This window comes from Doryrhamphus excisus, linkage group LG16 (assembly GCF_037039965.1).
Source record: "Doryrhamphus excisus strain RoL-2023G ecotype Guam linkage group LG16, RoL_Dexc_Guam_v1.1, whole genome shotgun sequence".
NCBI lineage: Eukaryota > Metazoa > Chordata > Actinopteri > Syngnathiformes > Syngnathidae > Doryrhamphus > Doryrhamphus excisus.
Window position 1 is genome coordinate 525,188 of NC_136372.1, and position 67,572 is coordinate 592,759.

Genomic DNA, 67,572 nt, shown 5'->3' on the forward strand with positions numbered 1-67,572 from the left:
TATGAATGAATAAGTAACAAATGACTTTTGTTCAATGAACGTTGTTCACGCCAGAGTGAAAATCGCTTTTATTTCCTTTGCTCCCTAAATGCAACATCGATCTGTTTGTGTCTTTCATGTCCCACGCTCCCTGAAGGAGTTTCAATCGAGGCCCCGCCCCTGACTTTGACGTCACAGAGAGTGTTTCCGCACATGGCGGTCCAAAGCCGCGCTGCCTCCGCCCTCCTCGCCCAGTCCGCCTCCAGTCATCCAGCTAGCTGGTCTGCCCGCTCACCGTCCCGCTGCTGCGCGGAGTCTCGGCGTCCTTTTCAGCGTTTGCGAGTCCTTGCGGGCCGCGCCTCGTTGGGATTAAAGTCTTTGCGAACTTTATTCTCCAGTTGCCCTTGACGACATATGGAGAAAATGGCCAGACCTCTTCCCATCAACACAACTTTCCTGCCGCCGACTCATGGCGTCCTCAAGTCCCTGCTGGAGAACCCTCTCAAGCTGCCTTTCCACCACGACGAAGGTACGCTTCCTTGAATTCATCGTCTATCGAACAGTGACACCGGGATGCGGCGCAAGTCACCCATAGAAGCGACGCTTGTTGCCGTTTTCGTTCGACCGACGTGCGCACTTTGACAGCTAAGCTCCCCGAAGGACGATGCGCGACGAAACCTGCACACGCGTGTCACATCGTGTCACATATTACGATCTTCGTCGGAGGTGGCCTCGTCTCATTTTTTAGACGACGCGAAAGAGTTCCCGAAAAACGCCGACTGTCTCTGCTCCATGTTGGCCCACTCGCCGCCTAGAAGTGACGGTCTCGGCTCAAGTGCTAAATAATCACGAATTATTGCCGTTGAACCCAACGCTTGGTGCCGCTCGGCTGCACCTTTAATACCCTTAAAGCTCCTGCCATCCCTTACGTGGCCCATAGAGGGCGCCTCAGACGCTAATCTTCAAAACAAATTGATCAAACTTTGTATTGAGGTCAAGCTTTTCTAGATGCTGACTCCTAGGACAAACCTCTTTCTCAACCACTTCATTTAAGTATGTTTCCATGTTAGCATGATTATCCAGTGTGTTGCGTCATGGAGTCTTACGGCTATGGAGGAAGTAGGTTTTACATGTACAGTATTCGGGATCAGTTAGCATGTAAAAGCTAGTTTAAATTTGTCCCCACTAAAGCATAGCCTGGATTACAGGAGCAAAAGTAGACTGATCATATTGCAGCATGTCCTAAACACGCTGTGACCCACTTTAAAGTTTTGTTGTTACTGCCTGCTGTCTTTGTTGTGCTGTGTCACACAACATGGCTGATGGATGGATTATCATGGCAGCAAGTCCTGTTTGTAAACAATTCCATCAAGTGGCAGCCATCTTTGCAAACGCCACGACTCGAAGCCGCAGCCCGTCGGCGTTTCTCAGGCTTACATGACATGCAAGGCTTTCTGAAACAAAGCAATGATGCCGCGCGGCCTTCAAGCTAATCTGAGCAAGCTAGGAAAGCAAGCCCAGGCAGCGTTATATAACGTCTTCTCTTAGCTGGCTTTGTGTGGGCTGCTGGATGTCCTTGTTCCTTTGGCTTTTACCTTTGTTGGCTTTGTACCGGCCACTTGAAAGCAAGCGGAGGACCTTTCCGTCCGTGAGGGCGTCGCATTGAAAGCGGCGGCAGTTTGTGTGATGTCAACATAACGAGCCTCGTACGTCTTTCCTCGCATGTCAGCACCCACTGTCTGACCAGCACACGCCGCTGCGGGGGGGGGGGGGGCGAATGTGGACGCAACGCAAGGTCTTTGTGCACGTCTGTGTTGGCTGCCTGCCACCAGTAGATTGCAGCCCTGTGGGTTATGGAATTGGTTCTGGTCGTGTTCTATAGAAGACAATTTTTCATTGCGTGACCCTTGGTGGAAAAGGTTTGGACACCCCCGTTTTGCTGCCTTGATCTCACGCTCTCATCTTGACAATGCAGCTTTCCAAATATGGCTGACGTCCGTGTGTGTACATGTGCAATAGCGCCAACTAGTGTCTGTGTCCGTCCTCAGGCTTTGGCAAAGAGAAGGAGAAAGAGAAGTTGGAGGATGAGAGCGGTGTGGCCAGCGCGCCCCAGTCGGCCTTCCTGGGGCCCACCTTGTGGGACAAGACGCTACCCTACGACGGGGACAACTTCCAGCTGGAGTACATGGACCTGGAGGAGTTCCTGTCTGAGAACGGCATTCCCGCCAACACGGCCCAGGGCGAACAACAACAACAACAACAGCAGCAGCAGCAGCAGGGGGCCCCCCAGGCCCGGCACCCGCCTCAGGCCCCGCCTGCGCCCCTGGTGGTGGACCTCAGCAGCCGCCCCACTACCTCCGTGCGCACGACCATGCCGCCCCCACAGCCCTGCCTCCACAGCCCCGGCACCGCAGGTGAGACCCCCCTCTACACCGTCCGTCAATGTCGCTTGTTGATGACACCGTAGCTGCTTATGAACGCACCGCAGCTGCTTATGAACGCACCGTAGCTGCTTATGAACGCACCGTAGCTGCTTATGAACACGCCTCCACCGTAGCTGCTTATGAACACACCGTAGCTGCTTATGAACACACCGTAGCTGCTTATGAACACACCGTAGCTGCTTATGAACACGCCGTAGCTGCTTATGAACACGCCTCCACCGTAGCTGCTTATGAACACGCCTCCACCGTAGCTGCTTATGAACACGCCTCCACCGTAGCTGCTTATGAACACGCCTCCACCGTAGCTGCTTATGAACACGCCTCCACCGTAGCTGCTTATGAACACGCCTCCACCGTAGCTGCTTATGAACACACCGTAGCTGCTTATGAACGCACCGTAGCTGCTTATGAACGCACCGTAGCTGCTTATGAACGCACCGTAGCTGCTTATGAACACGCCTCCACCGTAGCTGCTTATGAACACACCTCAGGGTCTCCATCTCATTCAATGTGGTCCAGCACCACAACAAAATCAAGTGTGTCACACCTTGATTGAATTGAAAATGCATGTATGGGGGTGCATACATAGGTGCTATATATACATACATATATTGCTTACCTGGCACATTGAGCACAATTAGTTCCAAAGCAAATATAATAGCATAAAGTGCTTTATTTTGATGAAAGCGCTTGCCGTGTTGGTCCCAGCACGTGTGACCAGATAGACGTGGACCTCCAGTCTAGCTTGTCACAGACTCGCCCATTACCTGGCATCTTTGTTTACACGTTTTGCCTCTCTGGCTGGCTAGTGAGCTCCTTGTTGTCCCTGGACCAGCTACCAGTGGCTGTCACATTCAGAGATAAAAGCTAACGTTGACTTAACTTGAGAACCCTGGTTGTGTGTCTACGTTGGACTGAAAGACGTAGTGTGTGTACAGCTTTAAGATCTCTAAGGTCTCTATGCTAGCACTAGCTCACCGGCTGATGTTGACTAGGTGACCATTTTATAGTATTTTGACAGCTTGTATTGAAAGAGTGAATGGAGTACAATGTACATGTTGGCCGTCAGATAAGACTAGTACTGTAGTTTAGTCAAAGTAGCGTTAATAGTAAGTACTACATGCTGGGTAGACTCCATTCATGGAGAACAAAGGATTCTGTAAATGCTGCTACATCATTGGCCGTGTGTTGGTATTACTCCAAACAGGCAATGCTAACTAGTACAAAGTGTGGTACTAATAGTCACATAGTACTACTGGACTAAAGAGGTCAGGTGACCAAAGGAGGCTCGACATATTAAATTGAATTCTGGCCCTCGTCTGGACTCATATCTTCAACAACGTGACGGCTCCATGTCATGCCCCCCCCCCCCCACCCTTCCACACACAGATGTTGCCATGGTGACGGTGGGTCATGTGGCTGTGTTGTGGAAGTGCTAGCTAGCAGGAAGTGGTGGAAATAAAGGTTGTTGTTGTTTGCAAACTCCCAGAGGGACGCTTTAATGTTGAAGAATCTCTTGGTGTGGAGCTTTTATTTTGCTGAGGATGTGAGACAAATGTTTCTTTCACAGGGGGAGGGCCGCTAGCCCCGCCCCTTTTCCTGTCAAACAGGAGGGCCGCCCACTTTTACAAGTAAACAACCTGCACAACAGCAAGCGGCTTGTCACGCGATGTCCATCAAAGGCTCCTGTGGACTTAGCAGTAATGTTGACATTAGTGCGTGTGAGACAGGAAGTGGCAACAACAGGCTCGTGTTGGCAGCCGAGCATGGCGTTCCACCCGCGAGTGTGAGTGTGAGAGAGACATAGAGGGCTTTCCTGCAGCGTGCTGGGCCATGTGACACACACATGCAGGCGCCATGTGCAGCACCCCCCCCCCCTCCTGACTCACTTTCACCCTCCCTGGCCAAACAGTCTACTCGCGCCGCATCACATGGACTCTGGCGTGCGCGTGTCACGTGCACTATTGTGTTCCCCGCAGTGAGCACGCCGTGTGCGCGTGCACGTGCTGGCAGGTGGTCGATCATATCAGGGAGTTGGCCTCAGGGGGCGGGGCTCCGCCACGGGAGGCGGGGCCCAAGTGTGAGGTTGCCGAGCTGGCTGGATGAGCCTGCATGGCGGGACTGACGTCTCTGGTGTGACTCGCAAACTTCTCAGACTTTCCCACAGGAAAGGTCATCTGTCCATATCAATATCTACTGTATGGGGTACGTTTCCATCATGGACGTCACTGTAGGACGCCTGAGGTCATCTGCCCATATCAATATCTACTGTATGGGGTACATTTCCATCATGGATGCTTCACTGTAGGACGCCTGAGGTCATCTGCCCATATCATTATCTACTGTATGGGGTACGTTTCCATCATGGATGCTTCACTGTAGGACGCCTGAGGTCATCTGTCCATATCAATATCTACTGTATGGGGTACGTTTCCATCATGGATGCTTCACTGTAGGACGCCTGAGGTCATCTGCCCATATCTACTGTATGGGGTACGTTTCCATCATGGATGCTTCACTGTAGGACGCCTGAGGTCATCTGCCCATATCTACTGTATGGGGTACATTTCCATCATGGACGTCACTGTGGTGTCAAGTCAAGCAGTGTTCATAGCATCAACTGCTAGCTTTGCAAACAAGTGAATGGCGACGCTACAACGTGATGCTGGCTGAACCGAGGTCAGACATGGCAAATAACACAGAAAGCCAAAGTAAAAGCCAAAGGCGTTTTTGGCCCTGCTTTTACTTTGACAGGCGGTGTTATGCGGAAGTTGACTTGGCCGGGTGGGTGTCGATGCGAAGTTCAAAAAGCCGATCAGCTTAGTGAGAAAAATCTGTGCGCCCTTTGACCCCTGACAAGCTGTTTGGCCTGCAGGAGTGCAAGTCCAAGTCCATGCTAGCGTGGCTTTGATCATGTGACAAAGCTGCCTGGTTGGTAAACATAAAAACGTCTTTATTGAGGAGTCGCCTACTTCCTGGTCGGTGTCAACGAAAACCAATGAGACGCTTTTAGCCTCTCGCTCACCTCTGTGCTAATTAGCAGCTCAGTGGAAGGCCTCCACTTTTAGCGGGCTAAGAAGCTTTGTGAATGGCGGCGGGGTCACGGCACAGTTCTGGTGGATCTGGCCGTCACGGCGAAGCTGACTCTTGTTGCCTGGCAACCAGACAACAGGCAGGAAAACAGTCTGTTCTTGTGAATGGCCTTTAGACTGCACTGTTACTCGTGTGTGCACGGCACCACCTGCTGGCCGGAGGAGGCGTTGCTTCTGGCTTTTTGACATTCTACGTATATAATTGTACATATAATCAATGTGTACTATGGAAGAAATATTCTACATCTAATGAAATATACATTTAAAAATAACTTCTATAAATGCTATGCTATTGAAACAATCTAAACAGAAAATGTATAAATGTCATTTAGATCATCTAAAATGTATTTTATAAAATGATACATCACATACAAATGTATAAAAAGATCTACTAACATGGTCTTCTCCTGTTCAGCAGCGCTGCCCTCGGCCCGGGACACGCCCAGCCCCATCGACCCAGAGTCCATTCAGGTGCCCCTCACCTACGAGCCCGACCCGGCAGACCTGGCTCTGTCCAGCGTTCCCGGCCAGGCCGTGTTCGATCCCAGGAAACGCAAGTTCTCCCCCGAGGAGCTGAAGCCGCAGCCCATGATCAAGAAGGCCCGCAAGGTCTTCATCCCCGAAGACCTGAAGGTGACCTCTCGGGACGGGAAGGCAACGTTTGTAGTCACATGTTCCCAAGTGTAAAAAGGCTTTTCTCCACCGCCCCCGCAGGACGACAAGTACTGGGCCCGCCGCAGAAAGAACAACGTGGCGGCCAAACGCTCTCGAGACGCCCGGCGGCTGAAGGAGAACCAGATCGCCATCCGGGCCGGCTTCCTGGAGAAGGAGAACGCCGCCCTGCGCATGGAGGTGGCCGACCTGCGGAAGGAGCTGGGTCGCTGCAAGAACGTTGTGGCCAAATACGAGGCCCGGCACGGGCCGCTGTGAGGCGGCGCCCGCCGCCTGCCCGTTCCCGACCCCCGACCCTTGACCCCGCCCTCCCTTTAAAGGACAAAGTGTCTCTTGGTGGCGCCAACACACGTCTGTCATTTTGTCACTTTGTTCTCCCGCTAAAGCCATGTGACGTGTCACTGATCTTCTCGTAACATCTCACTGCGCTCCGCTGCGCCCCTCAGCTGCGGTTCACCAGCGAGCAATAAAGCCGCCGCCGCCTCCGTGCACTACAGCGTCGCTCACAATCCGCTCCCCCGCCGCCATGTTGCTCCACGACCGAGGACGTCCTTTCAGCATGAGTTCTTCTTTCCTTTCCATTTTTGCAAAGTTGGTCATTCTTTTCAGCTTGTGTTGACAGTTGTAAGACCCCGCCCCCATCCACCCCAAACCCCGCCCTCCTCCCGCTACATGGTAGAACCCCGTGTCTGCGTAGCCGCCGCCCGTCTTGACCAAGATGGCGGCATGAATGTAAAGGATGTGCTGAGCAAGGAAAAGCAAACGTTGGCTGGTTAGACCAAACCAATCGCTCCAGAGAAGATATATTGGTTACAAGAGATGTTTATATAAACCTAATCTATACGTTGTTGTTTTGTACAGTATTTTTCCTATACATTACTGAACTGAACTATGTATTTTAAATGCATAACAGATCCAGAATATTAAAGACTTCAAGAATATAACTCGGCACTTTACTCATCTTCTATTTGTGGGACACGCACGTCATGTGACCACACAAGCCTTAGTGAGTGGATGAAGTTGGTTGAGGGAGGACTATGGCGCCCCCTGGTGCCGGCTAGTGACAACGAGGCAGCACACAAGTCGTTTGGTTGGAAGGCGTCTCTAGACTAGGCTTTGCCATGGTTAATGTGACCACAAGCCGCCGCGCTGACGTCACGAAGGACCGTCGGTAAACGGTCGCCATCTTGTGTGTGCCTTTTAGCTGGTTTGCTCGCCATGTAACGTCTTCGTCGCCATGGAGACAGACGTCACGGCGCAGCCATGGCAACAGGCACGAACTGTTAATATTCCTTCCTGTTGGCTGCTGTGTGCTTTGTTAAATAAAAGACGTGTACTTTTCTCTGGTTTTATTGTTGCAATGAGAGGAGCGAGTAGCACCACAAAGATGACGGCGGGAAGGCCAACGTTTACAAAATCACTGCAAGAACACGCGCATGCGCACACGAGGACAAACATGAGGTCATTGTGAGAAACTTCTCAGCACCGCTTTCAAATCACACAACCTAAAATGCAGTAAAAGACCAGCAGGGGCCGCCAAACACAAAAAACAGTTGATCAAGGGCGAGGCTCCGCCTCCACAGGCGTCCATCTTGAGTTTAGCCAAACACGCTAACAGACGCTAACGCTTGGAGAGTTTTACTTTCTTCCTTGTCCTCAACGTGACAGGAGGAGGTTTAAATCCCACCTGGTAGCATCTTAGGTCCTACCCGGCAGTGGAATAACATCAAGTGATAAAAACGTTTGGTCCAAAGTGTAAAAGCGTCTTTAAAACGAGTGGTCCGTGTAGGAAAGGGTAAACAATGCGGTCGTAAACGTTTATTTGAGCGGCTCACGAGTGCGGGAGGGCATCGGCGGCGGGCTTGAAGAGGTACTTCCAGATGGCGTAGTAGTGCACGGCGGCCGCCATTGCCACAAACACGTGCCAGATGGCGTGGGCGAAGGGGATGACGCCGTCACTCTTGAAGAAGACCACGCCCAGGCAGTAGATGAGGCCGCCGCACGCCAGCTCGTGGAGGCCCTCCGTGTTGTTCTGAAACCACAGGAGAAGAGTCCGGCTCTTAAAAGCTGCTGTGCTCACATTGGCCACCGGGGGCGCCACACTCACCATGGACGTCACCACCGATGCTGGGAAGAAGCCCATGGTCAAGTAGAAGGCCAGCTCCACCACTTTGTATCTGGCAACACAAACGGCATCGCAAGGTAAACCATGTTTTTATTGTTTCAATGTTGGTTAAACTCCGGTGTTTACTCCACGTTAATGTCATCCACGCCAAGTATCCACGCCGCTCTAGCTTCTCTTTCAAAAATGCCGCTAGCAACAACGACTTTTGGCGATGTAACAGGTGTGTCCAAACTGCAGCCCGGGGGCCATTTGTGGCTTTGCTTTTTATCTCCTCTCCCACAGTATCCATAAAAAATCATCACAGCCAGTTATGCAAATTGACGTCATTGGGCGAGAGGCGGGGTACACCCTGGACTGGTCGTGATGTCATCATGAAGAAGAAACAATTGTAATAGCGTTTCATAAGAGTGGTAGTCATACTTTTCATGGTAGTTGAAGACGTAGATGGTCCCGGCGGCCGCCATCAGCCACACAAACCAGCGCATGTGAGTGGCGAGGGGCCCTAGTTCCCGCAGGTTCAGCCTGCCAAGTCAAAGCAATATGGCGTTAGAGCGCCGTGTCAGAGGACGAGCGGTGGCGTAGGACTCACCAGGGCGTGTAGGAGGCGGCGATGAAGACGTAGATGACCACCCTGTCGCACATGTGGAAGCAGTGCTCCACCTCCCTGCAACATGGCCACAACCTCAATCACACAAACACCTCACAACCCCAACACCCCCCCCACCAATCGCACCTCATGTGACTCTTCTTCCAGGTGATGACGTGGAAGATGGTGGAGACCAGGAAGAGGGCGCACAGGCCCAGGCCGTACACCCACGCCGTCATGCGCTGCCACTGGGTGTCCGACAGGCGGTGCAGCAGCGCCATGCCCACCAAGGCGGGTGCGATCAGGAACTACGGCGACAGAAGAAAATGAGCACGGCGTCTCCCGGCGTGTGAATGGCGGTGGGCGGAGACTCACTGCGTGCGTGTAGCAGTTGGCGGCGTGCTCGTAGCAGGTAGGCTGGTAGCGACAGTTGGCGGAGGGACGCCGGTTCATGAACCTGACACACATCATTTGTTTGCCAAATTAATGGGTGGTGAACTTTTACATTTGTCACTTTATAATAGACTGAATGGGTCAGCCTTCACGTGCCAGTTGATTCATCGAGTCATGGATGTGTATGGTTTGCATTCGAACAGCTGAGTCGCGTGTCTGTGACGTCACGCACGTCTTGCCGACAGACATTAGGAGCGAACTCACCTCTGCAAGCTGAGCGCGCTCTTCATGCCGGCGTCTTGATGTCTGCGGCGGCACGGCGAGGAGCTAAAAAAAGGATGGATTTTCAAAACGGGAGGTATAAAAGTAATGAAGCTGCACTGTTCTAGCAATGCTAACAAGCTAGCATGTATTAGCCAGCCGCCCGCTAGCTGCCTAGCCGCTAACTCTCCCTATAAGGCACCGCTTGAGTCTTTTTCTCCATGGCATCCTCATCAAGTCCAATGGCTCCTAAACGTCTGAGGTAGAAAGATCCATCATGAGGAGGACGCTCAGGAAGGAGCGGCCCGACGAGAGCAACAAGGCCGCCCCGGTGAAATGAACGCTCCACTCGGTGAGTGACGGCAGGTTGAGCCAAGCAGCTGGGAGGGGGGTCTACCGCTTGGCCAATCGGGTCTAGGGGGGCGTGGTCTAATGTGGACTTGTTGCCGTTCGTTGAACATAAACAAATATGAATTAGCAATCTAGAATAATACAGCAATGCTGGCGGTTTTTAAACATCTGGAATAAAAACATAACAAATCGAGGCAAACCTGGAAACTTGTTTTTACATAACACACACGAAATTGGCAATTCCACATGTCCAAAAGAAGTAGGAAGAAGCACAGCTTATTCACTCCTACCTTCCTACCTTCCTACCTTCCTACCTTCCTACCTTCCTACCCCTATTTATACTGAAGTCATCACATAATGTGACGCTTGCTGAGAGAGCAATAATAAGTAAGAATAATTTCTAGCAAGTTGGATGGAAATAAATAAGCGCATAATGGGGTGGTGTCTGTCACGTTGTCACGGTTACGTAAGCTCAGTAAGTTGATCAGTGAAATGAGAGCGTTTATGTAAGCCTCCTGTGCAATCGGCCAAGTTGACGCTGCTCTCCGTAACTCATCGTCACGGCCGGCGAGCAGCCTCACTCATAAACGGCGTGATACGGGCCAGCCAGATAAAGATAGATTACACGTGCGATATCATGCCAGCGCTGGTGGGCTGTTAGCATGCTGTGTTGCTATGCTAAGGGACGGGTGGCGAAGGATCAGCGTCGAAGGATGCAGGGCCGCTTTCGTAGACTTTTCAGGGTTTCCTTTTTCCTTTTGACGTAGTTTAGTGTTTATGTTTCACCTTAAACTGTTGATCTTCCTTTATCTTATCACAGCGGGTCTGTAAAAACCTCCAGTCCGAGTCAGGGAATGTCTAGAGGTCACGTGACACAGGCTAGGCTTTTTAAGGCTACGCCTTCACCAGCATGGTGACAACTTCACCAAATTGTATTTTATTTTTCTACTTTACTGGACTCTAAAGAACCAACTGGTTTTTTACGGTTGTTGTCGCCATGAAATGCGGGGATGTGGTTACCTAACGTTGCCATTTAGCCCCGCCCACTGGGTTGAAGCTGAGCCTATTGGATTATTTGTGTCCACTTTCCAGGAAATGTTTGTCTGTGATAATGGAGTACTTCTTCCCAGTACAACGTCCTTCAGCCTTTTGCTGATGCTAACGCGAGCTAGCCGAGGCAAAAGACACGCTAGCTAACTAGCCAAAAGCACACATCCGGTCTGTCTCGTCTTTACGCGTCCCATCATCACCACGTCTCACCCTCTACCAATGGCTGCAGGGCTAGCATCCACAAGCGGTAGACGTGCGTGCGTGTGCCTAGTCGTAACCCAGCATGTCTTGTGGGCACCACCTAAAGTCATGTGTTTGTTGATCCCCACATAGAATGCTAGCTCATTGTTGTTGTGTGTTAGCTTACCTGTTGCTGGTTGTGCCCTTTAGTTTTAGGTCTGTACTGTGTAAGAGTCAGCGTGTCGGTGTTTGATGCCAAGCTAGTGGTTGGCCCTGCTGGCAAATTGAAGCAAAGCTAAAGGGCGTCTGACTATACAGTTACCATGGTGCCATCTCCTGGACAGAGTTGGAACGACAACAATTCTTTTATTATGTAGCACCAAAGCTACAACAAAAAAACTCAAATAAATGAATGTATGGGACAGCCAACTAGTTGAGCTAGCTCGGGGGTGCCCAACGTGCCACCCTCGGCTGTGTTTTGTTAGCGTCACTTTAGTAGCATAAAGTGAAATAAAAGTCATTTTTTAAAGTCATAATATTCAGAGAATCAAACGAGTAAAAAAGAGTGAAGACGATGTTAGCTCGAGTTAGCATATGGACATGTTTCATCGTTCCATGTTTGCCTACGCGGCCCCCCCAGGCAAAGGTTTGTCCCCCCGGAGCTAGCATGTTGAGGCCGAGCCAGCTTGAGGAATGACGTCAGAGCGAGCAGACTTAAGCAAATGTGGAAGACTAATCCCTGAATGGCAGGCAGGCAGGAAGTAGAGCACGTCAGCGGCGTCCGCGGGCCGAGACCTTTCTTCCCACCTGGACGCCGTGTGTGCGCTTGTTTTGCTCACCTTAATCCCGAGGCGGCGTCCCGGCTAAGTGCGCGTCAAAACAAGATGGCGCCTTATCACTTGCGACATCCGACATCCATGAGCGGGATTTCACGTGCACCTAAAGACGTCCGTGCACGTCACCCTGCTTTAGCGTCTGAGTGCAGGAAGTCCGGAAAAGAAAGCTTTTAAAGTGAAAGTGTAAAAAGAAGCGCACCCCCTCAGACCATGGTGCTCTTCTTCTCCCTGAAGTCGGCGTGCGAGGGCTCGTGGTAGGTGGTGATCATGCTGGCCGTGTCCCAGCGCCCCACGGGGGCCGGAGAGCTCTGCATGACCACCAGGCGGATGGGCGACTGGGCGGGCTGGGGGTCGGGGGCGTACTCCTTGGTGGGGTCCTTGCCGCGGCAGTCGTACATGATACAGGAGATGAGGAAGACCAGCAGCAGGATGACGTAGCTGGCGATCAGGATGCAGAGGTTCAGCGTGACCGGGTCGATCTCCTGGTAGTTCTCCAGGAAGCCCATCCTTTATCCCCCCCCTGACCCCCACACCCGAGGCCTGGCGCCCACGCTACGGGCCGACGATCCCGGTGGCGTCCGTCCGTCGTCCCGCGTCCATGCTCTGCGTCCCGCTCGGCTTAGCTGAGTTTAGCCGCTCGTTTTAGCTTAGCGCTGCAAAGACCTGAATGGCCGCCGCTGCTCCAAACCTCCCGTTTCTGCGATGAGTTTAGTACGGTAAGCCGCCGCTCGATGACGCCGTCGCTCTTATATCATCGACTCGCACGTCAACGCACAACCTGCATCTCTACACTGTCTGTGTGTGTGCGCCGTAATCTTAATCTCGATTGTGAGAGGGGATTGGCGACAGTGGCCATCTGGCTAAATTCCGGCCTGAGGGGGGGGGGGCAGCTAGAGGAAGGCTAACATGCTAGCTTGCCAGGATGACGTCTTTACAGAAAATGTTTTTTTTTTCTTTAGTACATCAGATTAAAGCCGTCAGTCATTTCAAATGTATAATCTGTAATCTGCCCCCATATGCTGCCCGTGTGTCAGTACTGGAAAAGTACCATTAAAAGTACCCTTGTACTCATCTCAATACTACTTTAGATCTCCCATTCTAGCCGCCGTTAGCTTGCGGCGGGCCAGGAGGTCACGTGTTGTTTTTGCATGACCTCTCACACCCGGGAGGCGTGTCACGTGACTCGGGTGTGGAAGCAGGAAGTAGCATCCATGAGGAAAGCGGCCTAATTGAGGTCAAGTCTGCTTGGATTGTCTGTGGGTGTAGTTGCAGCTTTGGGCCAGCAGGGGGCAGCGACGTCGCCTTACTGCTTCGAGCATTCTTCGAGACACAAGCGATGCGTTTGGCATGTTCATGTTGCTTTCCAAGGGGGGGTTATGTTCCTGGTCGTGGCTGCCGTCCTCCTCCAGGGGGCGGGACCACATTTGCAAATTCAAATGAGATGTTGAGGGGGAGGGCGATGACTTTAATTGTGTGCTTTTATAAATCATACAGAGAGGTTATATTTGGTGGCGAGTGGAGGATGTGTCGTCTTCTCCTGGGTGGGGTTTGTTCCTCTCCACTATCTTGGACGTCCATCTGAGCTGGTGCCAGTGGGTCCAGACCTGCTGGAAGAGGATGTGTTGTTGGTTTGTTTGTTCACCTTCTCACTAAACACACCCTGACCTCTCCTATTCCTAGTCGCACCCCTCCCCCTAAAGACCCCATGACACACGAGAGAAAGAGACCACCATGGGCGGTCCTTACGCTAATCTAATGACCACCAACGTTATTATGAAATATTACGCTCATTTGCTTTGTCAGCGAAAAGCAAAGCTTAGCATCTTTGTTGGACAAAATACATTAGTAGCTAAACTTTGCCAAATTGCTGACATCCGAGCACTAAATATGCCACATGCATTTACTAAAGATGTATACAGTACGTATAATACTATAATAATACTATAATACATATACCATATTTCACCATATTCGTCCACCCTCGGCCCAATGCCATCCCAAATGTACCGTTGTCCTGGCAACCGCTAATACAGCAGCATGTATGAAGCCAAGCAGTACTGAACGCAGTATTAAGTACTTTAGTACTTTAAAGACGGCCAGAATGAACGTAGAGATCATGTTGTTGAAGTGAGAGTGCAGCCTGCTTGGGGGGGGGGGGGGGGGGCTCTTAGGGTGCAGGGGGTGGTCCGTCACGGAGCGCTGACTGTCCGGCATCCTCCGGCGTGTCTCCGTGGAGACGTTCCATGAGGTCAGCGAGGAGCTGGCGTTACACGAGCGGCAGACAGCAGCTGAGGTGTTGCTGACGTACTTTTCACCTTTTCCATCAAACTGGAGCACGAAGGCCATCCAAGACCACCAGACCACCTTTCAACCCAAGACGGCCTCTCATTCCTGTTGGACGGACCTCCATCCGAGTGTCCCCATGAAGGACCCGTGAGGGATGGAGGATCCTGCAGATCTGATAAAGGTCCCAAGAGTGTTCTTTCCTTCCTGAGAGGACTGTTTGTGTTTGAGCGTCTCTTCTTCTGGGCGTGGGAACCCGCTCCTCCCAGTCTTCATCATTTCCTGTCCACAAAGATCCCCCATCTGGCCGCCCGCCTCAGGCTGGCTGACGTCTGGATGGAGAAGAACACGTCGTGCTATGGGTGCTGTTGGTCCTTGTGGTTGGGTGTGGTCCACCTCCACAGGATCCAGGTGGATCTGTTTGACTGCAGGGTGGTCCACCATGTCTCCTCCCATTTCTACACAGCATCTATAGAACTATAGATCACATGACCTATAATGTATCGTCGTGTAAACACGCCACAGCGTCAGATCATGTTGTGCAAGTACACCATGTGTGCAGCAGGAATGGGAGTTTTTCACCCCCCCCTCCCCGCCCCCCACCCCCATCCATCAAATGGTGTGTTCATGGTCCACAAAGCAGCAGGGACTCGTAAAAGTGACGCCTTGCTATTGTGTGTCAGACGTCATCTCAGCAGCTCGTGTAGGAATGTTTGCAGCTGACGGATGCCAAAGAATCCCAACGAGATCCACCCCCATATACCCCCCCCCCACGGACCCCCCAGTGAAGGCCGAGGAGTTGCAGTGGGCCTCGTTGATGAATCCCACTCGGTGCTTTTAGTGTGTAAAGTGTCAGTGTGATGTTGCAAGCAGGCCTTGGTTCTGCTGTCATACGTCCAACGGCCCGTCTTCTGTGGGGTGGTGGGGGCGGGGGGGCGGGGGGGCCAAGGACGTACATGGACTACAAACGATGAGGAAAAGACCATCAAGCCTTATCAACTGGAAGAAATGTGACCACCGTCTTTGTTGACGTTGGACTTGATTCAGCTGCACGATAACAAGCTGTGTAGGTGGTGTCCTACTTCCTGGTCCCCGGACCCGTGGGTGGCGTCCAAGTGGTTTTGTCCTGCAGCGTTGTTGTCTGGCGGAAGGAGAGAAGCTGTCCAAACAAAGCTAGCGTGTGGATTCAATTAGCAAAGCAACACAAGCTAACCTCCTTGGGAACAGATGTGGGAATGTTTCACAGGAGACCGACGCCCACCACCCTCCCCCGGCCTCAGCAAGGGCCCACACCGGGGGCCGGGGGTCTTCGCCCGTGGATGGGGTGGTAGCGCTGGCACAGCAGAGAATCTCAGCTGTTGGCGAGAACGAAGTCACTTCCTTCAAAATGAAAACAGCCCCCTCCCCCACGCCACCACGCCACCACGCCCCTCGCAGTCAAAGTCACTTCCTGTCTCTCGAGGTCACGCTTAGGAGCGACAAACACGGCAGCTCAGCATCAGGATGCAAAGTTTAGACGCAACATCAAGGAGATGATGTCAAAGCCTTGGGGAGCAGACACGCCCGCCTGATCAACCCCCCCCCCCCCCAATGGGCGTGCGTCGGAGGCGGCGCTGGCGAGGCAAGCCAACGGTCAAACACGTGGATTTCATCAGCGCAAGAAAGACACGTCGTTCTTCTCTTTGGCTTCTCTGCTCCACAAGGTCCAAACAACCTTCTGATGTGGTCCAGCGGCCCCAACAGTTGATGTTCTGATGGTGGCCCCTTTAGTGATGGGCAAACATCCATGCTCGGAAATCCGAGTCAAGTCAGAAGATCATAACCTTCACACTCGTGCAGACTTGATCCCAAGTCATTGTCTTCTAACAGTTTTTGATGATGGGCCGCCATCGCCTCTGGGACGGGCCGCAGCCGACCCTTGGACGGCTGGAGAACCTCTGGCAGAAGATGAAAGCGCCCGATGACGTCATGCTAGATGATGTCATGGCGCTGCACTCGTCGACTTGTTGCTCTCCGCCCACGTTTTTATTCTCCATGGAGAAACTAACGACTTGGCCAACGTCAGCACCGCATGTAGCGACTTGATGGTCGCGGCGATGTCTCCCTCATGGGGACAGGAAGTGTCCGTGATGAAGTTTGGCTCACCTTAAAGGCCCACGCTGACGTGCACTTCCTTCCAGCGGGCGTCGCCCTCCCCAGCCAGCGTTTAGTCGGAGCCGAAGGAGGAAGGAGATTCCATGAAGGATCCAGCAACGCTAACATGCTTCCTCTGAGGACAAATACATCACAGCATATCATAGCAGTCCCCACAGGACATTTCCTTTACTAAGACACTTGTTTTGGGACCAAGGGGAGACCCTGCCCCCCCACCCCCCCTCGTGTGTGTGTTGTCGTGTCCCCTCTGACGCAAGCCGGGCGTTGAGTTGTAGTGTCTGGTGTCACGGGGACGCTTAGCAACGCAAAGGCTGCCTATAAATAGACGTGCACGTCCAGGCTATTTTCACCCTGGGGGGTCCACTTCCTCTTACCTCCACTCGCTATTTAGCGGGGCCACTCTTTCAGTCCCTCCTGCATGGCGCCTCATTGGCTCCACAGAAGCTCCTTTCTAATTGACATTTTTCATCTGGATGGTACGCACTTTTCCAAAGGCACCATGGCCGGTGGTGCACAACCCACCGCTACGTCATCCCACCGCACCACACATAGATTGCAGTCCTGTGGAAAGCACTGCCAGTCAATTAGAAGGCATGTCGTGGTATTGGATACATAATGTCTCTTTAAAACACAATCAACAAGGTCGGCGTATGAACGTGGACAAAATCTACTGACGGGGGGGATCAGACATCTTTTTGTGTGACTCAAGTGTGACCAGAACTACATCAGTAACATCACTACCTTTATTGAAAGGATGGATACAAAGAAAGACCTTCTGTCTTCTGTTGATGATAAACACTTGGTATATCCAGTATATACGTATATGCTACATAATTGGAGGTATACTGAATAATAGCGATTAAGATCCACGGTACTGTGGACTTGATGAGGTGTGGCAGGCCGCCACAAATAGATGGCGGTCCTGCGGGAAGCATCCTGTATAAAATTCATATTCATTTCATATGCAATCAGAGTCTTCATGAAGATGTCCATGATGTTTCCAGCCCCGGAAGAATGAAATCCAAGCAGTATGCAGATCCAACATTTCAAGGAAACGTGTTCTCTGGCGGCGTTCCCAGCAGGCCGCACCTTTTCCATATCGGACCAACAATCCAGGACAGTCGAGTCAAGGTTCTTCCAAAGAGCATCTTTGCCGTGGGGTCACGTGAAAAGGTTCCTCTGGTTGGTCACCAGGGTGGTCTGGCTCTCTCGCCGCCGCTCCCGCTTCCTCTCCATCCTGACCTTCCAGCACACGGCGCTGGACGCCAGGAGAAGCAGCCCGGCCGAGAGCAGCACCAGGCCCAGGTAGGAGATGGTGGAGCCGTGCGAGTTGAAGCTGTACGCCACCGCCGTCACCACCACGCCCGCGATCAGCACCACCACGCCGAAGGGCACCGTGCAGCGGTAGCAGGACAGCTCCGTCCCGCCCGTGGCCGCCGCCAGCTGGACCTCGTTGACCAGCGGGATGTTGACCGTCGTCGTGGCGAGCGCCCCGCTGGCTTTCTCTGCGCTCGCTGGCGTTTTCAAGGCGTCCGGACCGCCGTCTTCTGGCATGGCGCGCTCCAACGGATTCATTAGCTTAGCCTCTTAGCCTTTCTGCATGGGGGAGGACAACATGGATTAGCGAATCATTGCTCTTCTCAACACACAGGAAGAAGACGTAGCAGGAGGGATCGGTGTTGCCAAGTTGGCCCTCAATAAGTCTTTACAGCAGAGGGTTCCAGTGGTCTGGTCTAACCTAATTGACGAGTCGGACCCCTGGTCTGCCGGACGAGTGGGCTGTCAGACTATAGAGCCCCCCCCCCACCTCTGCGCTCCACTGCCCCCAACATGGACCGCTACAAAATCATCATGGAGGAACCCCGCAGATGTTTGTTGTCAGAATTCCCACCGAGGCGGCGGAGCGAACCCACGTAACCCCCGGCACATTCCCCACTCAGGCGGAGCAGCTCGTCGGGAATGACGCAGGAACCGGGCGCCCAGCACAAGCTGAGACATTCCCTGGAGAGCGCAGGATATGACATTACAAGCGCTCGCTCTCCTTCATGGCGGCCGCAGGCTTCAGCTGCAGCGTCCACACGTGTTTTTCATTGCTGCTCCAACGCTGGCGAGCCTTTCCTGTCCAATTAGTTTCCCAACAATTCCCCACCGGACACCTTCAGACCTCCTTTGCCTTACAAACACACGCAAGAGTTGTAATTTGTGAATTTTACGAATAACCTATTTTATGAATAACCTCATATTATGTCATTAAGGTAGCATGAAGCTGAAATATTACAGATGTTATTTTTTTACAGCAAAAAAAACAACATATCTGATGGGAATACAGTCGGAGGAAAGCTGAAATGGTAGAAATGGAAAACAGTGAGATGGCGTGGGAATATTATGGGAATAACATCCTAATAAGGAACATTTGCCAGTGCAAAGATGTCCACCGTCTCATCTGCTGTACGCGTGTCACTTTACCAAACATGTCATCAATTAGAGCCGCCACAAACGTGAGGTGGCGTCAGGCATCATAAAGTCGCTCCCGATTCCACACAGGAAGTCTTTCTTGCACTTTACTCGCTAATCCAACGCAAACGCTGATGAGATCCAGACATCATCATCATCATCATCTAGCACGGCTCCTCTGATAGGCTGCAGACACTCTGGCAGATTGGTCCAAAATGCGGCCCGGGGCCATTTGCGGACATTGTAGAAACCCAACGTTTAAATACCTGGCAAAAATGGACACCCACCAGCACCACACATAGATCGCAGTCCTGTGGGAAACACTGAAGCTCGAGTAAGGTTTTCAAAGCTGGGCGGCAGTGTGGGGGTGTAAAACGCCACTCACGTATTTCTCCCAGTGGGAGACATCGTGTGTTGGCCCACACCTTCACGTCTGCTTGCGTTTCTGACATTCTCAGGGAGTTTAATCTGCATTTCTTAACTTCTTCAACTTCTTATGGACACTAGATATGACTAAAACATTAGTTAAGAGTTAGCGAGTCAAATGTCTGAACTTGGCTGCCAGGGTTCTGCTCTGTGGTGGTCCCTCAGCGGGTTCAAGTGTGCACAAAAACGAATAAAAGGAGTCACCTGCAAGTTGCTCTCCATGTCCTCCGCCGCCGAGTCCCGAGTTGGAGAAAAACAATAGTCCCGGTTCTTGTGTTTGTGTTGGAGCAGGATGGACGTGCCTGTGGCTTCCATTCATGACCACTGAGACTCCATCCATTGACAAGAAGATCTTCTCAGCCTCTGCTGTACTCACCGTGCACGTCAAAGCCCACACGGTAACACATCGTTGACGTTCCGGTCCCGGCACTACACAATAAGACCACAGTTAGTGCCGGAAAACGCTACTCGGCCAGCACTGCCCTCTGCTTTATTTTGAAGTTCAAACGTGATATATCCGTTCACTCGCGTTGTTCGGTGAGCTTGATTCAGCTGCTCCTTTAACGTCACAGCAACGTTCATCTCAGCATAACTACAGACAGTGGATAAAAGTCCTTTTCTACATAAATTGCTTAAAAAGTGTTCATGAGTGCCCGGAAAGAGCCGGTGACTGATTTATTGTGAAGTTGAGACCGGAAGCTGTGTGCACTCCTGCTAGCTTGGCGTCCATCAGTCGCCGGCATGTCGTTGCGGTTCTCGGACGAGGAGTTCCAAGCAGCCTGGAAGGAGCTGGACGAGCCGCAGCTGCAAGGAGGATGGGAACTCTTCACCGGGACGATGGGAGTGAACATTTACAGGCTTCTTGACCAGGTACGGGGCAAATAAACGGCTCGCTTTTTAACCGGAAGACAGCTCCGTACCGCCATAAACACTCCACATTCCCGTCAAGCCTCGACGTTTTTATTCATTTATTTAGACAAGACGTGTAAATATTAGTGTGTGCTTTTGGCAGGCAGCTGGGGAATCACCGGAAACCGGGCTGATCCCGTTTTCTTTCTGCGAGCGTTTCCAGGCTTCGTTTGGAAAACCCGGAGTTGAACCTTTGCCCGCCCGCAGGTTGACAAGTACACCTGTTCAAAGCTGCCTGAATAAAGTTCTTATTCGGGGTGTCGAGCTCTGCAAATCGGCACACGGGTGACAAAAGACGACTCTCACTTTTAATTCAGTCTGAAGTAAATCGTGTTTAAATGGGCAACGCGGGATGCAGATGAACGAGTCGTTGGAAACGTTTGTGGGTACTCGCGGGTACTCGTCTCCATTAACCCGTTCACTGAGCTTCACCGACTCGCTGGGTTGAGGAAGGCCGAAGTTTCAACGACTTGCGAGAACTGTCAGGGACTCACCGGAGGGACTTTAACTTGTCATATTTGACTTCCATTTGGTTGATGTAAGTTCATATTTGCATCTGCTCCCGGGCCCGCAGGCAAAGGCGGCGTTGTGATGCTCATGGCTGGGTTTGGTTCCAGTGCTTGAGTTCCAGTGCTTGAGTTCCAGTGCTTGAGTTCCAGTGCTTGAGTTCCAGTGCTTGAGTTCCAGTGCTTGAGTTCCAGTGCTTGAGTTCCAGTGCTTGAGTTCCAGTGCTTGAGTTCCAGTGCTTGAGTTCCAGTGCTTGTGTTCCTGTGCTTGAGTGCAGCCTTTGTCTCCAGACCACATGGACTTCATCACCGGCACAAACGGCTGCTGTCTGTCTGTTTGCAGGAAACGGGACTTTATGAGTACAAAGTCTTTGGCTCGCTCAGCAGCTGCGCTCCAGAGCTGTGTGCGGACGTCTACATGGACCTGGCCTATCGCAAGCACTGGGATGGATACGTCAAAGGTGCGTACGCTTCAACCGTTACGCGTCCACATGGTTTCATTGGTTCTCCTCTTGACCCCTCCTACTCTCTCTGCCTCCATGCAAAGCTCCAGAGAGCAGCAGGTAACATGTAGCAGTCGTAGCCTCGATGTCGCCCAGATGTAGCCTAGATGCTGCTGGGTCACCGACCAGCTGGCCCTGTGTTCTCCAGTGTTGTTCTTTGCTGGTACAGCAGATGCTGCAGTCCTAGTCTGGGCGTTCATCCTTTGTGTGTCAGTAGGGGGCGGCAGTTCACCATGAAGATGAAGTTCTTGGTTTAGGACCCATGAGTCGTTTAAACCTGAGTCTTGTGTCGTGCTCGTGAGTCAGGGGAACTCAAGTCTGTGTGTGTACCTGTGAGCTGTTGATACTCGCCAAAGTGAGCCAGTGAAACGAGTCAATCATTGGGTTCCAAGGTTCTGTGTGGCGGCTCGGGCTGGAAGGCACCAGAGAGTTGATGTGAGGCAAGTATGAGATGAAGTACTTTCAGGGTTAGTGCAGACATTTAGTGCATTAGTGCATTGAGAAGTTAACGCTAACACTGTGAACCCGTGAGTCCTGATTCAGTAAATACCTGTGAGTATTAAACCACTCGTTCATGACTTGCACGTCTCTGTGAGCAGATGCCAGGAATTCCTCTAACTTTGTCGCCGGTGTGCTTCTCAGAGCTCTTTGAGGAGCAGTTCGACGGGCAGACGGCCATCTACTGGGAAGTCAAGTACCCGTTCCCGCTGTCCAACAGAGACGTATCCTTCCAGTCCCGCGTTTACGTCTCAGGATGCCCAGATGTCCGCCGTGGCGTCTTCCTTCATTCACCGCTCCTCAGTACGTGTACGTCAGGGAGCGGCGAGTCCTGGAAGTGGGCGGCAGGAAGATCTGGGTCATCCTGGCCAGAAGTTCTCCGGAGACGCCATGTCCGGAGAAGAACGGCGTGCTGCGAGTGAAGGACTACAAGCAGACGGTCGCCATGGAGACGGACGGCGCCGGCGGCACTAAAGGTGCTGTGAGTGTAGATGCTTCATTCATTCATTCATTCATGAAATCTCATGTCCTCATGAACTTTCCAGTTTTCATGAATTACTTTGACAATCCTGGCGGGATGATTCCCACCTGGCTGGTCAACTGGGCGGCCAAGGTAAGAGTTGGGACGCCTGACTTGATTTCCTCCGCGGTCTTCTGCCGTGCCTTTCTTCTGGCATCAGGCAGATGTGTTTTCATGCGATGTCATGACTCTCCTGGTCAACAGAGCGGCGTTCCCGGCTTCCTCACCGACATGCAGAAGGCCTGCAGCGACTATCACAGCTACCGCTGCAAGAAGTGAGAAGTTATTTCTCCATCAAACACTGAGCTCTGGCGAATGTGCGAGCAGCGTGATGGCGGCACGCTGCATGGCTGCCGTCCTAATCCGAATCATCACGGGTCAGTCGTGTCTTCCATCGGTCCTGGCCGAGCTGCTCTTGAAGGATGGAAAACGCAGCCGACCCGTCTTTGTTGGTCTGAGTGGGATTTAAATGTCAACAAGACAGATGTCATTTGTTGTCTGTGTGCCATTTTCATTCCCCGAAATGAACTTCTGTCATCATGGAAAACCATGGAAAACCATGGAAACTGCTGTTCTGATTGGTCTATGCTGATTGTTGCGTGCACGCACTCAAATTCAAATGTGAGAGAAAAAACATCAAAGTGTGTCTTTTATTTTATTGTATCTTTTTTAAAAGTGTCATGATAAGATGAACCCCAAATCCCAAAACTGATTCTTCTGGTCTCCTAGCTTTAGCCCGGACGTGTCCAAAACATTAACATTTGTATTTTGTACCAAGCTACCAAGTAGCTAACCTCTCAAGGATGACAGAGTACATGGCAAAGCATATTAGCATTATTAGTCTTTAGTAGGGGGGCCAGACATACACAACATTGGGCCTCCTAGACCAGGTTTTAACATGACTCTTTAGAAGTACCATGCAAAATGTATTGCTATCTACTAATTGACTTCCTAGTATGCTACACTCTTCTGCACTGTCTATGCTAATGTGTTTCAGCAAGGTTTTGCCCAACAGGAATATAATGGTATCGCCCACCTCATGACGTCAACACTGACGCTAAATTGAAAAGCCCACTTTAAAAATGGCGTCTTTCCGAGCCCCTTGTCAACCGTCAATAACCATAATAAACAATGCAAGAAGAAGATGGCGTCCTTCCTGAAGTGACGTCACCAGCCGGAAGTCGCTTGTCCAGCGGTTTGTGAGCCGGCCCCTTCCAGTCAGGTAAGCTTCTGTCGTCCGTCTTATTTTTACTTCAAATGGTGTTGTAGTTTGAAAAGCGCTTTAAAAATATGAATGTTATATATTATATTATACTAATATAAATAATTTCTTATATGTTTACATGTATGAGACGCTTTTGCCTTTTAAGACCAATTCGACGAGCTTGGGGAACCAATTAGCTTGTAATGGCCAACAGGTGCGCTTCCACACGAACCGTGGGGAACAAACGTTTGTTTAGATAACCTACAAACATCTAAAGTGCGTCGCTTCTACAGCTAAAACCTGTTTTTTGTCACTTGTATGCAGTCTGAGCTAATTGGAGCACTTTAAACCTCTTCTGGTGATTGCAGGTATTTTTTGTGTCATTCTAGTGGAACGTTCTCCATCCCATGACCTGAATAATCGATGTTACACAACACGACTCTCCATCTAGTTGTACTTTGTTGCTGCCTTGACACATTCTCAGCGGACTCATGAACAACACTAACCTAGTTTTTACCGTTCGGGACTCGTTCGGTACTCGTCTGTGGTAACTCATTGACATGGAGGAGTAACACTGCCACCGCTAGCTTCCTACCGGAACTGCATCACAGACTCGCCGAGTGCTAGTGCTAGCGCTAGTGCTAGTGCTAGCGCTAGAATAGCACGTATCAGTCAGCTGTTGGTTACCTGTCTCATCATATTAGGATTCATATTCCAGTTGCAGGTTGTCCATTAGGCTAACCAGAGTTGGTGTAACATCACACGGGTGTGCAAAGTGTGGCCCAGGGGCCTATTGTGGCTTGCAACACACTATAGAACAACTAAGTTGTTGTTAATGGATTATTTTAGTACAAAAAAACTAATAGCAGGGAGGAGGCCTGAGTTATTTTGATATGTGGAAAATGACTTATTTATCTGCACAGTAGAAATAATAATGGTTGTATTTTTTGAAGGATGAATCCAATCTTTACAGGCCAAGAGCATCTGTAATGTAGTACATGTAGTAGTATCATGGAAGTGGCCTTCCATCCAAGCCTCCTCACTAGAGGAAGTTGGGACTTTGTTGGTGATGCTCTTGCCCCCTCTGCTGGTGGAACATCTGTACCGCCTGCTGGACCAGCGTGTGGGATGTTTATTGAATTATCATGAATGGCTATTTGATATTTTTCAGGACTTTTCAGACTTGAGATCCTTAGCCGGTAAATCAAGTTCCAAGATGACCTGAGAGCTCTGCTTTCTTTCAGAGGACTTTCGAAAACCCAGAGGAAGCAGGCGTGCGTCTCCGTGCTGGCCTTCTCGTGGTGCTGCATCGCCGTGGACCAGCTGAGCCACGAAGACGCCACAGCGGTGGAAGACGGCAGGTATGTCTGAGAGCTTGACTGTGGCTTCATGGGCCCGTGGGTCAGCGTCACATTCACGTCCATCCGTGGCGTTGTGGCGGCTGACAAAGGAGCGCGTGCAGCAGCGTTCCAGTGCAACATTTCCTGCTGTGGAATGTCTGCTGGATGGCGTTCCTGGAGGTCTTCCACTGGCCGGCTCCCGCCAGTGGAAGACAAATATATTTCTTGGCCAGCCGTTGTGTCTTCTGATTGGTGATTGAAACGCCTAATTGCTAGAAGAAAGTCATACACCAGCGACCCTCCTTAACCCCCTCCCTCGCTGAACGTCAGCTCAGATTTCCCAGGTGCCTCTCTGTCTGCCAGACGTAACAAAATAACATCTCAGCTCACCAGCTTATTTTTCAAACGCTTTTCTTTCTTCATTTGTGCCAGATGAGCGCTGCAGATAGCGGCGGCGCTCCTCTTCAGCCGCGTGGTCGTCTTCTCGATGGCAGCACGTCAACGCTCCTTGTTCGGATTCAATGTGCATTGTTACGTAACACGCCACCAGTTGTCATAGCGACGGCTTCCTAGAGCTGATGGACATAGAAATGATCTGTTCCAGGGTCAAACCGTGGCCATCACAACGGCTTGGTGGAAGACTCATGGTAAATGGTCTTTGACAGTCCGGCAGAAGAATCCATCTTGAGTGTGCCAATTCCGGCAGTCAGCATCCCAAACGTAGACCTGGCCTTCGGAGGCGTACGTCTGTGAGGATGCCAATCAACGGCTTTGTAGTCATTTGATGTACTTTATCTTGTGACCCCTAAAGCCGCCGCTCTTGTTCTTCTTAGCAGAGAGATAAGATCATTGAAGTGACAGGATGATCACTTCCTGCAGGAATATATGCTAGGGATTATTTGGGATAGCCTAGCATCTCAGCCCTTTAAGTGCTTTACCTGCCAGCAGATTTGTCGTCCCTGGGGGGGGAGGTCGAGGTGAGGGGGCTTTGTTTAGTCTGACCCGGGTCTGCTGCTTCTGCTGCTAAAGCCTTTGGAGACTTCCCAGAGCGGGTGAGGGCGGTGACGCCAGGTTGGAAGTGAACTTTTATTTGATGAAGGGAGAGTTTTCTTCTTATGGTCATCAGCGAGAGCGTGGTGTTTGTCTTTAATAAAGCGTCCTCCGTCTCGTGCGCACAGACCAGTTAAAGATCTTAAGCTGGGTGTCTCCGCTGGGCGCCCAGTGGCTTTACACATATATCACACTGGCAGAAGCCTGTTTGCTTTCCTTCCTCCCCCACGCCGACCCCCCCCCCCCAAACGCTCCTCTGCAGGCCCTGCCCGGCCAATGGTGTCCGCCCGTGAGCCGTGTGGAGTCATCCCTATCCAAAGCACCCACGCTGGCCGGGAATCTCTTTCATCCCCAAGAGGTCGTATCTGATGCCGCTACCGGACACCCCCGCACCCCCCCTCTATCGGGTCAATGATGTGGACTCAACTAAGCTAACACAATAAAAGACTAATGTGTACGTGGAAAGTAGTAAATACGTGTAGGCCTCGTGGTGATGAATGGCGGCTAGAGACCACGGCACCCAATTCTGTCCTTTCCAGTCAAAAGAACAACCTGAATAATTGTTGGGTATCTCGGTTTGTCACCCTTCTCTCTTTCAGGCGGTCCATGCTCAAAGACTAGATAGGACAGCTCGACTTTCAGAGGATGGTGCAAGATCCCACCCAAATATTTATTCTCTTAGGTAGTGAGGCATGCCTTGGAGGGCTGTCCTATCTGGTCGTTCAGCACGAACTGATGAAGCAATACGGTGCAGGACCCCACCTGATCCAGTCCAGCAGTCGGAGCGGAGGTCTGTGATCTGAGTGACACCACCGATACCCCGGTACCCCCCCCTCCCCCCCACCCCACCCAAAGCGGAATGTGACAAATGTTGCCTCCAAATAACAAAGCGTATGTCAGAGTTCACACGGCAGGGGGCGAGATGGAAAAGTGAAGGAGGGCTTTCCCGGGTGTGAACACTCTCAACCGTCCCGCTGACCCCCGCGACCCCTTTGATCACTGGCCCTCGGCGACAGCCCGCCATTCCACGCCAAATTGCAATGTCACGACACACACGCCATCTATCAGGATCCATTTCCCCAAGAAAAACATTCAATATCTGCTACAGCTACTCTTATTCCACCTTTAGGATTATTAGCCATCATTATTCCATTATTATTAGGATTATTAGCCATCATTATTCCATTATTATTAGGATTATTAGCCATCATTATTCCACTATTATTAGGATTATTAGCCATCATTATTCCACTATTATTAGGATTATTAGCCATCATTATTCCACTATTATTAGGATTATTAGCCATCATTATTCCATTATTATTAGGATTATTAGCCATCATTATTCCATTATTATTAGGATTATTAGCCATCATTATTCCATTATTATTAGGATTATTAGCCATCATTATTCCATTATTATTAGGATTATTAGCCATCATTATTCCATTATTATTAGGATTATTAGCCATCATTATTCCATTATTATTAGGATTATTAGCCATCATTATTCCATTATTATTAGGATTATTAGCCATCATTATTCCATTATTAGGATTATTAGCCATCGTTATTCCATTGTTAGGATTATTAGCCACCGTTATTCCATTATTATTATGATTATTAGCCTTTGTTATTCCATGATTAGGATTATTAGCCATCATTATTCCATGATTAGGATTATTAGCCAAATAGTATCTTCTTCCACTGGCTGTTTGGAGAGCTTTATGTTTTTGGTATCAAATCCTGTGGCTTAGCCAGGCTAATAGTGCTAAGTGTCTCGATGATGATGTACCGTATCGTCCTGAGCCGTGATCCTGGATGTAGCCCATCTTAGGAGGAGCGCTGGACTAAGTTTCTCCGGTGAGTAATGGGATAATGTCTAGGAAGCCAATATCCACCATCTTTATTTGATACGTTTTGAGCAAAAGCAATCTATTGTAGGTCACTGTATGCTAGGCTATCCGAATAAAGCATTCGCATCCTAGGTTTGTGTACGAAAGCGTGTAGTACCGTAGAACCTTGGTTTGCGTCATGAAATGGTTCCAGCAGGTCTGACTCTACTGTAATGGAAACCTAAACCAACCTAGTTTTTCCATAAATAATGGAAATCCAATTCATCCATTCCAGAAAGTTAAATATGTATATAATATATAACACACTTTTATACTTTTACTCCATTCAATTCATAGAAATAAGTGATTATTATTAGTGTATTATTAGTTATTGCGGGTCAAAGGTCTTTACATAACACCCTGCATGAGAACCGTGCATGCCCATCGAACTCCACTCACGCTTGTGAACAGGACCAATTGCGTGTTGATGCGCTCGCGGCGAACACTGGTTTGATTCCACGGTCAACAATGTTTGTACACCAGACCCCCTCCGAGAGAATCAGATCGGCTTCTTTTCGGAAAATAGTCCGTTTGCGGTCCTGATGGATGCGTGCAGCCCCTGGTTCTTGCTGGAGGAGAAATGGAATGTCTGGAATGGCAGACCCGGTGGTCCCGGCCTCCAGAACCAAGTCTGCTTGGAACATTTGCAAACTTGGCCCGAGATGAGGTCGTCTAAACAAAAACAATCCGTGGCGAGAACGTGAACCAACAAGTCACCGACGTCCTCTTCGCGCTTGTCTTCTTCAAACCTCCTGGGACCAGAACCTCGGGGCCGTGCCCCGTAGATCAGGAAGTAGCACAACAACTCCACTGTTTCCGTAGTTTGCGTGGCGGTTGGATGGGGGCGGGCTCATCACATCATTTACATAATTGCTCATGGGTCCGGGGCTATCCGCACGGGAACGTTGTCAGGTTCCTTCCGGCTTCCCGAGTGGCAAAACCTGTTTTACAGAAACGATGATGTCACAGACCTGTCGCAGTCACATGACCACAAGTGAGCTTTGACGATGAGCAACAAATATAAAGAAAATAGAGAATATATACAAATATAAGAATCCTAATTTTCGTTGACACAAGGCCTATTTGTTAGGAAACCCCGTCAGGCTTGTTGTCATGGTTACAAGGCTAACAGGAAGTGGGAATCTCCCAGTTATGTCACAAACACTCGTTTGTGGTTTAAGTTGTTGACGGCATGGGAAGCAGACAAGATGTCTGTTCCTGACACAACGTGCAAAACTCTTCCTGGCGGCCAATGTCGGCAGGCGGGAATCGGATTACCGTCTCCCACCGCACTGGCCTTGATTTACACCACGCACCGCCGGTGCAAAGCTAACGTTCTGGCAGGTATGATGTCTTGGCGCGAGGCTGATGTTTGACAAAAGAGACAGAGTAGAACGACGACACGTTCTCAGTTGGTCTTGAGGGCCCTGGGGAGGAACGTCTCCCCCCGAAGTGTCACCTCTCGCCCAAAGCAGATTGTGTTACGTCCAAACATGTCATCGGCGGGACACCGGCCTGGAAATGTCTCTCTGGGGAGCAATCAGACTGACTCCAGCTTTTGTAGGAGCCTCCTCTCTTTGCCACTCCTCGTTTGTCAGACGGCAGGAATTGGACCAAATCCAAGCGGCTCGCTTCCAGTGATTAGAAATCAACTTTGTAATTCCACCCCGCTGAAGATAAACGCCATTTTCCCACCAAACACGCATTTTACGTGCATTTTTAGGAAAGGACTTCTATCCAAGATGACTTTAACAATCAGAGCCCAGCTTGCAAGACGGAAGAAAAATATTGGGGGTGTCAGGAGGCGAGATTCTAGCATGACTTTGAAGAAAAATATCAGGACGCGGGTTTGAGCCCTGGCAGGCTACAGGACTGTGTGGATGTCACCAGTGTGGCATCCACCTGGGCCGAAGCAAATCCCCCAACAGAAGGAGTGCGTTGTGTCGCCCTAACACTTACACCCTTGGCTCTGTACCAGCACAACCAAAGCCAGCATGGCGCCCCATCCCATGCTGGGGGGCGGCTGAAGGGGGGCAGCTCCCGTAGGGCTTTTTGGGGACAGCCAAGGAAGCCCCCCTTCTCGATATCCTCCGCAGCCGTTCGTCTGCCACTTACAACAGCCCCCCCCTACATCCCAGCAGACTCCTCCTGGTTGTCTGGTTGTCTCCTGCTGCGTCCTCCATCAGCCACCCCAGTCCACCGTTCCTAGACGTATACGCCAGCCTTTCATGAATCACCTCCAGGCTCGAGGTTGACAAGTTTGAAATGAGCAAATGTGGACTAATTGAGGCCTAAATGATGGCTATATTTAGTTTTGCCTGATGTCTTCATCCAGAATAAGCACATGTGCAGCAACATCTGGTCAGTGTTTGAAATGATGAAATGTACTCAAACCTGGCTTTTGGCTCGTGATCTCTTCCATAAGCTCACATGGCTGCTTTTCCCGTCCCACGTAATGGACAGTAAATCTGATACCGTACTAGTATAAAACATTTCACCTTTACTGAAGACGGCCAGATGGGAGAGGAACCTTTGTACTTTCTAGTGTTTCTCACCGTTGGTGTACTTCCAAGCCCGTCCAATCAACACGCAGCGTTTGGTGATTTAGTCAAAGAATGAATATTTAGTCATCACGTCTCAGGATGTACAGGAAGACCAAGAAATGCTTTGTGGGTCCAGCCGGCAGGCCGATGGAGGTGTGACTGGAAGGAGGTGTGAAGAGCTTGTTAAGTGATTACAGACTCAATAGCCCCAGCCGGGGGCTTTTCTCAGCCGCTTTCAATGTGTATTCATCTTTTCAATGATTGCTGATGCTGCCCGATGTTTGGCGTATGACAGGACGCCATGGGGGGGGGTCAGAGCTACGGTGATGTACGGTATAGTACAAATCCTGTTGAAGTCCTGAAAGATGAGGAGCAGCTTTTCCCGGGTGGTACTTTTAGACGGAGGACGTTGAGGTTCAGAACCAAACCTTGGTGAGGTGAGGAAACTGTTGTGAAACTTAATGGGGCTCCTGCTGTCGGAGCCCCTGCACCCCCTCCCCCAGAAAGGAGTTTTATTGTTCCCATGGATGGTGTCTGACCACTAGCTTGGACAGCGCCTCCCTGTGTTGGCCTCTGCGGGCCCGACACGTTAAGGCAGCTTGGCGGTCTCGTTGCTTTGGGGAGATGGGAAGCGCCTGGGTGGCAGGGCAGCACTCGGGGCCTCCCTGGCTGGCGCCTGTAATTTTACCTTCCCATTCATCAGCCACAGATATTAATAATAACAGCACATCTGGATTCACTTTACTGTCTGGTGTTAACCCTTTCCACTGACTCCTGCTGCTAAGAACCCCCCCCCCCCGCCCGACCCCAAACCAAAACCCTCTCGCTGTCAGTCTCGGTTTTCTGTGGCCCGTCTGCCGCTGCGCCACGTCTTCTCTAAAAACAGCCGTTGGAAATGCTAGCAGCGAGGTAGCGGAAGCGGAGATTCCAACCCAGGTCTTCCCTATCTGCTGACAGCGTGGCCTGCATGCTAACCACGTGTCCACCGTGCGGCCCTATTCGCTAATCATTACATGAACAGAGTAAAGGGCGCCATCCTACCATGCTGCCATCCAAGCACCCTCCAACGCAGATGCGGTAACTCCACGGCGGCTCGCAATATGTTGATAATCATAAAACCGTAGCGACGCTGGCCCCCGGGGCTTTTTCATTCATTTCTCAGGAAATATTACACGTAGCTTGGCGGCGGCCGGCGCGCTAATGAAAGCCCCGCTGGCCAAGTCACACACGCCGGTCTCATGTTCGAACGAGACGGGCCGTGTTGTGATGCGTAAACAGCCGCGCTCGCACGAGACTCGTCAACTCGGGAGTAAATCACCCTGACGAGCTGTCAGGGCGGGAGCCAGGCCCCCGCCGCCAGGCTTGGCCTCCCGCCGGTGGCAACAGGTGACCGCTGTCTGCAGCGAGCCCCGCCCCCCTCCTCGCCGAGACGGGAACCACAGACACGAGGTTTACTGCACTTTAAGGCGCTGAACGCGAGCGGCGGCGAGTTGTCCGCGTGCATCACTCATCTGCTCGTGAGTCAACACGCATGATGTCACACGCGGGCTGGCCAGCCTCACACACAACCAGACTGTATTACCATAAAAGAGCTTATTTATTAAAGAAAGGGGGAGCGCCGCCTCTTTTCCATGGCCGAGACTGAGCTGTACCTCCCAGCGAGACCCGCGCGTCCCGCCACAAACAACCTGCTAAAAACACTTAAGCATTTCTCCCCATGCAGAAATAAACACGGCCCAATTAGCGCTCTTATTTTTGGAACCGTTTCAGCTGCCAAGAGGAGTTGACAATGTAACCACGCAGACGTGGCCTGGCCCAGACCGCCGCCGTTTCATGGACATCCAGCTGCAGCTCGCCAGGCGGCGCATCGGCCTCGCCGATGTCTCGAACAATCGGCCCACTATTATCCGGCAAAGAGATTCTTGATTTATGAAGTGCGAATGGGGAGCTGCGACCAAGGTGGGGCGCGGGGGCGGGGGCGGCACAAGCAGGCGTCTGTGAGGCAGACACGCAGACTGGCGGCCATGTTTCTTGTGACCCTCAGAAACATCGGATGGACGCCTTGTAAATGTTAGAAATGGCCCATGGGCCGGGGGAGTGGGGGCCGTTGTCAGGCTTCATTTAGGATCAGGCAGGTTGATGGAGAGCCCCGTCATCCATCAACACCACCGCTGTTTGGCTTGATGGCAGTAACATAAAGGTGGACTGCTCTTCTGGGTCCTTGCTTGCTGGAGACCGTGTGTGTGTGTGTGTGTGTGTGTGAGACCTATGTGTGAAACGTATACAACATGTAAGAACACAGCAACATCTTATTTTGTATTCCCGTTGCAGGCGTCCACCCCCACCCAAGACCCAGTCTCTGCACCCGTCCATCATCCTGCAGTTTGGCCTTGCCGGTTCTGGTTACACAAAGACTTGACAGTACGGCCCCACCTGGAGATGAGGTAGGTTTGTCAACTGAGTCGGTGTCCCTTTACACTCGTAATTCTTTGGTTGGACTTTGTGGGCCGTGGATGGTGGAAGCTGCAACTGGAACTTGTAGGAGAACCATTGAAGTCCACAGTCCATGCTCATGAAGATGGGTGGGTGGGTGGAATAAATCTGTGACTTTCTTCTTTTGATTTTCGTTTTTAAATGTCACAAACCAGACGGAGCCGTCTGAGAGGGCTCTTAGATGGGGGAGGGGCCCAGAGCAGCAGAGCAGTACGTGTGTTTTGTTGACTAGATTTGTTGTGAGTTACGTCTATGGGAAAGCTGTTGGCAACACTGATCCCTCCTGCTATGCCTTCTTCTTCTCTGGCAGCAGGCCAGGGGCCTTGTCTGTGTAAATGTGCCAGAAACCCAAAATGTGCGTCCAGATAAAATACTATTCCGCCCTATTTCTATTCCACCCTATTCCTATTTCTATTCCACCTCATCACAGAAGGTCAGTGCAAAGTAGCCGCATGAGGACATAGTAGGTGGTTAAGAGTTAGTATCTAAGAGTTAGTTAAGTGTGTGTGTGTGGGGGGGGGGGGTAGAGGTAGTACAGGTAGTGGCAAGTGTATTTGGAATGGATATTCATCATTGTATGGCCACCACGGAAGTTCCTGCCACTGTCGCCGAGGTGGTCGCCGGAGCTCCTTCACTTCGGCCTGCAGCAGGGGTGATTATGCCGATTGTGTGCTTTTGGACTGCAGCGTAATGGGGGGGGGGGCAAAGTGCTAAACAAACTAGCAAATTACACACCTCCCCAGCGCCAGAGTCAACACAGCTTCGGTCTGCGTGTATTCAGCTTGTGGCCGCAATTAGCCCGAGGTGTGAAAGTCGGCACGCGGGGAGATAAGGCGTGCGAACGGCGCTTTGTCTTTCCCATCACGCCGTGAGCGTCGCGTCCGTGCCGAGTCGGAAGCTTCCCATTGACCGCAGACCCGGAGAAGAAAAAGAGCAGAAAGATGTCGTTATGTGAGCGCTCTGCTTTTATTAGCCGAGGAAAGTGCAGAAGACAAGCTCTTCAATTAGGCAGGCGTCTGTCTCAGGCAGCCATATTTGACCCTCGCCGCGTTCCTGTGGTCCAACAGTAGGAAGGATTAGGAGGAGGAAAACAACTTAATGGGAAGCACATTGGATGGGACCGGGGACATGACAGACTAAAGAGCGTCCTTGTGCTTTCTGATAGGTGTCGCTCCCACGGACGCTCAGGTGACATTGGCCAGACCTTCCAGCATCATTTGGCCGTAAACCAAACGAGCGGGGGCGCTGCGGTGAATTAGCGCATAGAAAAACCAAACAAACACACATCTATCTCCAGCAGATTCTTCAGGGCTGATGTAGCGACTTCTTCCAGTAAATGAGGATTTTTTTCTCCTAAGAATGATTCTCACAGTTTGGACAGCTTTGCAAATTGTGATACTTTCCATGGCCGCCTCTGAGCCAGCGTTGTTTATTCGGGAGTTAATTTGGCCCGCTTTATTGAGCAGGCGAACAGGCAGCCATATTGTCCCGCCGGAGCTCCACGCCAGCTGTAAATACGCCGCGAGGAGCGCCTTCTTCTTGTGTTGGGGTTGTTAAACCTGCCGCCGGCTGCTCCTCGTGCAGCTTTCTTGACATGTTTTCCAGTGAGGCGTCACTTTTTACAGCGTGTGGCTACGTCATGCGTGATGGGAACAATGTCAGTTCATGGCGGTTTGTGGTTTTGCGCCATAGTTGTGTTGTCGGACAATAGAAACGTCCGCAGCGAAGGTCGCTTTGTAGAGGTCATGTGACATCAGTTGGCTGACATGGAGCTATTACGGTGAAGATGACGTCTCAAAGCGTTCATCGTGATTATTGTGGGCGGGGATCCTCTGAGTGCTAAGATGGCTACATGTCCAACAAGTCACGTGTTCACTCGAAGCGGCTAGCCACTCGTCTGACGGCTTTGCTTCCTGTCATCCATGTTCTATAGCGCTTATCCTCACTTGGACGTGGGGCATGCTGGAGCCTATCCCAGCTGGCGGCCAACCAACGGCCGGGCACCCCCATTGTTCTTTTTAGAACCCCCCTCCTTCAGCCGGTCTTCCCGTTTTGACCAGGAGTGTTTGGCCAAATGCTGAGGTGTTTGTTGCCAAGGAAATCGTGCTAGCACCCTGCCCCCTCGCCCACGCAGCCAACGACGACACGGTCATCATCTCTCTGGAAAACAAACCCCACATGTCCACATGACTCAGTCAGACAGGATGTAAAGTGCAGCACTTTTATTGTGAAGGCTTACACCGTGCCTGTCTGTTTGATATTAGACACATTAGATGACATTACTCTGTAGATGTCGTCCTGCGGCGTCTGTAACGTGCCGCTTGACCCCCAGCGTACTTTTATCACCTTCCTGCTCTTGTGGCTTCCCGCGCGTCTCCTGTTGTGCATCTTGCAATTCCTAGCTGCCAAGCGAGGGCTGATGTAAACAACGAGCCGGGGAGCGGCACACATGTTGAACACCAGTTCTGGTGGAGCCGCTCCAGAAGGATTTATCGGACTTCTTAACATCCCTGACCAACGGGAGACGTGTGCAGTCATTCCGGCTGCATGGAGGCTGATTTAGGAAGCCTGGAAAAGCAGCAGGGGGGCGTCTCCCCCCGCCCCGCCCCCTCTCGCAGAAGGAGGTGTGGGGATGTCCTCCCGCAGACAACAAGCGCGCATTGAAGGCCGGTGACATCACGCGCGCCCGCCGGCCTCCATATAACGCAGCCTCGCCGTCTTCCGTGGAGGTCACGCACGAGCATCATGACGTTGGTCCGCGTCACCTCGCCGTCCTTCATCGGAACCCGAACCACAAGCGACCTCCGCTGACGCAGCATGCCTGCTCCCCGCCGTGCACCATACGCGTAATTGCGCAGCTGTCGCTTCGACATGGATCAGAACCCGCACTTCGCGGCCGTGTGCGTGCTGGTCCTGTCCCTCGGACTGTTGGCGCCCAGGGGGGGCTGTCAGCACTACTACCTCCTCCGTCCCATCCCCAGTGACAGCCTCCCGCTCGTGGACTTAAAGGAGGACCCGGACCCCGTTCTCGACCCCCGGGAGCGGGACCTCAACGAGACCGAACTCAGGAGCCTCCTGGGAGATTTTGACAGCCGCTTTTTGTCCGTGTCGCCGCCCGGCCAGGATAAGTTCCCCGGAAACGACGAGCTGGAGGACGCGCAGCTCCAAAAGCCCGGCGGGGTTCTGCCCAAGGAGATCCGGGCTCTGGACTTCGACGAGCAGTTCGGCAAGAAGCACAAAGCCAGCAAGAAACTGAAGCGGCGCCTGCAGCAGTGGCTGTGGGCCTACTCCTTCTGCCCGGTGGTCTACACCTGGACCGACCTGGGCGGCAGGTTCTGGCCGCGCTTCGTGCGCGTGGGCGGCTGCCTCGGCAAACGCTCGTGCTCGGTTCCGGAGGGCATGGTGTGCAAGCCCGCCGCCTCCACCCACCTGGGGCTGCTCAGGTGGAGGTGCCTGCACAGGAAGGCGGGGCTCAAGTGCGCGTGGATCCCCGTGCACTACCCCGTCATCACGGACTGCAAATGCGCGTGCGCGAGCTAGTCGCTCGTGCTCCGAGTGTGGCTGACTCTCTAATGTTTGTCTGATTCTTTGTAACCTGCCGAGTGGACTTCGTGAACGACTCTATATGTCGGCACTCCTGGCCTGGAAATGAGGGACATTGGGCTATTTATTCTTTATATTCTTGCAATAAAACACTGACATGAGTTGAAAAGCTCTGGCTTGCCTTCTTCAAACTTCTCAACCCTTTCTTTCAACCCTGTGCGTGTACTGCGTGTACTGCGTGTACTGCGTGTACTGCGTGTACAGCGTGTACTTATGTTCTTACTGCTCTCAGCAGTGGCCTTATCAGGCGCTGATAAAGACACCATCAGTGATTCTGGTCTCGGAGCGGAGAGGAAGGTTCCAATGTGTAAACAAGTCATGTGACGGCTCTGCATGATAAGATGTGCGCTGATGCTTGCTGATAATCTGACGGTCAAACAAGAAATTGAAGTTGGATTAAGAGTTGCGTCCGTGTCAAACAGGTTAAGGTTGGGTCGCGTTTACATGTCTGAATGTAGCTTTCATTTGATTTCTTGGATTCTGTGAACATGCAGTAATACTGGTTGAAATACTTGACTAATATAAACGAAATGACGCCTCCGCCCATCCTGCCATCTTCATCTGCTTATCCGAGGTCGGGGGCCACGGGGGTAGGAGCCTCAGCAGGGAATCCTGTGACGGAAAGTTCTACTCCTGGAGTTTGAGAAGGTCCATGCGTTGACGGTAAATGGGAATACAGCTTTGTGAAAAGTATCGGGGTACCGGTGCGGTGTGCTTTCTGTTGGGGGCCCCTGTCAGGCAGGCAGCTGGCCAGAAGGGTCAGTTCTCTCTGGGCTAAAATCATGGATCAGTCTCCGCATCGGCCGGGAACAGGAATGGTCCCACTCTGGCGATATTCAGACTTAGCCATTGACCTGATTCGTGATCAAAAACCAAGACTTTGAACCTGCTCACAAGCTTTGAAGGCTTACCGTTACCTTGTTGCTGGTCGCGTACGCATCCTGTTAAAGACACCTTCAGTGATTCATGCGTCTTAGCTGGTGGTCACTAAAGATGTTCTCCCATCCACAACTGTCAAGCATACAATGGCAAGTAGATAGACAACTACTCATGGCCTTCTTTGGTAGTTAGTTTTATTACCGAGCTGGTAGTTTTAGGTGTATTTGGCAGCAGCGGGGGTCGTGGTGTGTGTGTGAGTGAATTTACAGCAGCTTTCCAGCAAATGAGTGTCTCAAGCCCCCCCCCCCACGATGCAGACAGGGCGGCACCAGAAAGCCTTGCATGGTGTTTGACTTGTGCTGACGTCCTGATGATGCTCCTTGTGGAGCCAGCCTGATGCGTCACCTCGCAGCCAACCAGCTCTCTTGGCACCAGGCTGCAATGTGGAGGCCCGCGTGGACGCAGTAGCCTTTAGTGCGTGCGTGCGTGTGTGTGTGTGTGTGTGTGTGTGTGTGTGTGTGTGCGTACGTATGTGTGTGTGTGTGTGTGTGTGTGTGTGGAGAGCGAGAAATGCTAATCCGCCCGTCTTTGCTGCCGTGCTGATGATGATCAGGCTTCACATTTACAAGCTGGGTCCACCTATTTCAGGTTTGGCGTGTCATCAGCTCTTAAGCTTTCCCAGCACCGACGCAGCCCCCCCCCGCCACCACCCCTCACACCTCATTGGCAGCTCCATTGACTGATGCTGTCGCTCCGTGTTTGTCAGCTGTGTTTTTACAGGAGCACGGCACTTTGTAGTCACATGACCAGGAGGGCTGACCTCAACTAAGAGACGAACACACCTTTTTTAATAAAATCACAAATCTTCATTTTTCATCTTGTCGCCCCCCCCCACTGGCAACAAGACTTCTACCTTTTCCAGCTGCTGTCGTTCCTTCACTTGTGCTCTTCAAACGTTTTTCACGATTCACTGGGACATGGACATCATGCTCGTCACGCTGGCCGTCCTTTAGCCCAACAATTTCTTTGGCTTCTTTTCCTGCTGCTCTGCATGCTCCCTGGTCCCTGGTCCCTGGTCCCTGGGCCCTCCTGAAGCCAATCAAGTGATACGCTGAAGCCAAAAACCTGATGAAACCAGAACAAGTGCAGACACTTTCCCGATCAGAGCGAGCTACTCCTTGTTAGCCTTGGAAGTCTGACTAGCACCGCCTGGCTCATCATCTGGGGCGCCGACATCACAGCCTGACGCTTCACCTGTCAAAATGAAGCAGCAGGAAGTCCTCATGTGAGGCACCCATAGGAGACCGCTCATGAATGCCCGTCACGGGGCACCCCCATTGGCCCCCAAAGGCGGCTGTAAAACCGGCCGTCCCTCTAACGAGCATTTACGTGTGCAGTAGATAAGCCTGACATGAAGTGGCGTGTGGCTCCTTTAGGCGGGGTCCTGCAGGAGGCGCTGTTTGGCCGGCAGCCCAGCTAGGGGTGCTCTCCCACGCGCCGCCTAATTGGATCCTTCGCGCCGGTCGCCGCCTTCAAACCTTCATGGCTGATCTTTCAACATTTTTGTCTGCCGTAAATTTGACCGTCGGGTTTGATGGCTGGCGTGGGGGCGGTGCGGTGCATGGCGGGCGATCCGACTGTTTGATGTCCAGGGCTCGTTAATCCGAACCTCAGCTGGTATGCGAGGTCAGAGCCCGCTTTGATGTGGGCTGGGCGGCCGTGCCAAGGCCGCGGAGCCGGGAGGGCACCCGGCGTTTGGGAAAGATCAGGAAGCGTAGCAACCTTCCGTCTTCTGGCTTTTGTCCATCCGCTACTGGAAGGATGAGGTCTGGATCCGTCAGGGGGCCCCCCCACCTTGGCTCTCGTGCAACTCAGGCCCCACCTGTAAATGTTTGCAGTAGGAATCATTTCAAAACCACATCTGTGGCTCCTCGGAGGAGGCTGGGGGCTTTTCACTAGCGAGCAAACGTCTTTTTGAAGTCCATGAGATGCTGGTCCTCTATGGTGGGGTGGGGACCCAGACCGGGACTTTGGGTCGCATCCATTGCTTCCCTGCCGTGCTTTGTAGCATCCAACCTTCCTGCATCCACACCAACATGAAACCCATTTCATATCTGGGCCGACAAGAAGCGTAGAGCCCAGCGGGGGCGGGGGGCGGCACTGAAGGAATGCGGGTGGGTCAGATCATCAATCAGCTTCAGATGCTGCGTTTTGGTATTTTTATAAGCTGGGATGTCTTTAACCCTTCCAGGCTGGATGCTGCTGCGTTTCGCTGCCCCCACGGGTGGAGCCCACCATCCCGTCCGCACCGTGTCCGGGTGGCCCTGTGGTGCCCCCACCCCCGTTATTTCATCACATCCACGGGTGCTCGGCGGTGTCGGAAGGCAACGAGCGCAGCGTGCCAACTAGCATTAGCATTATGCGCTATTGTTACACCCGGCTGGAATCCGTCTGCTGGCTTCACCAGCTGATCGACGTGCGGCGTCTTGGCGGGAGTGTGTGTTCACACTTTTAGTCACGGTGTGTGTCTTCAATCACCGCGGCCTCACGCGGGACACCACAACATCCTGCAGAGTCCCCCGGGGTCCACCGGGGGGCCACCGCTACAAGCCCGGCGCTAATAAAACTCAAGCAGGCTGTGTTGGTCCTGTAAACGTAATCTCAAAGTGTTAATTACAAGCTGGCGCCTGTGTGTGTGTGTGTGTGTGTGTGTGTGTGTGTGTGTGTGTGAGAGAGAGAGATCTCCTTCCTAAACAAGACGACATGAGTCATGGCGGCAGCCCTGGAAACGAGATTTTCTCTCTGTTGGGGATCCTTTTTGAATGGTGGGGCTTTAAAGAACTGTGGGGATGGGGGTGGGGGGCACGGCTAGACACCCGGTGTTTACTGTCATTCTTGCAGAGGTGAGAGAGAGAGAGCGAGTACACACGCACATCAAGCTGAGGTCAAAGTGTACTCCCAGCAGTGCTTCCTGTTTAGCTTCAGTCACCACAGATAGATGGCAGTCCTGCGGGGGCCGCTAATGAATGTGCTGTGAATGTACTGTGAATATATGAAGTATATTTGGCAATCAGATGCTTGGCGTCAGAGGTCAGAGGTCAAGCGTCCTCAGGCACCTCCTCGGGAGGAGCAGCTCCATCCGGCGAGCTCCTATGGGGGGGGCTTTTCAGATCTTATTCTGCGACGGCCTGCTCAGGTTGATGGATGGTCTCCCTGAAGAGAGTGGACCTGGATCTGCCGCTAGGAGACAGACACCCCCGTTTAGGCGGCTGCTGTCTGAGAGTCTGCAGGTCCACTGGGGCTGGCGGTGGCTGGAGCCAAAGTAATGAGCTGTGAAATTCACCCGTAGACCTGGTCCACCGGCACCGGGTCCCGATTCGGCCCCACACGGAGAACGTTTAGAGCGGCCTCATGTTGCCATCTCAGCTTAGCTCTTAGGCTACAGTTAGCATTCATGCTAGCAAAGGACAAAGACAGCAAATAAATGAAAGTGAGACTAACCCGATGTTCTACCAATTCCAGGTGTGGGGAATGTATCGATAAGGCGTATTGATGGAGGCGGGGCCCCACCTGGACAGCAGGAGAAGGTGACCCGGCGTGGAAGGCGAGGGCGGGCCGGTCAGACGTGGCGACTCCGGCACGGTGATGGACGGTGAGTGAGATGAGACGGGTGGGGTGGGGCGGCGTGTCGTCACGGCCCGGGGACCGCCTCTCGGTATCAGACAGCAGAGTGATGTTTGTTGACTCTGCCGCGGCCCGCTGATTTGGCATGCGGGGCGAGGGTCAGATCGGGTTTCCAAACATTCCCTTTGAAATGGAATAGCGTCCGTCCCAGGCGGCCCGGACCCAAGCGGCACGCCACAGTCCAAACACGCACATTAATAGCCCGGCGCGGGACGTTACCGTCTTCCCAGCCGGTCCATGCGCCTGCTAGCGTCACACTTCATCTGCATGCACCCTGATAATGAAACACTTGAATGCGGCCTCGGCTCTCAGGTGCAACACAATCCCTCCCCAACTCCGCTGTGGAATGTGGAAAAACACTTTCCCTTTGGAAGTCACGGAAAGAGAAATCATCTGTTCCAGGGTCAAACGGTAAAGGCAGGAGTTCACTGAGCTTTGTTTGGATCCCTGTGATTGTCCTGGGGGGCCATTTGCAGCCCAGCGTAACATTGTCAAGCTGACAAAAACAACAACATTTTACAAGAGGAGTCATATAAAAATCCTAACATTGTAACATAAGGGTAAATACCATTTTAGTAGCTGAGACCTAAATATGGGAATAAAGTCATAATATAACAAGAAGACCATGTAGAAGTTGAAATAGTTGGAAAGTTTGGAATTCATCAACCAACCGAAGCGATGCCGGAACGTACACGGGTATATTTAACAGCTAAGCGTTAAACCGGTGCTGAAATGAGGCCAGCATGAGATGTTTGAGCACATGAATGACCTCAAGAAGAAGCTGCCACGGGAAGTCATTCCGGCTTGGAAGATGACTGAATGAATGCCATTGCTACATAAAGCCTAACGGTCCAACAGCACCATCTGGTGGCTACATCACCTTCTGCATCAGTGTCTGGTGGCAGACATGTATTTCATATCATAGCATGAAGAATACTCCACATTTCGTTTATTTAGCCATTATCCATTGAAGTAAATGATCAAATAAAACGATGTACAGTATAGTCAAGCTGTACAACACATCAAATATGTGAAAAAGCTCTTTTAAACTATTAAAGAAAAGAAGTCAAATGGTAAAAGCTATGAACTTTATTTAAAATACACGCGTGGCTCCGTTGACAATCGGTCAGCATTTCAACAAATAACTGAAGTCCTAACTTAAATTGGAGTATGGATTGTCGTGTGGAACGATTGAAATGTCAAGTGAGTGAATGTGCTGCGGTTTTGGCATTATTATTAGATTATTATTGGCATTATTATTTGGATAATTGTATCATACCAGCATGTGTTGTCACGTTATTGGGAGTCCTGCCTGAACTCCACTTCAGTGTAAGGCACCCCCCCCCCAACCGCTCCAAGTCTGGGTCGGACCCGGCCGGGTAAAGTGTCATTAGCTGTGTGCTAGCCACATAGCGTAAACACTTGTAATGAATGAGGCCACCGCAGAGAGGATTCATTCATGTAAACGCAGATAAAACTTTTATTCTTGCATCTTCTCACGTTCTTCACTGGCACCATCCACCTCTCCAAAAACAGGAAGCTACACTTTAAAAACAGCTGCAGCTTCCTGTTTGAGGAAGGCTCGCCGTGGCATCTCCAAGCGCTTCCATAATCCCGGAGCGGCGTGTCTTTGTGTTGGTCTGAGAGAAAGGCGCAGCGCCGGGTCGCCGGATTAGTCCCGAGTTCAGAGGAAGCGCTTTGTTGGCCGACCCTCTCAGGAGAGCGGGAAGCGGCGCACATTGTGGGACTTCTTTTGTGTGACACGGTGAGATGAAAGCGGAGCAGGGCCCATCCCAAAGAGACGTCAGCAGCTGAGGCCAAACAACAAAAGTGTCCCGAGACATCTGGTGCTTATTGTCTCACGGTCCACACCCCGTCCCTCCCACGGGACCTCCCCAACACGACCCTGTCAGGTGCTCATCTGCCCTGTCAACACCAGGACTTGAGGGACACCCTGAATTCTGATCAAACAGGGCGGTTTTGGGAATCAGCAGTAAGACCAGGCTCCTGGAGACCAGGAGCAGACCTGGTAGAAACCAGAGGTAGCTAATATCCAATAATACTAGACTTCTACTTGGCAGCAAGGTGATTTACAACAACTATTGATTGATTGATCAACTCAATTGGTAGTCTCTTATTACGTCTGCTTTTAGCTGCTAGGATATTTCCTGAATACCCAGCATGGCAGCGTTCCAGAAACTGGGAAGCCGCAAATGTCCAGCAATAAAAAAAAAAAAAAGGCATCGGAATGCGACTTGAACAATCCTAGCACCCCGTTCATATTTATTCATATGGACTATGAGGGATGGTCCAGGTATGTCTGGACCGCTAGCAGTCCAAAATCAAATCCTAACTTTTTCTCTTTTCCACATTTCCAAGTGGAAGGTTTGCAAATTCCCAGTCGTCTCAAATGCAGCCTGAGATTGACCCCAGGAAAAGAACACCCTCTGTCCTGGAAGGACCAGTCCAGGAGCACGAGACCCTTTTGTGGTCAATAAATGACGCGTGGCGGTCTGGTCCCGTCAGTAGGGGCGGATGCTGAAGAAGCCCACGCTGGTCGGAGACTCCTTCACGGTGACGGTGACCAGGTTGGCCGTGACATCCGTCACAAACACGTGTTCTATCAGACTGCGGGTAGGCTTCCAGTCTTGGTTCTGGACCACCCTCAAGCCGTCCTGACCGCCGTCTGACGAGTCCTGGTCGGAGTCTGAGCCGCTCTCGTCCTCCCCGGTGCTCATCTCGCTGGTCTTGGCTTTCTTGCCGTCTTTGGAAGCGTCAGACTTATGGGCGCCACCTTTCTCCGCTTTACTTCTGGAGGTCTGCGCCTCCTTTTCAAGAGTGGACTGGTTCTTCCGGGGGCCCCCTGGGGTAGCTGGACTCTGAGGGGCCTTGTACTCTTGGTTTTGTAGAGCGGTTTTGCGTGCAGGACTTGCACCGGGTCCGGAACCATTTCCCGGTGGCTCGCTGGCGTGCATGACTTTGTTGTGGAGGTTGAGCGGATGCAGACTTGGACTGTTTGTCGTGTTCTTGGACTGCTGGGAGGCCATGGCTTTAGCGTTGGCTAGTCTTTGCAGCACGTGAGCCTTCGGCCCACTGCTGGGGTTCAGGGTGTGCTGAGGGGATCCTGGGACGGGATGTCTGGATGTGTTCAGGTTCAAAGCCGCTACTCCTCTTGATTTGCACGAGTCCAGACTGGACACGGACAGTTTCCCCTCAGCGACATTCCTGCCGGGGATGCATTTGTTCAGAGGGCCGGGGGAAGGTGGGACGGATCTGCTGGAAGCCACGGAGCTCAAAGAGTTTCTGGAATCCGCTCCCCTGTTGAAGCCCATGAAGGTGAAGCTGGCCAGGTGAACCGGCTTCTTGATAGATCCTGGAAGATCACAATCTTGGGACGTCTTTGGAGGGCCTTTTCCCTTCCGGAATTCCTTCACTTCCGGAGAGAGAGGTTTACGACCTCGTTTCTTGGGGGGCTCCTGTTTGGCCACCACAATCTGCGCCTTCTTCTGGGGGACGGGATGGAGGTCTCGTACGTTCGCTCGCTTCATGTGGCTGTCCTCATCTGCATCGTCGTCATCCTCGTCTTCTGACGAGGAGGAAGAAGAGGACGAGGAACCGGAAGAAGAGGAATCTGAGGATGAGGAAGATGAGCCTGAAGAGGAGCTGTTGGACTTGGCAGCTTCAGGAACGTTGTCCTGAGGAAAGACGAGGATGGACATCAGTGTTTCCATAGCACCGGAATGGGGGGGCTAAAGGTCCTTCATGCTGAACCTACCGGTCTTTTCCGTGGTCGTCCTCTGGGGCGTTTCCCTCGCTTGCGCATCAGCAGCTCCTTCTCCTGCTCTCTGGTGGGACACAACAATGTGAGGACAGACTTGGTCCAAACCGTGTTTCCTTTTCCAACCGTTTTCCTCGGACATGGAGAAGCTGAAAGAAACTCACTTCTTGTTGAAGGCCGCCAGCAGCCTGGGATCCAGGATGTTTTCCTGGGGCTCCCAGCTGTTATGTCTGAAAGACACAAACTATTTCAGCAGAAAGAAGGAACCTGAGGTCATCATAAACATAAACATCTACCAAGGCTGTCCTCCATGTGTAACAGGTCTGTTGAAGAGCACATTCTGAGCAGCGGCGTCAACCCCCACCCTTCTAGCCCCCCCACCACACACACACACACACACACACACACAAAGGACAGGGGGCTAACAGAAGGCAGGCAGGCAACAGTGTGCACCCAAGGAGCGTTACAACAAAGGTGACCCAAAATGGAAAGAAAATCCAATAAACATGAGCAAAGCCGCCCTTGGAAACATTAGAAGTTTATGAAAATAAGTCTCCAGCCGTTCAGGAAGGTCAGACAGCCTCCTTGTGTGCAAACAAAGCTCTTTTTAAACAAATCCCAATAGGTCGTCAGTGCGTGTGTTTAAATCAAACTTGGGACCAACTTGGTGATTAGAACAAGTCACAAGTCACGAACAAAGGGACCAAACCATCTAAAAATGAACATCCCAACTGAACAGCAGACTGGGGGAGCATGCAAGGAGCAGGAGGCTGCAGCTGTTGTTGTTTTCATTGTTTCTTACTTGGACGACCATCCCCTCCACTTGACCAGAAACTCCAACTTTCCCTGACAAAACACCAAGAAAACAAAGGTTAGCTCCGAGCCCGGCTCAGCAAAAACCACCATCAGCTCGGACGGGGTCGGTCGTCGTCGGTGTCCAACCTTCCTCAGTCGCTTGTTGAGGATGCATTCGGCGTCAAAAACCTGCTCTCCCACCGCGCTCAGCTCCTCCATGGCTGCTGGGACAACAATAACAGCAGGCTGAGCCTCCGGCGGCTCGCAAGCTGCACCGCCGCGACACCGGAAGCACCTCTGCCGCCTTCGCAATGAAACGCCTGCCCTAGTTTCACACCACTTCCTTTGCACGGTCGTTCGTCGTCATGGCGTCATTCTTCGGGTGTACAATCAAATCACATTCGATATGAAGTCGCGTTCATCTCTACCCGGCGTCGTCAGAGATGTAGTGTACTACTGCAGGTGTCCCTCCTCCAACGCTTACTTTGAAAAGCCTAACCGGATGTGTTTTTGTGTTTATTCGTGAGCTTGACGAGCAGATGTCGCGAGAGGCGGGCTTTTTTTTAGTTGTATAAAAAAATGATATCTCCATGATGTTGATACATTCATGAATAAGGGACGGGGGTCCAAGCTCTGCTAAGTGGCAAACAAACTATGGTGCATTCAAGGACCACCAAACAAAGCGTAACATCCCACGGTTTGATATAAAAACATAATGGATGAAGCATGAACACATGATGTCAAAAGTGTGGGCTTTCTTAGAAAGCTGGACATTTATCTGGACACTTGTCCCTCGCATCATCGCTCCCTCGCTGCATCTTTAGCTTCAGGAAGTTATTCATGAATAAATGATGGCTGTTTGGTGGTACACTATGGTGTATTATTATTCAAGTGATATGTAGTATTCTGGTCACTAGGTGGCGGTAATGACACAAAACATTTAGACATTAGCTTACATGACATTACCTTGGACACAACAGTTAAAGGTCTCCTCCCATTTTGTGGTAAACATTTGGTTTGTTAAGTATACAAGAAATACATTTGAGGCTCACCGGTTAATTTGCTAGCTTTTTAGCTCAGTAGCTTGCTAGCTTTACTAGCTATAGTGGTTGTCTCGAATCCTTGCAGAGTATTAGTTGTGCACTGTGTTGTAAACCGTGAATAATAGTAGTGTAAAGATGACTATAGGGTTGTTATTTTGTCTAGAGGTCTCTAATAACATATTTGCAAAGTCGGGTCCGTAGCCAATGAAGCGCTTGAATGTTCCACATGCTATCGGCATTCACTGTGAAGACAATCAACACCTTTCCAACAGCGTCATGTTTTTATTTGGTACAATATTTACATGCATTTTATGAACTCATTATTTCCTGAAACAAAGCACGTTTACATGCACATCAAAGCCTGGAGGAAAGGCCCAAGTCTGTCTTGTCGTGGTTTAAAGTGAAGTTTGTTTGGTGTTTTTCGGAGGGTGTGTGAAAGCAGCGGATCTGAAACACAAACAGGAAGTGGAGTGGGGCGTGAATACATGTTGGCATTGTTGTGCAGGAGGTCCATGCCAAAATAAAACGTAGCCAGCAGGTAGTTGTTGAATGAAAGTCAAATATGTCATTCCTAGACTCGTCGTGTGGCTACCTTCTACGTCGTCTGCTGCTGACGACTTGGCGTGTTGTTATCACAACAAAGGCGATGAGAAGAAGTCCGGCCGTTGCAGCCAATCCGATGACAGCGTTCCGTATGAAACTTCCACCCTCTCCTTCTAGAGACAGAGATAAGAGGTTCTAGTCAGCCTGAATTTTTCAGTGTTTTTTCATAGGGCGCACCCCCTAGGCCGTCCCCGCCCCACGCTCTCCGCCTAAAGGCACGGTGTCCCGAGAGGACCATTAGCATGCTGGAAGCTCACCGTCCGGCGCCCTGGCGCTGGTCACCAGCATGTGCTTGGTGGCGTCCAGGTGGCCGTCGTTGACCTCGGGCTGGATGCCGAGGATGTGACACATCAGCGGGTAGATGTGGACCGTTTCAAAAGGCCCCACCAGCAGGTTCTTGTGGAAAGCCGGTCCCACCGCCCTGAAGAAGGCCTTCATGTCCATCTCCTGGTTGTCAAAGCCGTGCTCCCCCTTGTTGAACTGGACTGCGAAGTACTGCAAGGAACCCAAAGAGAGAGCTAGTACTTCCTGTGGACAGCAGAGGGAGCTGTCGTCTAGGCAACAGCGTCTTCAGCCTTGACGACAGAGAGCCACCATGAGGACATGGACTGAATTAGATGTTGGAGCTATCTTTAAGAGACACGCCGTTCATATCTTGTTTATCTTCTCCATGACGTCATCGTGATGGTCATCAGTGGCCCGTAACCTGGCACTCTTTACATAAGTCCACATGGATCAGGCCTGTTATCCTTCTCCAAGTCGCGCCACCATGAATATTGAGCGACACGTGCAGCCGCATCGTCGCCTCGCCACCGAGGCCGCCACTGGAGCCAAATGGAAATGCTAATTTCGAATTTTGAGGCACGAGCAGCTTGAGGAAGCATCGGAGGGCGCACGTGTCACCGGGGCGCTTTGGATTATCACGGGGACTCGCAAAGGCACTTGATTAAAATTGTAACGCGCTGAGATTAGAATTTAGCTGATTGTTTCTGCTTGAAGAGAATTTCTTTGTTGCCGATAGCAGCCCAGATAAAAAGCAGCATTTCTCCAAGGATGTTTCACTGGCAGCTCAAGCCTAGAAGTAATCTGCATGGTGGTAAAGTGGTGCCTGTGACCTGCCCGCGTATCCCAGGGTGGACCCGTGTTGGTTAATCAGTTACTGCAAGCATTCCTCCGTTAATGTGAACGTTTTCTCTGGTTCCTGGTTTTTGACGGGGGTGGGGGGCTGGGTCCCGGTACTTGTGTCGGGTGGTACTAACGCGGCTCAGACTTAGCAAACAGAGTAACGGAAGAACGGCAGCGGTGAGAGTGAAGCAGTGTGAAAGGACGCACCCCGTTGATCACATAGCCGGCGTCCGCCAACAAAATGATGGGCAGGATGCGATCGTTCTTGGCAAAGTGGAGGCGTTCTGGCATCTCCTCCTTCTTGTAGACATGGAGGTGAGGGTGGGCCCCCTTCAGTGCCCTGTAAACCTTCTCCAGCTTGCCTGGCTTCGGGAGCAGCATCCCGGAGGGCCCGAAATCCACCAGGTGGAAGGACACATCTCTGAAGGAGAAGCCCGGAATCTTGGAGAGCGTGATCTCCTCCACCAAGCCGTTGCGGTAGACCGTGGTCATGCCGTGATCGGACGTGATGATGATGTTCAGGCGCTCGCCCAAGCCGTGTTCCTCAGCCGAGCGCCGGATGTATCCCACGGTCCGGTCCACTTGCCGGACCATGTCGCGTCGCTGCGGCGAGTCGGGCCCGTATCTGTGGCCCGTGCCGTCCGGCTCGCCAAAGTAGAGGGACACAAAGTCCAGATCCTGGTCTCGGAACCAGCCCATCACTTTGTCTGCGTTCCCTCGCCAAGCCGTCTCGTTCTTGTAGTTGTAGAGCAGCGGCTCCACCTCGCGCATCGTGGCTACCTGTCCCCGGTAGCTGGAGGCGGTGCCAGGGAAGTGAAGAGAACCGGCCTTCAGGCCCTGATGGAGAACACAAACAAGGTCACGTGCAAAGGCAGCCAAAGGCTGGATGGCGTCCACCTGAAGCGCAGCTGAACTTCCAGCATCTGTCAGCGGGGTGACGTCGCGTCCTGCCAAACAATTTGCTAGCTAAAACGCTCCGTCTCGCTGAATGACACGGACCTGGTTCTGAGCTGTGATCCAGATGGGCAGGGTGCCGTTGTCCCACCAGTCGTTGACAAACTGAGTCTGATAGTAGGGCTTCTTCTCCGTGCTGGTGGTGTTGAACCACATGTTGTGGATCACACCGTGGTTCTCGATGTAGCGGCCTGTCGAGGAGAACACACTCGTCTCAGAAGTTCTGCCAAGTTCCTCCGACTTTGGAGATGGAAGTAGATGAATCTGAGTAGCAAGGGCAGACCCGTACCTGTCAGGAGGGTGAAGTGTGTCGGGCTGGTGATGGTCAGGTAGGGGGGCGTGACGTAGCGGGCCTTGACTCCGTCCGCGGCCATTCTGTCCAAGTTGGGCGTGTCCACGTCGCGGTCGTAATCCCATCGGAAACCGTCAAAGGACACCAGCAGCACCTTCTGCCTCGGCTCGCTCACGGGGGCCCCCAGTGTGCTCCAGGCCCCCCAGAGGAGGCAGAGACCGCCGGTCCACAGCATGGCGAGGCCTTCACACCCGTGTCTCGTGCGACTGACTGTGTCGCCAGACGCAGGAAGCTCCCTTTTAGCAGCTCGCCGCAGGTTTCTGGAGTCGAGCGAGCAAAGTTTCTCCAGCTTATCTTATCCGGCCGCTCGCTTTATCTCAACTTCTGCGATGTTTATGGCCGGCAGCTCCTCCCTCGCCTGCCTTTTTGACAGTAAATCCCGTTAATCTCTGCGGACACGCTGCGTGTTTGTTTCCCGGCCGCTCGGCCATCTTGGTGTTTGTCTGCATGCGTGGAGCGCGGCGATGAGAGGGAAATGACATCTTGATGGCTTTCACCTTGACTCGGGATGGAGCGTGATTGATCTGACAGCGGCCAAATGAGAGCGCATATTTCCTGGTCAGCCAGCGGGGTCTCGGGGGACGAGGTAGCCCCTAATAGAAGTATTCATTTTAATAAGTCTAATGTGTACCTTAGCCTGGCTTATTCTTAAAAGATGGTTTGGAATTGATGCGCCTGCCGCGATGGGCAAACGATGATAAAAAATGGGCAGCGGCCTCCCGGCTGCGCGGATCGCATTCGGACATGATACATCATCTCATTGTGATGTAATCTTATCAGTGTCCATCAACTCTTCAAATGTGTCCTTTATTGTGTGTGTCCTTGGCTGCGGTTCAAGGGAATTGTCTAATCTTTATGGAGATAAGGGATAACATTCATCAGCTTTCATTTGCCTCATTCATATTCAACCCGCTGCTCATATTAGCTCTGCGCGCTGCTCGGCCGCAGTCAGCAAGATTTGGAGTGTTTTTGGACTGCTGAGTCTCACATCTCCACCATGAGAACTTCATCAAATACACGCTCTGAACTTGAGAGGCCTGCAAACTTTAGCTGACCCGCTCCATCCTGCAGAGGGGGTCCACGGGGAGATTGGGCCGCCAGCGCACCCTGCTGCTCCAGCCCGAGCACTGCAGCCGGCGCAAGGCTCCTCAGATAGAAGCCGCAGGTGGAAACCAACAGTAGACTAGAAGAAGGTTGAGACCTGCCAACATGGACTTTCATACTCTTCACGCATGAAGACCACGCTTTCGCTTTGCCCCCTCCTCCTTGCTCTGTCTGTCGGCGTGGTCTAACCCGCATCTCTGCTCAGTCTGTGATTGGTTGGCTCACAGGACTCTATTTCCTGTGTATCCTACGACAGCCCGCCTCCTCTCAGATGGACAGACCAGCTGTCGTGACACTCCTCTTCTCTCTTTCATTACCGCTGTTTGCCTGTGACGGGCAGACCACGGGCTGGGTGGCCGAGGGGGGGCGGGGGCCGTCCCTACAGCGCATTGGAGAAATTACATTAAACCCAAATTGGGAAAAATACAGCAAAGGGAACAGGATAAAGAAAAACATAAAATATATTTCATATATATTGTCATTTTAAAATCCCAATGTAAAGAATAAGAGGAACCTATATTAAAAATAGATTATTATATTATTATTATATTATATTATTATTATTATTATTATATTATTATTATTATATTTCAAAAAGTAAAAACAAATAAATAAATATGCCCCTTCATCCATTTTTATGCTTGATTGGGGCCATAAAGTGTGACTAATATTAGGCCAATATTATAGTGCTGATGTCTGAGGAAACATGGTTGGGAAAGCCGGAGAGCGAAGCTCCAAGTGGCCACTGATGGCAGGATTTCACACTCCGTATGGTCACATGACAGCGACCTCTAGTGGGCTTTTCTTTGTAAGCGGCACCAGTGCAAGCAGGTCATTGAACGCCACACTCATTTGTTGTTGAGGCCCAGACTCGGTGACTTATGAAGGCGGTTTCGTGTCTGCCGTGTGTTTGAGGTGGTGTACCTAATGAAGTGTCCAACAGCAGACCAACTCGTCGCCCGCCGCGCGCAGGAGCATGCTTTCTATTTCCACGATGAGCCTGCCACGAGGCGCGTTGGCGCAGCGGAGGTGAGGGCGTGAGTAAGCAGCGGGCGCACGTGGAGGAGGCTCAGGCCGATATCGGGCTCGCTTCCAGCACGTGGGCCCTTTCCGCAGCTCCACGCCATCAAGTCGCCTCTCAGGTCCACTCCTCGCTCCTCGCTCCTCACTCCTCTCCGCTCGCGGCCGCGGGGCTCGGCCGCGTCAGTAATTGATTTCTTTAATTTTCTTGAAGAAAAGCTGTTGTCAGCCAACCAGGCGGCAGTTTTTCAGGCCACTTTAATTAAATGTCGGGTCTTTAGGTGTGATATGAAATTCGTTTGGCTCCTCTGATCTTCTACTCCTCTGACAATTCATTAACATTTGCCTTGCTGCCTTTGTGCTCCACACAAAGCTTCAAAAAGGAGCTCGGCGCTGACATTTTGCTTCCCGTGCCATACCTTCATGTATTTAAGTGCGTTTAAAGGAGAGATTAAGTGCACAGGCTGTTTGACGTCAGATAATAGCCTGCCTGTGGAGCCTCAGTCAAAACACCGGCGCCTTCCGCTCCTTTGGGGGACGCTTGCTTCTTTGCCGCCGTTTTAGGAACGGCCTGTCGTGTCGGAGACCAGCCCCGCCCCCGTGGAACGAGGCGACTTTGTCACTCCGGTTGTTTGAAGAAGCAGTCAATGGGGGGGGGCGGGACAGGACTATGTCACGGTGGGAGCTTCTGCCATGGACGCTCAAACTTCAAAAAGCCATGAGAGGTCAACACGCCTCATCAAACCTGCTGATGATCTACAGCAAACGTGCTGGAGAAACCATGTGACCACGCCAGATCCAGCTCACGCCCGAGGCGCTGGGCGCTTTTATTTCAGCTTTAATAATAGCGGGGCAGCAGGCAAGCCGCCCTAATAATATCCTCACGCCTCCCCACTCGCTCTGACTCACTCCACTCTCCTCGTGGCTCTCCTCTGGTGGATGCCAGCAGCACCGCCCTCGTCGTGTGGCCTGCTGTCTTCCTCCTCCTCCTGCCTCCCGTGTCCTCCTCCTGCCTCCTCTCATGTCCTCCTGCTTCCTCCCGTGTCCTCCTCCTGGCTCCTCTCATGTCCTCCTGGGCCCTCCCGTGTCCTCCTGCCTCCTCTCATGTCCTCCTGCTTCCACCATGTCCTTCTGTTTTCTCCTGTGTCGTCCTGCTTCCTCCCGTGTCCTCCTCCTGGCTCCCGTGTCCTCCTCCTTCCTTCCTCTCATGTCCTCCTGCTTCCTCCATGTCCTTCTGCTTCCTCCTGTGTCCTCCTCCTGCCTTTTCTCATGTCCTCCTGCTTCCGCCATGTCTTTCTGTTTTCTCCCGTGTCGTCCTGCTTCCTCCCGTGTCCTCCTGCTGCCTCCCGTGTCCTCCTCCTGGCTCCATGTCCTCCTGCTTCCTCCCGTGTCCTCCCCCTGGCTCCCGTGTCCTCCTGCTGCCCAACATTCACACATCAGCACCTTGCATGCCCCCCTCTTGAAATGCCAAGAAGGAGACCAAAGGAGCTGAAGGAGAAGTCTGACAGAGACGTGAGCTGAACTTGCTGAGGGGAAATCTGCTTCATGGGTGGAAAACATTTTGGATGGGAGGCAGAAAAGCACTCAATGATTAATCATTGTTGAGGCCGCAGGCACCGAGACGCTTGTCAGGGAAGAGGACCAGGCGGCTGGCAGGGGAGGGATTCCGCCTGCGAGGGGCGCTGGTGCTTAGCGGGATAGTTGATGCTGGTAACCAGCCAACCACTCGTTCACCGGACGGAGTAAAGAAGTTCAACTCCACCCATTACCGGGAAGGAACCATGGACTCAGACTCGGGGGTGCTGCTCCTCATGCAGATGCTCCACACTCGGCTGGGAAGCCATCCAGCCGGAGCTGAAGATCCCGGCCCGATGAAGCCGGCATCCTTCCTTTTCTTAATTGCGTCTCCGTGCTGAAAGCTGCGAGACTACGAACGCCATCCTTCAGAACGACTCCGCCAAGCTGTTCATCGGCAAAGGCGAAGGCGGCAAACAGCCGCCACGTGTGGAAGATGAGCGTTTCCGCTGTCGTACGAGCAGATGGGAGCTGCCAGTCATCCCTGGGCCGGCCAGGAAGCTCCAGGAGCTCCTTCTTTCATCCTTAGCCACGTGTGCAATTAGGAGGAGATGCCAAGTTGCTGGAGAAATAACAAAACACGTCTTCATCCTGCTGGCTGGTAAACGTGAGAAGGCCTGATGAGGGATTCATCAGACCTTCTGGCCAAGCATCCATGTGATGCTGCTTTTATTTCCATTTGCAGGCAATTAGCTGAAAGGTCCTTCCCCTGAGTTCCCGTGCGGAATGACTCGGGATAATTGCTGTGAAATGAGCAGAGCAGAAACACCCGGACCGCTCCGCTTCCCTCTCCATGGAAACACCCTCGTCGCCTGTGTCACGGCGCGGGAAATTAGACGGCCGGCGATAACGGCCATTGAAGGAGTAAGAAAGGCGCGGTGGCGGTTGCTGGTGCTATTTACCTCCTTCCCAGCTGTTACGGCATTGTGGCCGCGGGGGGGGGGGGGGTTATTAAAGATGGCGGCCGGCGAGAGCGGGCCGGCCGTCAGCCGAGGCTCCTTTAACCAAGTCCAGCGCTGACGAGGCGACGTGGCTGAACTTCCTAATTGCTGCCTTGCTCGGAGGCACGACTCCCCTAATTACGTCAGCTGGAAAGGAACATGATTGTTATTGTCACGGCTCTCGTTAGCGATTAAGCTGCTATTGACGCTTCCTCACACGCCGCCTGTCTGATGTGGCCTGAGGTGTGCAGATATGGATTGGTGGCTGGCGAGGGGCCAGGAGGCGGGGCCAGGAAGGAGGGGGAGTCTTTGCTGCTGGAAAGTCTTCTCTGATTGGCCGCACCGGTGCTGCGCTCTAGTCCGACTTCCAGCATCATTAGACGACATGGTCATGTGACATCACACGGCTTGCATCTCCACCTCTAAGTTCTCCTGCTAGCTTCACCTTGACGTTCTCCTCCTAATGCTGCATGAGGACCTCTTAAATGTAGAAGGACAGGAGCAGATGAGGATTGGTGGATGGGTCCTCATGAAACATCAGGACCTAAGGGGGAGGAGCCACCTGCCGTGGCCCAGCCAGGTCCACAGTAGTCGGTTGAGGTCTGTGCAGTGACCACGTCCCCCCCAAGGGTGTCACTCACAGCAGCAGAGCTACGGTAGTTGGCCGCCATGTTGGAAGCGCTCCTGACTTTGGGAAGGTGTCAGAGGAAGACGAGCACAAAACTCCGCAAAGCGCGCTTCAACAATGGAGTGGGCGTGACCAAAACCCAAAAGCAATTCTTGACAGAGCGCTAATCCCCACTTTTAAGTGGGCCGCACAGAGCGATAAGCCCGGAGGTTAATGCGGAGGCGTCGCTCCGCCGTCCTCGCCGCTGACAGCCCCTGACAGGCGCGCGCAGCAGCACGCCATGTTTATGCTAATGCCGGCGGCCGGGGCCAGATCCCACGCCGCCAAGCGCCGATAGAAACGTCACGGGCTCGTCACAGCGCCGCTCGCTAACCCGTGCAGAGCTATGCAGGATCCCAGTGTCCCCCTTGGAGGGGAGGGGAGGGGTGGACGGCCGGGTTGTCATGTGGGAGTGGAAGAGAGCTGGGGGGGGCAACCACCCACAGCTTCATCTGCATTTCCCCCCTCGGTTGGAAGCTACAAGCCTCCTATGCCAGGAAGCGCTGACGCGACCAAGCTACGTTAGCTTCCAGCCATCCGCACCCCAAAATACACTACGCTGTTTTCTACTCTACTACCGATGCTTGGCGTTGTTGATGAATGGTTACGCTCTGACAAGCCCCGCCCTGTTGCCCCCCGATGTCAGCGCGGTGACCCGTGGAGGCGCGAGCACGGCGGCGACATTGAGAGGTCGCATGCTGCGCTCCCCCCTCCCACCTCAGCCCCCGTGTGTGTCTCCTTCACCCGCGTCCAGCCTTTCATTCTAATCTGATGATAATGATATTTGCCGAGGACGACCTCTGCTTGCACAGCGTAATTACCCCCCCAGCTCTCTATGAGCCCACCTATTGGAAATCGATGGCCATAAGAAGGCGCCATCACTGCTTATTATTATCAATGCTGGCGTTTACTTACCGCGACGTTCCATTTCATGTCTCGTTCATTTCACTTCACACTTTCTCCTTTTATCAGACCTCGCCTTCCAATTTGGGCTCCAGATACCTTGGTGGGTGTTTCACGTGCCCCCCCCCCCCCCCCATGCTGCGTCTGGAATGGAATGCTAGCGTTAATAAGAATTCCGTGTCCACCGGCTGCTTACAGTCGGCCCCGCGTGTGTGAGTGGCGTCCCAAAGCCATCACTTAGCAGGAATGACCTCCTCCTGCTTCTGCTAAAAAGTCATGGGGAATTCAAGCCACTCAGTGGCTCCCCGGCCTTCCGCTTCACCATCGTATCATAGCTAAAATGGCCTTTTTTTTTTTTTTTTTTTACTGGGGATACAATCTGGGACTACGAGGGAATGTGACTAATTACCCTCTTTTTTTTCTTTTACCCCCCTCCCCCAAGCCCTTCTGCTAGCCTGACGCTGCCATTCACCTCCTCTTCTCTCTTCAATTGCCATTGTTCGTTGTTGCCATTGCTACTCGCCCCCAGTCGTGTTCATGGCGACGGTTCATATTTGCAACTGTGGTGCATTCAAGGTCCACCAAACAAGGGCAAAAACGCTAACCCTCTGCTTGATATGCGGCCAAGATGGCGTCCATCGCTGCCGCCCGCCATGTTGAGTCTTCTAGTGACAGTGCACTCAAAGTACTCAGCATGCTAAGTGTCCTAAGCATGCCAACAAAGTACTCAGCATGCTAAGTGTGCTAAGCATGCCAACAAAGTACTCAGCATGCTAAGTGTGCTAACAAAGTACTCAGAATGCTAAGCGTGCTAACAAAGTACTCGGCATGCTAAGCGTGCTAACAAAGTACTCGGCATGCTAAGTGTGCTAAGCGTGCTAACAAAGTACTCGGCATGCTAAGTGTGCTAAGCGTGCTAACAAAGTACTCAGCATGCTAAGTGTGCTAAGCGTGCTAACAAAGTAGTCAACATGCTAAGTGTGCTAAGCATGCTAAGTGTAAGCACGCTGTAAACATCTTCAGCTCTAGCGAGTATGTACGTTGGTGCGGACCGCGTTAGCGCCTCATAGAGGGGTGAAGTACCTTTAGCAGGAGACCACCTTGCCGTCTCTTCCCGCCGTGACCTTTGGAGCCCCCCGCCCACACAACAGCCCGCGCGGCGCTGATTCGGACATGACGGGAGCTCCTTCAAGCCTGATGAAGCCCAAAGGTGCCAGTTGGGAGGGAAAGTCTTTGGGGCGACCTTCCCGCTGGTTATTGGCAGCCTTGTCAGCGAGATAAGAGCACCGCAGCAGAGATTTCATCAATGAGGGCAGATGAGAGCAGAGTTGACGCAAACTTTCTCTTAAAAGACCAGCGTGGTGGACTTTAGAGGTGTGAAGACCTTGAAGGGGCTCCCCGTCCGGTCCCGCTGCACTTCCCTTTTTATTGATCGACTAAAGTGTTCAACATGGACGACTGCCGTCTTTTTATGGGCTGTAGGACGGCAGTAACGGCGCCGCGAGCCTTTATTGGAAGACGGCGGTCACTTCCCTTGACTCGCTCAGACGCCATCCGAAGGTCTTGCTGCTCTGCTGGACTTTAAAGACGAGGAGTGAAAGGGTGGGAGGCAGGCGGCACCGACTGGGGGGGGGTGATCAATGTTTGTGCTCAGCGCCGAGGCACAACGCTGGATGTCGGCCGCAGCTGCCGGAGCCTATCCCGGCCTGCTCGCCAGTCAGACCTTTTTGGGTACCACGAGTCCGTCATCAATCAGGTAGCAGGTGGACGTTTCCATCAGCACGCAGACATGGAAAACCAGAGGCAAGGTGAAAGGGATCCTGAACGTTTCAGGATCGTTTGTGTATTAGAGCAGGGCTGCTCAACTCGCGGCCTGCAGGCCAAATCCAGGCCGTGAATGACACTAAACCAAACTGACTGGCTGACGTTTCTGCTGCAGAACTCCTAAAAGCAGCAGCACACTTGTTCTATAGACCAGTGAGTGCTCCTGTCACATAGAGGATCTTTGAGTACTGTAGTATGAAATCCGGCAGTAGGGTGGGGGGGGGGGGGGGGGCTAAACCTACTGGATGCAAAGAGCAGTCTTTTTTAAAAATTGAAGAGCCTTTCACGTCCACAAAGGCCGAGCGTCCTCGCGGATAGCGTTCCCTCGGGTTGGGCTGCCTTGCTCGCGGGCGCCCAAGCAGCGGGAACACAGACGTGCGGCGCCGCTGAGCCGAGCCACCCGAGGACGCGGAGCAGGTCAGCTGACAAAAGCCACACGTTTTGAAAAGGTGGAAGGTGAGAAGGTGAGTGGCTGGCGGCACATTTAGTGGGAGGGAGTCGCTGGTGTGACGCTGGCCTTTTCCCGAGATGAATTACTGACCTCATTGCTTCCCCCCAAGGGACTGCTTAGTGGCGAGGCCCTGACGGGCAGACGCAAGTGGAATCCAGCTTTTATTACATTCTACTAGTTTGGGATTTTTGATAACTTATAACTTGTTTCCATTTGAAGTCGGGAAGTGGGTGGTCGGACAGTTTGGAAGTTGTGCAAAATGTGCGGGATTGATGGAACGTGCGTAGCAAAGTCCTGGAGGTTCATCAGGTGTCGATTGCGATGCGTCACACGGCGCCACCAAGCGCGGGTGTTTCTTTTCTACTTTGGGTACATAAGCGCGTGAAAACGGGCTGCTTCTCATGGATTTATTCATGTATTCGTCTCTTCCAGGGTCAGCCCGCGTTGTTTACTTCCCATGCAACATGTGACAGGAATCTTTAGGCGGGAATGAAGAGATTGTTCCCCGTGATGCTTTCCTTTCAGGGGGAAACTGGAACATGATTTGGGGGAGCCCTGAGCCACGTAGAAGGATTTATTCCTTATTTTAATGCCGGGATTAGCTGGCTGTAATCCTGAATTGTAATCATAAAAAAGATGGTTTTGTGGCACGAAAGCAGCGCAGATAGAGATCTCCGCCTTCTGGTCTGCCGTGGACCTGCCTCGCGCGTTTACATGGGATCCTTTCATCCCTCATTAGTTTCATTACAAACAAGCAATATGGCTCCAAAGCCTTCCCTAAACATCCACACAGCCTTAATCCCCCCCCCCCCACCCGGTGGGCCTCAGAAGGATGATCAGCAGCTGACGCTAGCATGACACGCTCATGCTGTACTTTCATAACTCTACTTGATGAATGGCAACAGTACTCCCTCCTTGAAGGGAATATATCGGTACTTTGGTATTATTAGAGCCCTCTAGACATGCCATAACACCCCTATAGTCACCTTTACATTCCTATTACCCAATTGCTGGTGGACCCGATGGTGGGGGCCACGGAGGGATCCCAAGTGGGAGCGTTGTCGTGGCGCCCCGTCGAATTGCATCCACGTTTCGGTGCGAGCGGCCATCGAACACGGAGCCTGCGAGCCTGAGAGAGCAAAAAAATGGTAAAAGCGAGCGGATTGACTTTGCTAAGAGGTCACCTGTGAAAGTCCTCCCGAGTGACGGTTGGAAAGAAGCATTTTTCCTGCACGCGCCCCCCCAGAGATGCGAGTGTAAGGTTATGGTATGGCCCAGTGCTCTATATTAATGGTGACTTTGGCTCACCTAATACACATTCTCAGGGTTATAGCCCCCGGGTGCCTGCCGAGCACAATGTGAATGCACAAAGACCCCCCCAGCCCCCTCAACCCCTCCCCGGTCACCAGGGCCCCCGCAGCCCCGGCTCAAGGTCAGGAGCAGGCGGGCTGGCGGCGCTGAAGCCATCCGTGGTGATTTGAAGGATCGTCATCCGGACGCTTCACGGCCCACGTGGCGTCTTCCTTTACCGGGAATGCGTACAACCGCAATTACGCCGCTACACGTCGGCTCTGCACGCGGTACGCCCTCCTCGTCGCCCGCCCGGTGATTAAAAATGCGGCGCTAATGACGGCGGAGGGAGCGGGGCTCTTGCAGGTAGTTGTTATGGAAACGGCAGCTGCAGCCCGACTCTCCGTCAGCCTCCTCCAACCTGCGACGCCCTCAGCGTGGTGTCATTAGCACGGGAGCAAGGGTTAAGGACGCCGCCTTCTCACGACCCCCTCATCCGTCGTGACCCCGCCTTCCACGTCTTCCACATAGATCTCTCCTGCTAGCGTTGGCGCGTGGTTAACGGCGGCGTGATGAAAGCGCTCCGCTGCGAACGCCACAAAGAATTGATTCAAATGTCAACTTCTCAGGCCCGACGGGAGCGCCGGTTCAATTCCAGCTTTAATAACAATAATTAAAAAAGCAGCTTCAGATGTGTTCCGTCTAGGAGGCGTCGCACGCTCTCGGCACACAAATGTTTCATTTCCAAAAGAATTTCAATTGAAACGTTTCCGTGAAGGTCAAACAAATTGTAATTACCGAGAAGAAATAGGTGAATATTTCCATGTTTTGTCTGCCGAGCGCCGTTTGGGATCACTCAAGGTTAGCGCCAGCGCCACCGCCGCTGCTGTGTGTGTGTGTATACGTGTGTGTGTGTATACGTGTGTGTGTGTGTTTTCCAGCCAGAGTTTGTCCTAGTAAACTCTGACAAAGTTGAGCTGCGAGTGTGCTGATGTCAGTAATGATCTCCATGTAAAGCCACAGCAGCTAAAATAGCAGCGTGACCTCATTATTGTTGCCATGGTTACGCTCGCTGTCTGCTGACACCTTCGCTGCTCTCAAACTTTGAATGACCTTTCACACGCTGCTGTGGGCGGCGGCCAAAGTGCAGGAACGGCTCCGGTTTGGAGTCACGTGACCCCCTGCGTGCTCCATCAGGTTGGCTTGATTTGCCGCCATCTTGCATGCTAACCATCTCCAAGAGTCGGATGGAAATGGCAGACGTGCTGATTTCCTTCCTGCTACGTGTTCTTCTGTGGCACAGCATCACCATGCCGTCTACTGTACGGACTTGGTGGCCCTTAAAGCCCTTAAAGGACTGTTTGGAGGAGTTTGCTGTGGAAGAACCAGCATCCAAGATCTTCTTCTCCTTGAGAGAGAGAGAAGCACCACTTTTTGGTGGAACAGCCATTTGTCCCAATACTTCTGTACACGTCATGTGTGTAATAGTCAAGCATGCAATAGTTGTGATAATAGAACACGTGACTAGCGTGTGCGTGTGTGTGCGTGTGTCCCCCTCCATCTTGCTGCAGCTTGAACTGGAGGTAGACAGGTGCTCGTGAATATTCAGCAGCCACGAGCTCTCGCGGCTTCTAATCACCGTCAATATGCGCGCGCTTTGCAACTGTAAACTCCTCAGAAAACAACAATATGACCCCCCCCACCCCCCCACCCCAGCCCGACTGCTTATGAAAATGCATGAGAAGCGAGGAGGAAACTGAGCCTTCCCGCTGCTGAAGATGTGCAGTGAGGCCGAGCGGTGGAATTGTTTTTAGATGATGGCGTGATGAGCAGATAGCTTAGCATCATAGCTGCCGTTTGTCTGCTTATCTTTCACTCCTGGCCGACCTCTTCCTCCTTTCCTGCTCTCACCGTTGCTTCCTTTCACCCCACCAGGGAAGGACATCGCCATCGCCACGATGAGGACTGGGAGTCTAACCAACGACCTCGTCCTGCTCCTTCCCTCTGGTAGGCACCGCACCACTACACAGTCCACCCGCAAATGCCAAAAAAACTGTTTCCATTAGTAGTCTAACCCGCAAGGCATGCTGGGAAAGTGTGGGCATCCGCAGTGTTAGGGTAAGATTTTAGTCTCGACCTCGGACTGGACTGGACTGCTTCAGAATGGGGGGGGTGGCGCCCCCGTCAGGCCAGGCTGAACACAATGGCTTTCCTTATCGTCCTTCCCAGGGGTCCTCCCGGGACACGTTAGTCCCGGCCTATCTGCTGTGATGGAGCTGAGAGTAAACATTGTCCCGCTAAAGCTGACTTGACAACATTCCCGTGCCCAGGTTACGTTTATCCGTGCCGCCCAGCGTCGGAGGAGATAAGCCCACTCTTCCTCTTTGCACAATGTCACCCGCCGCTGACACTAATGATGATATTTTCAAAGTCACACACGTTTGCAGAAGAAGCACATTCACTCTGGAATTCCTAATTGTCTTCACAAGCGGAGAGAGCGTCCGTGTGGAGGAACGCCGCGGGCCGTGTTCGCCCTTGGATGTTCACCTTCACCCGCACATTTCATAACACCCACCCCACCGTGTTTGCTAAATTTCATGTCAAGTTGCTGGACTTCTTCATGCTAATGTTGACCCGGACGAGGGGGGGGGGGTGCCCGAGGATCCCTGGGAGATCGGGTGGGGGGGGGGGGGTTTAGAGGACGAGCTTGTTTGATATGTGTCCTTTGTCCTGATGGCTTTGAAAGTCACACGTTGCCAAGACTTCACACCGCCATCTGATTTCCATCTTCCCGTCATTTTCCCTGGCAGACTTCCTGCCCCCCCCTTCCTTCGTGAAATCACGGGACGCGTTCACTGACACTGATGAAGATCGTGATCTTGACTTGATGCTAATTTGACAACAAGAACATCAGCAGACATCCTATGACCCCTTATGTAACCAGCGAGCCCACATTACAGCTAACAGATCCTCGTCCCGTTACGATGCGTTCAGGAGCCAAAGCAAATATGTCAAACGTCAAACCTAATTTGGCTGAAGTAAGTCCGTGTTGTATGTAAAGTAATAATAATAATAATAATAATAATAATAATAATAATACAGTCTATTAATGGTAGATTCAGGCCAGGCCAAAGCGACATTTTCCACGGTAACGTCTTTTACAGTCACGTTCAACTCCAGCACCCCGCCTCCTCCGAGTAATCGTCGTTCCCGCCATCATAAATAAAAAAATCATCTTCAGACATGTCCGGCCTCCCGTCCATTTGCGCCAGAGACGAGGAGCCGGCGACGTTGGCGTTGTCAGCACATTTCCTTGGTGTACGGGATAATGACGGCTATCCTCCTTCCACTTTTGCACCATTGATGATAATGGACTTCATTATGTTCCTCCTGCGCTACGCCGTCACCATGAACGCATTTAAATCAGCCCGCTCCCGACAGATTCCGCAGGCAGATTATTCCCATTCACACTCGGAGCAGTTGCCATTCTCTTTCACGGAAGGCAAGCGGCGGTCTTGTTTATTTCGCCGCAACACAACATTAGAAATGGCTGCCGGCGCGCCGGCAATGACAAAAGGCCAACCGAGTCACCCCCGGGCGTAGCAGCTCCGCCGCTTCCCAGCAGGGCAGAGTGGGAATGAATAAAGTTCATTCATGCCATTTTATACATCACGGGGGTGGGGGCGCACGTGGTCGGCGTGCAGGGTGGGGTCAAAGAGGGGTCGCTCTGGTGCATCCGGATCCCAAACTAAAGGTTTGGGAGCGTTTGCATCCTCATCGGCATCTGAGAAAGACCGACAACTAGGAGCATTAGCGCCCCCCCCCCCTCCTTTGTGGTCCAAACTCGGACTGTGCCAGCTGATGTCGTCCCCTATCGCGCAGCTCTTTGGCATTCAGGCGTTTTGTTTGAGTGTCCTTGAACGCATCGTCTGCTCTTTCACAGCTTTGGTGCATCTTTCATGTTTCTCCTCCGCTTAGCTTGAATGTCCAGGTAGGAGGGGGCGTGTCCTCCCCCTGACGAGGTCACATGCTTTGTCTCGGTCTCCTTGACGGGCTCATTTCTTCTCAGACGATTTAGCCTTGGGGGGCTGCCACGGGGGGGCCGTAAAAACCTGACTATTTTAAACGGCCTGCCGCATCGACAATGACACGATCCTCTCTGGCTTTGGAAGTTTTTCCTTCCGTGACCAGGATGTGACCGCGTCCTAGGCCCCGCCCACCTCCTCCAACAGAGCGTCTCTCGCCGCGGATGAGCTGCGGAGCGTCGTCTGGTCGAGCGCGAGGCCGGGAGACGGCGGCTAATTGGGGCGGCGTGGCCGGCCCCTGTCAGACGAGGCCTATCGTGGCCTTCCAGGCCGTCCTCGCGGGAGCGGCGAGGAGGCTGCCCGTAATGAGGCGGCGTACCTGCTTGCAGAGGGCCCAATCACGAGGGTCACTTGTGGGCAATTAGAGAGAAATAATGAGAGCTTTCTCTTTCTCTCTGAGTCGGGTCTTTGCCACCACCCCCCCCCCACCTCCCCGCTTCCTGTGAGGACCATCAGGAGACGCAGGACCACCATGTGGCAAACATCACCATGGAGACGAGGTGCTCACATCCTCTTTTTGTTTCCTTCTCTTGGTACCTTTTGTTGACCACCTGACTTCGCTGACTAAAATGTGACCGCGTGATGAATGATGGTTTTCATCCGATGATATTAAATACAGCAAATGGCCCCCGGGCCCCACTTTGGACACCCCTGTCAGAGTAGGTGGGGCCCATCGTGACTGAAACTGTTCTACTTTTCCTTTTAGCCAGATCGTCACCGACATTGCCTGGCGTCTTCCATGTCTATTTTGAGTGTGATATAATTGTCCGTCCATCTTTTGACACACACACACACACACACACACACACACACACATCTATTTGTCCTTTCTCGCAGCTGACGTTGAGTGACAGAGATGAATGAGTCCCCTGTCCCATCATCCCAACATTCCCTCCACTCGCTATCCAAATGACACTCCATCCCAATCCCGGCGTTCCATTAAGGCAGGCTGAGAGGCGGCATCTTGACATGCACGCGGCGTGCGCGTCTTTTTCGGGTGTGAAGGCTGATCAATAATTTAGTGGCAGGTAAGCGTGTGAAATGCTGCGCAGGAATAATGGAGAAGTGGAATAGCGACTCTCAGGATTTGTTATTAGCTGCAAAAGGAGCATAAAAATTGATTAGAGATCTAATTGAAGGCGCGCGCCACACTAAATCCTTTTATGGCCCATTTGTGGCTGCCAAAGGAGCCAGAAAGGCTTCAGAAAATACATCAGGACGCTATTAGTTGTGCAGATTTACTCGCTGGTGACCTACACGCCTGCTTCTCAAAGTGGGGCCCAAACTTTTCACCGACTTGACAAAGGGGAAGGGCGGCCATTTTTACATCCCTGCTTGTAAAATGGAAGGAAAGCGTTGTTAACCGTCACATGCTGGAGTACGTACAGTACGCAGCCTTACTACGCCAGTCCCAGCTCCACAGATAGATTGCAGTCCTGTGGGAAGGAACGTATGACAGGGCCCCCTCCTCCTCACGCTGGGGTCCCGTACACCCCCATGCTGGTCCCCCGAGGCAGTGAAAGAGAGCAGCGGCTTTAAACTGATTGAAAATGTAGAGCGCCACGGTCACGGCGGCGATGCTGAATGATGCGCCGTCTCCGCTCTTTATCGCCCGCCATAATGGAGACGGATGGCGCCCGCTTCTTCACGCCTCGCCGCGACGGAACGCGGCACCCGGGAGGCAGTCACATGACCTGGCCGCTCGGGTGCCGGCTGTCATTGTCGACCCGTGAGAGGTCAAAGGTCACGCCCTTCAGACAACGTGGCTCAGCGGCCATCACCAACGGCGAGAAGCAGAAGCTACAAAAGATGCTCTCCATGCCGCTGTGCCGTCAAGGCCGAGCATCGCTTTGCTGCCGTCGCCGTGACGACGCTACGCTCCTTCCAAATGGTTGAATCTCAAAGCGTGCGGTGCGGCGTAGGAGCACACGGCACGCCAGGATCATTAAAAGGATATTCCTTTATTCATCACGTGACGCCAAGCCTGCAAACCTCTGTCCTCAATTCTTCTACTGCACCTTCAGGCAGGAGATTGGCGACCTTGGATGCCAAGCAACACAAACACACACCATAACCATAGCGTACCGTACCATAACCATAACCATACCATAACCATACCGTACCACATCCTCCTGACTACCAGTAGTGTAGTAAACCTGAATATGCCCCCCCACTGCATGCAACTGAGTTCCTGAGTTCCTTGTGTGCTCCATAGAGGACCAAATGTGAAGGGGTGGGGCTTTGTCATCTTTGATGACATCATAAAAGAAAATGGCTTCCCTCTTCCCTCAGTGCAAGCACATTCAATGGGAAGGGTAAAAGTAAGTGTTTCATACTTTTATCAAACCCATTTTGGCTTGAAATGTGCTTGGCATGTTTCTATCAGTCTCTTAGGGAAACACTGGAGTGCTCTTTGAGTTATTAGAAAAGTAGTATTGAAAAATGTCCTCTGTGGTTTTATTTACATTTTAGTTAGTTCATGAAGATGGTCTCCAACCTTGATGTTTCAGGTGACGCCATCTCTTGTGGAGAATCAGCCCCCTCTTGTCCAAAGTAATTCCAAATTAGAATGAGACGCCGGTTCTCCATGGGGGCAGGACGTGGACTCCACCTGGCAGGAGAAGCAGGAGGTGGCAGATGTTCTCCCTTCTGGACAGGAAGCCGTGGAGATGGCAAGTTGATGCTGCGTCATAAATGAAAGATGATCGGTGAATGGTGGGCCGCTTGGTGATTTTTGGTAGACGGAAATGAAGATGGCGTCTAATTAGCGCCATTACGGCTGTAGGCGGGCTCGTGGCGGGGACGAGCGCCACCATCTTGTTGCACAGAAGTTGGGATGCAAGGGAGCGGAGTGTCGCCTCAGGCTGCTTCACTGGTGCTGCCAGCTGCCGCGCCATCCAATTTCAGGCCATTCCCCCTCCAAAAAAGCCGGTCTGAAGTGGAAAATCACACCTGATGGCCCACTAGGCAGCTTTCAAGCCACTAGATGCTCGCATGGAAGTCATTGTACAAATCAATTATGTGAAGAAAAGAGGCTTACGATAAAAATGTCCAAAAAGTCTGTGTCCTTTCCTGAAAAGCTTTTCTTCTGACTCCTGGCCAGGGCGGACGGGAGCGTGGAAGGTGCGGCCACACTTTGATGTGCGGCGCTGGCGGCGGCGGGGGCCAGGATGAGGACGAGGAGGCTGAGGTAATTTGCCTTCACTCTTCACCGTTTCCCGTCAAGAGAAGACGAGCACACGGCATTCGCCAACCAGAGGGAAAAAAATGTCCTTTCAAGTGTTGCTAACCAACAGCGTTTTAAAATGGCTGCCGTCTTAATCGCCTTGCCTTGGCAGGAACTACTTTTCCTTCCTGAGGGAAGCATTCACACCCTGTGTGTGGGGGGGGGCATGCAGGTGATGTGTGAGATGATGATGATGATGATGTTGATGATGATGATGCCGCCCTGGGGTCATTAAGAGTGATTAGCTGTCACAAACATGGCGATGGTGATTTTTGCATGCTTCAAGACGCGGGGGACAATGTGACCCTTCCACCTACACCCCCTTGCACCTCCCCTTTGTCGATGTGATGGCTCAGCCCCCCCACCCCCATCAACCAAATGGAATTGACTTCATTCATTCATTCAAAGATGAAATCTTCCCGCAGCCCGAGTGTTTGTGCCCGTGTCCTATTTAGCATGTGTGTCACATGACCCCGCGCCCTTGTGTGGCGGCTGAGTTGAATGCCCCCCCTTCCCCTGGGGGAACATGAGCCAATGAATTACAGATGAGATCATTGTTACAGGATCATAACAGTCATCTAATTGCCAATTTCTCTTTTTAATTGAATTTGGTGGAGTGAGGAGGACCGAGATGGGATTCCTGCCAGTGGAGGGGGGGGGGGGGTGTTGATGGGGGAAACAGGTCTAACACACCACACCACCCAACTTCCCATTCGGAGCATGACCAGGGTCTGTCCAGGACATCATGTCTTGCGTCAAAGCAGCACCAAATCCTGATCTAGGTCTGCACCTTTGGTCTGGACCTGGCTGGATCACCTTTTTTGGGATGGGAAAACTAGAAAACTAGAATAGTTGAGGAAGACTGTAGATGTGTCCTGTACAGCTTTAAGGCTCCAGGTGATGTTACGATGTTACGTAATCCC

The 67,572-nt window shown here is 52.1% G+C and overlaps 8 protein-coding genes and 1 pseudogene across 15 annotated transcripts in view; 4 read left to right on the top strand and 5 right to left on the bottom strand.

The window, feature by feature from the left end:
• The first annotated feature begins 209 nt into the window (after window positions 1-209).
• hlfa (HLF transcription factor, PAR bZIP family member a) lies at window positions 210-7,528 on the top strand. Of its 2 annotated transcripts, none has more exons than XM_078797536.1 (4): window positions 210-508; window positions 2,028-2,393; window positions 5,931-6,148; window positions 6,230-7,528. In XM_078797536.1, the coding sequence occupies exons 1-4, from the start codon at window positions 394-396 to the stop codon at window positions 6,443-6,445; spliced, it is 915 nt and encodes a 304-aa protein (XP_078653662.1). In that variant the 5' UTR covers window positions 210-393; the 3' UTR covers window positions 6,446-7,528. The 2 variants fall into 2 exon arrangements, with proteins under 2 accessions (XP_078653662.1, XP_057904571.2); XM_058048588.2 differs by having other exon boundaries at window positions 211-508; window positions 5,934-6,148.
• On the bottom strand, window positions 7,522-12,122 carry mmd (monocyte to macrophage differentiation-associated). 2 transcript variants are annotated; one of them, XM_058048598.2, is made up of 8 exons: window positions 11,973-12,122; window positions 9,556-9,618; window positions 9,274-9,355; window positions 9,046-9,206; window positions 8,902-8,976; window positions 8,733-8,834; window positions 8,295-8,364; window positions 7,522-8,219 (listed from the first exon to the last, which is right to left on the bottom strand). In XM_058048598.2, the coding sequence occupies exons 2-8, from the start codon at window positions 9,579-9,581 to the stop codon at window positions 8,019-8,021; spliced, it is 717 nt and encodes a 238-aa protein (XP_057904581.2). In that variant the 5' UTR covers window positions 9,582-9,618; window positions 11,973-12,122; the 3' UTR covers window positions 7,522-8,018. The 2 variants fall into 2 exon arrangements, with proteins under 2 accessions (XP_057904581.2, XP_057904580.2); XM_058048597.2 differs by lacking the exon at window positions 11,973-12,122 and adding an exon at window positions 9,755-11,300.
• On the top strand, window positions 9,523-23,176 carry pctp (phosphatidylcholine transfer protein). 2 transcript variants are annotated; one of them, XM_078797538.1, is made up of 6 exons: window positions 9,523-9,904; window positions 21,045-21,162; window positions 21,847-21,926; window positions 22,007-22,178; window positions 22,248-22,315; window positions 22,427-23,175. In XM_078797538.1, the coding sequence occupies exons 2-6, from the start codon at window positions 21,120-21,122 to the stop codon at window positions 22,499-22,501; spliced, it is 438 nt and encodes a 145-aa protein (XP_078653664.1). In that variant the 5' UTR covers window positions 9,523-9,904; window positions 21,045-21,119; the 3' UTR covers window positions 22,502-23,175. The 2 variants fall into 2 exon arrangements, with proteins under 2 accessions (XP_078653664.1, XP_078653663.1); XM_078797537.1 differs by lacking the exon at window positions 9,523-9,904 and adding an exon at window positions 19,783-20,156 and having other exon boundaries at window positions 22,427-23,176.
• LOC131102936 (small integral membrane protein 36 pseudogene) lies at window positions 12,173-12,776 on the bottom strand (annotated as a pseudogene).
• tmem100a (transmembrane protein 100a) lies at window positions 17,171-19,705 on the bottom strand. Its single transcript, XM_058048624.2, has 2 exons — window positions 19,491-19,705; window positions 17,171-18,002 (listed from the first exon to the last, which is right to left on the bottom strand). Exon 2 carries the CDS (start codon window positions 17,979-17,981, stop codon window positions 17,568-17,570), a length of 414 nt encoding a protein of 137 aa, XP_057904607.2. The 5' UTR covers window positions 17,982-18,002; window positions 19,491-19,705; the 3' UTR covers window positions 17,171-17,567.
• Window positions 23,177-24,708: 1,532 nt separating the features above from the next.
• Window positions 24,709-36,392, top strand: nog1 (noggin 1). Its single transcript, XM_058048610.2, has 3 exons — window positions 24,709-24,787; window positions 32,586-32,698; window positions 35,729-36,392. The coding sequence occupies exons 2-3, from the start codon at window positions 32,694-32,696 to the stop codon at window positions 36,285-36,287; spliced, it is 564 nt and encodes a 187-aa protein (XP_057904593.2). The 5' UTR covers window positions 24,709-24,787; window positions 32,586-32,693; the 3' UTR covers window positions 36,288-36,392.
• A 5,636-nt stretch (window positions 36,393-42,028) lies between these two features.
• Window positions 42,029-45,762, bottom strand: cbx2 (chromobox homolog 2 (Drosophila Pc class)). The gene is made up of 5 exons (XM_058048511.2): window positions 45,634-45,762; window positions 45,494-45,537; window positions 44,856-44,921; window positions 44,689-44,758; window positions 42,029-44,608 (listed from the first exon to the last, which is right to left on the bottom strand). The coding sequence occupies exons 1-5, from the start codon at window positions 45,703-45,705 to the stop codon at window positions 43,436-43,438; spliced, it is 1,425 nt and encodes a 474-aa protein (XP_057904494.2). The 5' UTR covers window positions 45,706-45,762; the 3' UTR covers window positions 42,029-43,435.
• Window positions 45,763-46,814: 1,052 nt separating this feature from the next.
• LOC131102872 (ectonucleotide pyrophosphatase/phosphodiesterase family member 7-like) lies at window positions 46,815-49,738 on the bottom strand. The gene is made up of 6 exons (XM_058048512.2): window positions 49,501-49,738; window positions 49,257-49,402; window positions 48,465-49,094; window positions 47,390-47,627; window positions 47,122-47,245; window positions 46,815-46,976 (listed from the first exon to the last, which is right to left on the bottom strand). Exons 1-6 carry the CDS (start codon window positions 49,736-49,738, stop codon window positions 46,925-46,927), a joined length of 1,428 nt encoding a protein of 475 aa, XP_057904495.2. The 3' UTR covers window positions 46,815-46,924.
• Window positions 49,739-66,525: 16,787 nt separating this feature from the next.
• Window positions 66,526-67,572, top strand: part of LOC131102883 (RNA binding protein fox-1 homolog 3-like) — a 227,654-nt gene continuing 226,607 nt past the window's right edge. For all 5 annotated transcript variants that reach the window (XM_058048547.2, XM_058048544.2, XM_078797358.1 and 2 more), the window contains exon 1: window positions 66,526-66,613. The gene's annotated coding sequence lies outside the window, so the exon portion shown is untranslated. The remainder of the gene's footprint in view (window positions 66,614-67,572) is intronic.

Excerpts from the sequence above, each read along its gene's own strand:
- cbx2 (XM_058048511.2), bottom strand. The coding sequence starts at position 45,705 with ATGGAGGAGCTGAGCGCGGTGGGAGAGCAGGTTTTTGACGCCGAATGC. Across the intron at positions 45,538-45,633 it reads TCAACAAGCGACTGAGGAAG|GGAAAGTTGGAGTTTCTGGT; the intron begins GTTGGACACCGA and ends GTGTTTTGTCAG. Across the intron at positions 44,922-45,493 it reads TGGAGGGGATGGTCGTCCAA|ACATAACAGCTGGGAGCCCC; the intron begins GTAAGAAACAAT and ends TGTGTCTTTCAG.
- LOC131102872 (XM_058048512.2), bottom strand. The coding sequence starts at position 49,738 with ATGCTGTGGACCGGCGGTCTCTGCCTCCTCTGGGGGGCCTGGAGCACA. Across the intron at positions 47,246-47,389 it reads CAGCGCCAGGGCGCCGGACG|AAGGAGAGGGTGGAAGTTTC; the intron begins GTGAGCTTCCAG and ends CTCTGTCTCTAG. Across the intron at positions 46,977-47,121 it reads AGCAGCAGACGACGTAGAAG|ATCCGCTGCTTTCACACACC; the intron begins GTAGCCACACGA and ends TTTGTGTTTCAG.
- mmd (XM_058048597.2), bottom strand. The coding sequence starts at position 9,786 with ATGAGGATGCCATGGAGAAAAAGACTCAAGCG. Across the intron at positions 8,977-9,045 it reads TGGAAGAAGAGTCACATGAG|GGAGGTGGAGCACTGCTTCC; the intron begins GTGCGATTGGTG and ends GCCATGTTGCAG. Across the intron at positions 8,365-8,732 it reads GTCTTCAACTACCATGAAAA|ATACAAAGTGGTGGAGCTGG; the intron begins GTATGACTACCA and ends TTGTGTTGCCAG.
- hlfa (XM_078797536.1), top strand. The coding sequence starts at position 394 with ATGGAGAAAATGGCCAGACCTCTTCCCATCAACACAACTTTCCTGCCG. Across the intron at positions 509-2,027 it reads GCCTTTCCACCACGACGAAG|GCTTTGGCAAAGAGAAGGAG; the intron begins GTACGCTTCCTT and ends GTCCGTCCTCAG. Across the intron at positions 6,149-6,229 it reads TCATCCCCGAAGACCTGAAG|GACGACAAGTACTGGGCCCG; the intron begins GTGACCTCTCGG and ends CCGCCCCCGCAG.
- tmem100a (XM_058048624.2), bottom strand. The coding sequence starts at position 17,981 with ATGAATCCGTTGGAGCGCGCCATGCCAGAAGACGGCGGTCCGGACGCC.
- pctp (XM_078797537.1), top strand. The coding sequence starts at position 20,028 with ATGTCGTTGCGGTTCTCGGACGAGGAGTTCCAAGCAGCCTGGAAGGAG. Across the intron at positions 20,157-21,044 it reads TTTACAGGCTTCTTGACCAG|GAAACGGGACTTTATGAGTA; the intron begins GTACGGGGCAAA and ends GTCTGTTTGCAG. Across the intron at positions 22,316-22,426 it reads TGGTCAACTGGGCGGCCAAG|AGCGGCGTTCCCGGCTTCCT; the intron begins GTAAGAGTTGGG and ends CCTGGTCAACAG.